This window comes from Plectropomus leopardus, chromosome 6 (genome assembly GCF_008729295.1).
Source record: "Plectropomus leopardus isolate mb chromosome 6, YSFRI_Pleo_2.0, whole genome shotgun sequence".
NCBI lineage: Eukaryota > Metazoa > Chordata > Actinopteri > Perciformes > Serranidae > Plectropomus > Plectropomus leopardus.
In genome coordinates this window covers 19,907,264-19,979,352 of record NC_056468.1, presented here as the reverse complement: position 1 = coordinate 19,979,352, position 72,089 = coordinate 19,907,264, and the positions used below count along the sequence as shown (strand labels likewise).

Genomic DNA, 72,089 nt, shown 5'->3' with positions numbered 1-72,089 from the left:
TTGGAAGAAAAAAATATGTTATTTACATGTTTGTTTTTGTTTCCTTTTTTTAAGAGCAGAATGTAAATTTTGTGTTTTTCAGTTTTGTTTCTCAGCAAAGAAACATTGTTCAGCTTCAGAACTGCATAAAGAGGAATATTATTATCCAACTACACATTGATTGGTATGCCAGTGCTTATAGTAGCCGATTTGTTAAATTGACTTTTCTATGAAAAAACTGCAGACTGAATCCAATCTACAGGGCTAATTGTAATTGTATCGTTCTTAACGAGAACAGAGCACTTGTCATGTAGGTGTAGCCACATCACTCTCTCATTCTTAGTCTTTTATATTTAACTTAATCACACAGCATCTCAATAAGTATTAACTGAGATTTTGTAGTGTACCACACACCTTGTGATCCCGAGCACTCCCCACAGCCAACCAACAACCACCTTCATAGGCGTGATGTTTTTTTAATTTGTTTGTTTGTTTGTTTTATTTACAAGAACAAGGTGAGGGTTAGCCAGGTTAAGTGTCGCTTTGGCTCAGATTTTGCATAAAACATTTGTTAAGGATGACTGTGTTAAAATATGGAATTGGCATCAACTTTAAAGGGACAGTTCACCTGAAAATCAAAAATATATGTATTTCCTTTTACCTGTATTGTTATCCAACAACCTTGGTGTGAGTTGCTGATATCGTTGGAGATATCAGTTGTGGAGATGTCTGCCCTTTCTCCAATGTAATGGAACTTGATGGCACTTGGCTTGCGGAGCTCAAAGCGCCAAAAAAATACATCTTAAAATCTCAGCAGCAATGTCTCTTTTCAGAAATCATGACCCGCTTACTCAGCATAATCCACAGACCCTGTTGTGAGCAGTGTCATGTAGGAGCTATTTTCTTTCTACCGAATTACACCTGCCAACCTCATCGCCCTGCAGAAGGAAATTTGCAGCTACTTCTAGCTCACCTAGCATCACCGAAGTAGCTAACGTTACAGCTCAGCTGAGGAAGACGGCATTATTGTTTAAATGTCACACTGTCAAAAGCACAAGCCTCTCATTCATGAGTAGATGCACACTTCCCTCTGCCCGGTGATACAGTTGGCAGGTGTAGTTCTTTTAAAAGAAAATAGTTCCTACATGAAACTGCTCACAGCAAGGTCTGTGGATTATCTTGAGTCATGATTTCTTGGACGAGACATTGCTTTTAAGTTTTTCAGATTTTTTTTTTTTTTTTTTGGCACTTCGAGCACCACATCTCAACTGCCACCCAGTTCCATTATATCGGAGAGATATCAGACATCTCTACGGCCGATATCTCCAACACTCGGCAACCTAAACCAAAACAATCTAGATTCATACATAACACTAGTTATCAGGAAAAATATCTTTTTGTTTTTAGGGTGAACTGTCCCTTTAACACCCCCTCTAATGAACATCCACCCTGATAGTATTGTAGTGCCAGTCAGTGAATTACTAGTGTACACAAAAAAATGACTCAAATATTTGGCCTAATTAGGACGGTGCATTTGCAGGTGCTTTTATACTTTTTTTCTTAACTTCATTGCCACCATCTCATAAGAATGTACAGTATTATTTTGGATTTTATTTATGAAACAACAACATAGGACAAAACACAAAAAGCGCTCACATGTACATATATTGCCTTACTGAATAAGCTGTGCCTCTGAAGTCCCATACAAGGCACCTGTGTTTTTATGAGAAGTGAAGCTAGTGCAGCCAATAACGTCTCATTGTGCAGCTGGAGGATTGTTCGGTTTTTGGCTCGGTGGTCTCTCTTTGTTTACTCTGTGCTATAAGAAACCCTGGGAACAGCTTTGAAATGCAGTTCATGTAGCTGATATGACATCATCACAGGACATTTTAAGAACATCATGAGTGATTTGTAACTGGGACACACTTTCTATTGATTTTCATCATTTGCATCAGATTCATGTCTTAAAAATCGATGCTGCTGTGCGTTATGATGCATTGAACTGCCTGGTGTGATTAAACAATAGTGCATCTGGATATGCAGAATGCACCACAATCTGGACTCTAAGCCACCACATGCGGAGTATTTTCTGCCACATTTGGCTGCAGTTCGGCATCTACCAGCCACTTTGGCAGGTAACCAGCCCTCACTCGGAGGTCCTGTTGTTTTCAGATATTTCAGCTGGCTGGTGAAACTTCTTACAAGGATGATTGATTTTGGCAGGCAACAACAAGTTAATTTCCAGTCCAATTCACAGCGTACTTGAAGTAAATCTTACAATAACCACTTATCAACAGCGGGGCTGAATAGGAAAAATTGGGGGCAGAGACATCACACATTTTACTGAACAGTGTTAATGTGATTCTGCTTGTTGCCAGAGGAGATGTTTTGAAGCTGGACTATAGTTTCAACTTATCAGTGTTGATGATCAGTTATTGTAGAGCTGCAGTAATCAGTAACTTGTGTCCCTGCTGTCGTAAAGTGCTTGCCATCCCCACTACTTAAAGGGAAAATCCCTCTTTAGATAATTCACACACTGCATTAGAGAAGAGACCGCATGGCCATGTTTATGAGTCTTCAAAAGTAATTTTAAAAAGGAAAAAAAGTAATTCAGAAAAGTTAAAGTGATAAAGAAGTGACAACCAGTATTAATGTTTTTGGTTTAGCTTTTTCAAACAGTGAAGGTAAATAATAAAAAAACTATATAGCACTGGCAAAAATTATAAAATAATTGGATTTTGTTACAAAATGTGATTGTTTCCAAGCTTTGAGCTTGTTCATATTACCATCGCACTCTGAGGGAGCACATGTCAGTTATATTGAAGCTGGATTTTCCCTTTAAGAGAGCACAGTGACACACATTGTTTGAAACGGCTGTTGGTGTTCAAATTTCACGCGGTATGTTGAAGAGCAGCGTGGTGTTACGTACAGTATATGGGGATTATGTCTTGTAGAACTGCAGGATCAAGTTTGGGAAAAAAATAACTTTCCAGAAACAGATCTTTTGCTCTCAGATACATCATTTGAATGCTTTTATTCTGAAATTTTATTTTGAAATAGTGCTATTATAAAGATCTGATGAAGAAATGTTTCCGTTATAAATAAGCTGGTGCTCCTTCTACATATTTCTGAAAGAAACAATGTGTTATTTTTCAAAAGTAAGTTGATTTTCTGTCTCATTTTACAGCTAACATTTTTAGTGTGGGTATTGTAATGCTTATTAATCTCATTACCCTCCACCATAACTTCCTGCCCAAATGTCCAAAGTCAGGTGGTATTTAAACTCCAATTTATATTACAAACCTCTGTCAAACACTGAAAATGTAATTAAAGGGAACACAGATGTGATTCTTGCTAAATAGAAACATTTAAAGCTGAACAGCGTGTGCCTCAAGCAACATGTTGCAGAAGTTTTCCCTTCAAGGTCAAGTTTTTCTTTTCCCGGTTATCTTAGGTAATTCACATTTTCTACATGCTCAAAAAGATAAAAGGGAGAGACAACAGAATACTTAAAGAAAGACAGGGAAACTGGCAGGAAGCTGACTTGTTTACTTCGTGGTTGAAAACTGCACCACAAATGAAGCATATTTAGATGTAAGAATACTCCTAATTATAAATCAAATCATCCATCACATTTCATAAAATCCTTGAAGGATTGATGTTCCCAAAATGATCTCTCCCAGAAAACTGATAGTCATGAGCCACATTTCTCGTAGAAAAATGGGAGTTGCGGTGTTGTAAGTTGACATAAATACAGCAGCCGAGAGATCCTACTTGACAGACTCAATAGAAAATGATAAAAACGTGTTCAGTCTTTATGTTTTTGTAAATGTTCTTGTTGCAAAGCAATCATGATGATACAGAGTAGACTGGACTTCTCTAAAATGTATGTACTGAGAACCTTGTTCAAAAAGAGGACACACGTGTGGATAAACAGAGAGTAAATTGCACAAAAAAAGCCTGATGCCTTTTTGTGGTTATTTTGTCAAGCATAGTATAGTATACTGAACTGTGATTGTTGTATAAACAATCACAGTTCATTCATATATACTATGCTTGACAAAATAACCACAAAAAGGCACCAGCCTTTTTTTGTGCAATTTATTCTTTGTTTCCCCCCCCTTTTTTTTTTTTTTTTTTTTTTTTTTTTTTTTTTTACATTTTAGAGAAGTCCAGTCTACTCTGTATCATCATGATTGCTTTGCAACAAGAACATTTACAAAAACATAAAGACTGAACACTTTTGTTCTCAGTTTTGTGAGAAACTTACAATGTTTTGACGAAATATAAACCTTTAAGACTCTGCTTTGATCATTCTCTTAAACATACCATTTAACATAATTACAGCTCTTTTACCGCTTGTATGTATTTTAATGTGTGGATTTTAGAGGGTGACTGCAACTTACCACCGAACCACAGCCACGTTTTGATATTGTGGCCTGTATTCACAAAGATCTCTGAAAGGTGAAAATGAGATGCTGAGAGAATGAGGTTTTTCTTTTGTTCTCAGTTTTGTGAGAAACTTACAATGTTTTGACGAAATATAAACCTTTAAGACTCTGCTTTGATCATTCTCTTAAACATACCATTTAACATAATTACAGCTCTTTTACCGCTTGTATGTATTTTAATGTGTGGATTTTAGAGGGTGACTGCACGTTACCACAGATCCACAGCCACGTTTTGATTATCTGTCCATTCATGTTTTCTTCTCAGTAGAGGAAAAAGGAAAAACACCATTATTATTCTTGCAGGGTTATCTTATGATCTTTAAAATGTATATTTCCATGAACTTATTTAGAAATAATTTCATCTCCATATAATTTTGTTTTGTGTCTTTTTAGGTGTTTTTAATCTTGTTTATGAGCACTGAACTGTTACACTCATGCTCACTATATTTATCTATTTGTGTAAAAGGAAAAGGTGATCATGTGTAAATCAATTACACCCCAGTGTTATGTTGACTTTGTGAAGAAAAATTTCTTTTTTCTCACTTGCCTCCATGGTGAATGAAGAATCCAAAAACTGAGAAAATTCGAGATGAATCAGAGAAAAAAGGGATCCACATTTGACAAAAGCAAAACTGTATAAAACAAATCACATTTTAACTCTGCTCAGTGGAAAGAGTTCAAACATTTGTGTGTGTCAAGATTTTGCTTCTCATCCATGCCTGTTTAGACTGTTTATGTGGAAGTGTTTTAAATAAGGATGTCATTGTGAAAATGCGTGTGCTTAGGGAGTACTGAGCAGACGACTGGGTAGATGAAACTTGGATTATACTGCAAGTTGTGTGAGAGTTTAAATGGATGTTTAATATAGTTTTGCTGTTGTTAAACGCAGCTCTCTTTTCTCAGTTTTTGGATTCTTCGTCCGCTAAGAAGGAATGCGAGAAAACGTTTTCTCAAAATGATCATAACACAGGATGTGTAACTGATGAATGATCATGTTGTGGGTGAAGTATTCCTTTGATTTCTCAGCTGCATTATTATACTGTAGCAATACTGCTCAAATGAACCATGACTGTTATTTTACCTGGCTTTCATTTGTCCTCCCACAAGATTACAATTGTTAAAAAATGCAAAGCTTCTCATGAACCCAGCATACACTGATGAATGAAACGCTTCTTCTCAGTCACAGTTGACCTCCCTGACCTCTAGTGGCCGTTAGGAGACATGGCAGTATCAGAGGATGTACTGAGGCTGGATACTTCACTTCCCCCCTTTATGAAAACCTGCAAAACTATGGAGGCGGTTTCACGCCCTGCACACCTTCTAACATTGTAGTAGTAATGTCTGATACATACAAACTTGACATGAATGCTACTTTTACCTGGCAATCATGTTAACAGCGCCAGTGCTTCTTAGTCAGGTGTATGACTACTATTTTAATACTTTTCCTGGCCCCCTTTCTTTGATTAAAGCATACCCGGTACACCCTACTCTGAGTTCTCCTAACTTTTCATGTCACAGTCATGATCTCTGTAAGTAACAACACTGCCTGATGTGGACATGAACTTCCCATTTTATCCCTTTCTATTTGTAGCCAGCGCCACGCCCTCCAGAGCCGGCAGTATAAAGTTCAACAAGTGCTCCGTGTTCAGACCAACCGCAGCACCTTATGACACCTTGTTTTTATTGCCCCAAAAAACCAAACAAACAAAGAAACCAACCTCTTGACTTCTCGGAATATTCAAACAGTTTTTTTTCCACAATAAACTGCTTCTCACTTTAGAGGAAGGAGAAGGCATCACTTTTAAAGATGCGCTGCGTCTTTTCCCGCTGACTTTGCGCAGTGAGAGCGAGTGGAGGAGACGGTGCGGACACCTCCACAGCCTTCAGCGGTTTCACGTCGACAGCAGAGCGAGCCGGTCAGTCTGAACCATGGCTGGGTGTTGTGTGTCGGCAGAGGAGAGAGAGAACCAGAGGATCAACGAGGAGATCGAGAAGCAGCTGCGGAGAGACAAGAAGGACTCCCGCAAGGAGCTGAAGCTGCTGCTGTTAGGTGAGCATCACTGAACCCCCAGCGGGTCACACAGTAGCTCTTAAGGAAACTTAGTGGCCTTGAAACCGGGGTAAGTGACACACTGGAGTAAATAATAGACTGTGAATATGATGTTTATGGGATGAACCTCCAACCCTTTATGTTTACAGGCCAAAATGCCACAAAATAATGACTCAAAGCTTTTAAAAATGATCATCTGATAGAATACTAAATTGCTTCCTGACCACACCTGGACCTGCAGGTGTCATGGCAGGTGAGACAGCCCCCAGCAACCTGTCGATTAAATTATAATAAATGTAACAATGCAGGAAAAAACAAATACTCCACAAAGGGTTTCATGATATTTTTAAGATGTTTTAGATCAGAATCAGAAATATTTAATTGATTCCCACCGGGAAACTGTGGTTCGTTACAGTGGCTCTGATGCCAAGCACAGAGAATTCAGAAAGAAGAAAGAAGTACTAGCGCAAAGTATGTAAAAATATAAAATAGAAATACAGTAAAAAAAACAAAAACAATTAGCACTCGCATGTGAATAATTAAAAAATATTAAATATATAACGTGCTAAGTGTGTTAACGTACATATAATGTATAAAACCGTTGTGTAAAGTTAGATATAAAATATGTTTAATGGCTTGGATAGATGTGGCTGTGCATCAAAGATTAAAGTCGTAAAGGCGCACATTTCATATCTAACTGTTATCTACATTTCCTTTCTCCTCATTCCTCTTTCTGCTCTCCGGATGTGCTGCAGTGTGCTTTGGCTTCACCCGAACAGGGCGTGAGCAGCTGCGTACCATTGATTTTACGCACCATGGGAGAGTTTTCACGTTTGATTAATTTAGTCTACTGGACACATTTAGTCCCCCCTTCTACAGAAATAAAAACAGTCACATGCAAAGAGAGACGGTTTAAGATGATACTGGGTTTGGATGTATGATCGTTTCCAGTCAATGTCTATAGAAAGTGAAACTCGCTGCTGACGTTCATTTCGAGTTAAATTCCCTCAGAGAGCTGTGCGTTGGAGTATGTCTCCATGATGGACTGGAGAAATGTGGGCGTTTTCTCTCAGTCTGTTGCAATAAACTCCTCATGAAGGGAGAAAAGAAAGAAATAGTGAGGGGAAATGATGTCCAGATGTCAGTAATCAGTGATTGTGATGTTTCACCCTTTGGAACCTGAACAAATTGGCTTGATTTCTTTCAAAAACACGAAGAGAGGGCAACTTAAAAAGAAACAACCCAAAAATGATCAAAGGAGTTAGTGAAACGTTTCAAGAAAATTAACTGTAATTAGCAAAAACAAACAAATAAAAAAAAGTGCTAAAGTCAAATAAAAACTAAATAGTATTTTCTCTGTAATCTAAAATTGAATATATGATTATAATTAGACAGATGGACAGTTTAAAGAAAAAAGTTATTTTTCTAATAAAACTCTTTTTTTTACGTAATTTCCTTGTCACCTTTCAACAACTTTTTGCACTGTTTGGGGCATTTAATGTTAAAAAAGGAAAGAAAAGTAACAAAAACAAAAAACTGTAAATAATTATAAATATTAATAATAATATTTTCCCTGTAATCTAACATTGAATATATAATAAAACAGACAGACAGTTTTAAAAAATATTTTCAAAGTAATTTTTCTAATTAATCAATTATATTTTTTTTTTACGTAGCTTCCTTGTAACCTTTTGATAATTTTTTCGCAATTTTTGGGACTTTTCATGCAAAGTTGCTGAAAGAAAATCCTGTTTCAAAAGGTTTAAATACTCCCGAAAGGTTTCCAAATGCTGTACAAGAAAACTTTTGTCGATTCAGGTTTTAAAGGGTTAAACATTGTAATCTTTTTAGGGAGCTTCTGATGTCCATACTTGTCCTGTCACAGTGAAAGAGGGGCATAAACAGCTTACTTTCTGGTATGAGTTTGTGGACTTGCTCAAGGACACTTCAGCAGGTCCAGAGAGTGCTTGAGGCTTGAACCCGTGTTTTTTTTTGTCAGTGTTATGATATTATGTCCTATGTTCACTTCTGAGCAGTGGACAGATATGAGAGTTGCCAAATGGCTCCAAAGAGCATCCATGACTCGAACAGTGCTCTGGACACAACCTGTCCTACAGCATCAGTGTGGGAGCACTTCAGGAACACGAGCTGCTGTTCAGGCCTCGGTCAGTGGTGTGTTAGAAAGCCATATAGCTGCTGCGGGCGCGGCTCATGCAAAAGTCATGCAAATCCAGCCCTGAGTGGGATGTGAGCTGTAAGTTTGCCTCTACTGCTTTCTGAGGAAGGGCTAATCCCAATTTATTATAAATTCCATTTAATTTGCTTTGGATATTATTTCCCTGGCTTACTGAATTGTAAATGACCAATGCAATGCGACCAATGCTTACTGAGAAACACAGTACATTACCTTTATAAACCAGGAAAATTTCAACGTACATAGAGGCAAAAAGGTTCAGGACTGCTGCTTAATGTGTTATCCCCCGGAAGACAGTCAGTACATTTATAGTTCGATTAGGCCATTTAATTGGACTACTGTCCTTGTCCCAGTATACACTGGAGGTATATCTGATTCTGCCACAGTGGATGGCAATACGCCCCCTTTCAGCTAGCTGCTATAGACCTAAATTATTTATACAGTCTATGATATAGACTAAATCACAGCTATTTATTTACAATAACATCTGGGTAAACACCTGCCACATCACATATATACATAAGAGCAAACTTTTAGTTTTAAGACACCTACAAAAGTCAATATCTGTTTAATTTTATGCTTTATTTAGAATATTTTCACTGCTTTACCTTGCTGTAAGACAGCCCTTACCAACAGATATTTGAAGCTGTTATATCAAAACAGTCACCGTTGCAGATCTACCGTTACCTCGATCAGCTGTTGTGTAAGGTAAAGAGGAGCAAATATTCAAATATAGTATACACTTAAACTGATAAAGATTTTTTTAGGTGATTAAAAATGTTTTGCTGCGGCCCCGTCCACAGCAGTGCATCGCTTAGCTTCCATGCCGGTGTTGCAGGACTGTACTTTATCTATCAGACTGGGCTGTGACTTTTCTGAAAGAGGTCTGTTTGAATGTAGTATTTTTATTCTTTCCCCTGTAAACTAAACTAAGCGGAAGAGCCAGTAAAGAACCTGAAAGAACCATGCAGGGGCTTGAAAGGTATATGCTGATTCTACAACTTAGTTTAGTTTAGAGGGAAAAGAACCAATAGAGAACCCCTGAAGAACCTTTAAGGGGCTTAAAAAGTTTTTAAGTTAAGTGTTGCAATAACTCAACTCAAACCAAAGAACCGCCAAGGAAACAATATTTTTCTGTATGTGCAGCACATATATATGTACTTTTTTTCAAGCCATTTGATGTAGAATGACTAAATGTCTTTAAAACCAACATCTATTTTGCATCTCATTGTTCTCCATCGGTCTTTATCACGCTGACACCATAACACAACAAATGTTGAGGATGACCTATTTTTGGCCTTGACTTGAATCTTGACTTGTTGTCTGATGTTACTATTTTTAAGTTACACAATATAGGTTGTGTAAGTTGGCGGAAACTGCATAACTAATCCTGAAACCTATTTTTGTTTTACTCTGCCAGAGCAGTGTATGTTTGCTGATGAGTCTGCATAGAATTCATGCAATAATTGCTCAAATTGCAAATCAAGGACTCTAAACAATGCTAAGTAAAGGCAGCTGTCAATAATCTGAATTGAATATTAGGCCAACAGAAGAATATTTACTCAGTTATATCAGTTTTTTGGGGGGAACATAGAAACACGTAAATGAGGGCTGGCAAAATGGGCACACAGAGGTCATCAGAAAGAAGACGACTTAGTCATCAAACGTCACAATTCAGTGTAAATTTTGAAACATTTGTGACCCTTAAAACACACTATGATGCAGAACTCGATCTGATGTGTAATCATGGTTTGCAAAACAGTCTGAATTATGCAATATGCGCTGTCTCTTTGACTCTTGAGGGTTTTTGCTTTGGTTTTTTGCTGTTTTCTTTTAATGGGTAACTCAAAGCGCTTACTAATTAGATAAAAAATTGATCGAGTAATGTGTAATCTTTAACAATAACATTTATTTACCTGATCAGAGTGACTCAGAGCTCTCAGTGGGTTCATTAGGATGGTCACAGTCAGGTCCCCAGAGAGGACGAGTGGGAGTGAAGGAGAGTGAAAGATCAACACTCGCACAATCTGCCTCCTCTGTCCAATCGCCAGACTTGAAAAGCTGAAGGAAAATGTACACATCAGAACTGCTCTATGCAATACAGCACCAGCCATACACTGCATCTCAGCTAAAGTGCAACAGTGGAAACACTTAAATCATGAATGAAAACATGAATCACACACTTTGATTACCAACCTTCTCGGAATTTATAGTTGAAGAGATGTAGTATCGATGTGAAATATTTACAAACTACTGAACAAATATTTTAACACTGTAACACTTCTGTTCTTGCTCACGTTTTCTGAAGGTTTAAGTTAAAGATGTAATACTAGATCGTGCATTCAATAGATATATTTCTCTCTCACTTTGGTCACAAAGTTATTAAAATCTCTGTCAGTTAGCACCTCTCCTTTTCCAAGACGGTCCATCCAGCTGACAGGTGTGGCATATCAAGGTGCTGATTGAACAGCCTGATTACCACACAGGTGCACAGGTGTGTCTCGGGCTGGTAACAATCAGAGGCCACTCTAAAATGTGCAGTTTGATCACACAGCACAATGCTACAGATGTCTCAAGATTTTAAGGAAGGGTGCCATTGGCATGGTGACAGTAGAAATCTCTACCAGAGCTGCTGCTTGTGCATTGAACGCTCATCTCTCACAAGAAATATATCTACTGAGTGCATGAAAAAGTCTTAGATCTTCAACTTAAACTTGTGAAAAATTGGATCAAAACTAAAAGTATTGTGTTAACATTTTTGTTCAGTAAAACTCGTGCAAGAGAACAGTCAAGAGCAATATTGTCCATGATGAGAAAAACAAAATAACAACAACAACAACATAAAGTGGATTTAGATTTGGAAAGGCTTTCTCTTCACAAAATTAGATTAATTTCAGGAGAGTGAGTGCCCCATGTACAAAGTCTGTATTCTTCCCGCAGGTTGTCCAGTGTTGGCCCTTTGCTAGATGTCTTACCTTCCTTCTCAGCCTTTCTCCCTAAACTCTGTCCTATCCAATAACGCTGAAAAAGCCTTAAAAAAAACCCAAACAAAATTAGGTTAATTACGTGGTTGCAGCTTCTCTAGTCCAGTTTTATTGTTATGCAACTGTTTTAATTTTTTGTGACTTTTATTGTGACTGATTAGAAATAAACTCAAACAGAGACAGTAATCGAACATAAATAAATGACATTTGCTAAACTGTAACAGAAGTATTTCGTCTGGAAATATAAACAGTGCTGAACAAGAGCAATGATAAAATGTATTGCATATGTAATATGTTTTATATGTGTATATATATATATATATGTATATATATATCAGAAAATATATAATTGATAGTTTAGACCTCTTTGTTACCTTCTATGTTTGTTTAGGCTGCAAAAATGTGATGTAATAGTAGGTCTTATCTTGGCAACAACACCACCTCAGTCATTCACGGAGCTGGCGCCACATCACAAGGGAGTATCTTTTGTTTATGGTCACTTCTATGTGTGGTGTGTCTATCAACTGTTTCTATGTGTGTGTGTTTGTGTCAAGAGCTCTGTGGACAGCACCCACACGGAAACTATAAATCACCACACTACACCACTCTGACAAAAGCACACATACATGCAGATGTGCACAAAGGCACAAATGTAGGAAATAAACATTCATGTACAGAAACATACACTTGACCCACAGAAGCCACCAAAATGCAGCATATATGATTTGAAATAGTTAGGTAATGTGTTTAAGCATCACTACAATAACTTACTCAGTTGATCTCTCCAAACTCAAACCAGTCCTTCCATTAGACAACAGTTTGTACAGGCGGAGAATCACTCCCCATGACAGTTTGTGGCCCTCTCAACAGTCCATATATATAAGCAGCGCAGATCAGCTGCAAAATAAATAAATAAAAAAAGGGTCTGATGATAGAACCACTTAAAAAACTACATTACATTCCACATTAAAGACAAACATCTCACAATAACAATACATTTAATAACCTTAAATTAATCCGGTTAGAGACTTAAACACCAGAATGCGCACAAGTGATAACAGAGTGAGGCCTCATTCAAAGTGACTCTCTCCCTCAGATGTGCAGGTTCATGATTTGCCTCCATCTCAGTGTTTACCTGCCCGTCTTTTCTGAAACCCCTTATCTCCAAGAAACTTGACTTGTAAACAAGGTACATTCAAATGCAGCCGATTTGTCTAAGCCTTGTTTGCTAAGATGTAAAGACTCAAGTATTCATGAAGCTATGCAAAACAGCCAGGAAACCAGAGCACTGCTGCCTGGCACCACTCATCATCACAGAGCCTCAACGCACTCTGCTGACAGATGCAGGCGTATATTCACACACACGCACACAGAAACACACATACACTTGCACGCATGGCAACTTACAATATTCAGGTCTGGTGACAAACACACATTTGTTTAACAAATCGTTCAGCATCATGTGATCTGAATGAGAAAATTAGGAGCTTGTGCCATAAGGCCTAAAGAGGAACGTGACACTCAGCGATACTTGATGTGTGTGTGTTAAACTGATACAGTTAGTGGACTATGTGAGTTGGTGCATTTATAATTTATTATTCAATAATTGTAGCTACAGTGTGTGTTTGTTTGTTTGTCTGTCAGCGGAGAGATGGTATGTACGGAGGACTCTGGGTGCCAGGCATGAGCGGGAAAAAATAAATGGAAAAATGATGCATTGTGAGAATTAAGTCACACTTTCAGTATTATTGGCTTGCATGAGACAAAATATATTTAGTAGAGGAAGGTTTTTATTTTATATTTTTAGAATAAAGTCAAACTGTTGAAAATAAAGTTGAAATATTGAGAATAAAGTCAACTCTTCTGGTCCAAAGGGTTTCTTGTAACACAACATATCCTCTGTGTATTTTGTGTATTTATTTAGTATCAATATTTTTGTATCTATACATTATTATCTGTTTAACAAATGCAGCAATTTATACCAAGTTTGTGTGGTTTCTCCTGAACAGACACAATTTTTGGGCATAATCTTTTAAAAGTCAGAATACTTATTAACACACTGTTTTCTTGTAGTCATAGAGAGATTATTTCCTTGTGACTAAAACCAATTAAAAATTACAAATAACAAATTGCATATTCACTACACAAGGCTTTGTGTCCAGGCAGCCATATGTGCTAATGCTACTGGGTTTTTTTTGTCAAAAGTTTGACTTTATATTTGAAATGTCATGTGTGTTTTGAAAATTTTGACCTTTCTCTCAAAATGCTAACAAACTCCTTTGATCTGTTTTTTCTCATGCCTGGTACTAATAATGAACATTTGATTTTAATCTTGACATTTCAACGTTATTTTCGTAATCCTTTTTTTTTTTTACCTTATGTCTGGACCTAATGGTCTTCTGTAGGTAGCGCTAAAATTCATAGCCCAATGAAACTATCAAACACACACAAATTGATATGATTTCATCTTCAGCTGGGAAAGACAAATCATACTGAACCTGTACATGTCAGAATAAAAACCTCAAAGATGATAAAATACTTTTGCAAAGTATAAACACCTCCTCATCACTGGTTTAACATGCATTTGCTGGTTTCTCAGGTACATCAGCTGGAGCTATTGCACTACAGCTTGTTCATATACAAAGAATACTATATTGAAACTTGACTCTCACTAACAAGCAGAAAGATGAGTGTGATAAAGATATGACTGGCTTTAACCCTCACTGTGTCCGACAGGTACTGGAGAGAGTGGGAAGAGCACCTTCATCAAACAGATGAGGATTATCCATGGAGGAGGATACACAGACGAGGACAAGAGGAGCTACGCCAAACTGGTCTTCCAGAACATCATCACGTCCATGCAGGCCATGACCCGAGCCATGGAGGCACTTAGTATACCCTTCGCTGATCCACAGAACCAGGTACTGAAGAGACAAACCGTCTCTGCCGCAAACTTATTTTTCAGCCTCGAGTCCAGGTTAATATGGTTACATTTTTACCAACTTTCTGTGCATCTATTTTTTGAAGTGTATAATGGGATGTGGGAAATGTGGGATGGATTATTTTGTGTCAGTGTATTATCTGTGTGTCCAAAGAGCCATGCAAACTCAGTCCTGGCGGTGGAGGTGGATAAGGTGGAGGAGTTAGATCAGAGCCTTGCAGGTGCCGTCAGGAGTCTGTGGGACGATGCAGGGATACAGGAGTGCTACGACCGACGCAGGGAATACCAGCTGTCCGACTCCACCAAATAGTGAGCATTAGATATACAACTTGGTACTTGCTGCTAAATTCGATTTTATTTGAATAGACAGCGCCGAGATCACAGAGATCACAGTCTCAGCATTGTTTCCTTTTGATTTGGGAGTTTTAGCAATCTGAGGGAATTTTACCTTCAATTCAAACACACACATGCTGGGTATTTTTTAAGCAGATTCCTAGAATATTTAAATCGGACTATTTTTAGCCTAAAATATATACATAAAGAAATAAAGGATTCTTACACAAGGGTTTTTTGACAGTGGGTAGAAGGCTTTGAACATTTAGACCTTAATGTTGGGAGATAAGATGTGTAAAAAAAAAACCCTCTGTGCTGTGTGTTTTGTAAGCACAAAACAACATGTTAATGAGCACAGGAGGTGTCCCTTCTGACCACTTAGATGAGTACTTGCTCATAATGGAGCAAAAATTAGCACTAATAAAGATCCTGCTTTTTGTGAAGTTAATGATCCAGATTAAAATAGAAAAGAAAAGCAACTGTTTTTAGCCTGTGGTTGCTATTTTTAGCGATGCAAATACAGAGCACGAAAATACACCAAAGTTGTGCTGAGCCTTTTGCTCAGCACAACTTTCCTAAATGTATCAAATTCCCTTCTGTGCTGCAAAAACCGACAGTCACAAAACCATAGTCACACATTTAATATCAATACTTATTAAGTGACGATGCAGATAACTGCATGCAATCCATCCATGTATATTCAATCTGACATTTACACTTACAATCATATCATTTTATGTACTATGAAATAAATCTAATTCATATTTATATATTATTTTCTTTTTTTTTTATTTCAGTTGTTTATTTTATTTTATTATTTAATTTTATTTTATTCTATTGACATTTATTTATTGGTTTTCAGCATTTTACTGTTTTAGCCTTGCAAGATTTTAGTGTTGTTTATTTCTAATAAATTAATTAATTTTTTCCTTATTTTTTAGACTGCATGTTTGTATGACAGGTGCTAGGCCCAAGTAAATAGAGTTCAGTTGTTTTAGTAGTCACATAATTCCCCCAGTGCTGTTATTTTCCTTCATATTCCCTGTCCTGGTGCTAATTTTCTCCTTTCTTTTAGCTATCTCACTGACCTCGATCGAATTTCACAACCCTCCTACATACCTGACCTGCAGGATATCCTCAGAGTCCGAGTGCCAACCACGGGTATCATCGAATACCCCTTTGACATGGAGAATGTCATTTTCAGGTAAGCTATAACAGACCAATAAAACAGCTCGTGGGTTAAGTATGTTGCACTGGAATAGGAGGAATCACGGGTGATGTCACATACCTTTTCTGTTGTTGTTGTTGTTGTTGTTGTTGTTATGATTGGTTGTTATGGCAGGATGGTGGATGTCGGGGGTCAGAGGTCAGAGAGGAGGAAGTGGATCCACTGCTTTGAGAACGTCACCTCCATCATCTTCCTGGTGGCGCTCAGCGAGTACGATCAGGTCCTGGCTGAGTGCGACAACGAGGTGAGAATTCAGCTCAACAGCAGATCACGTTCCAGATTTTAACCCTTTAAAAAAATGTGTCCTCATGGTTATCTCTTTCTATGCTGCCATTATCATTTCAGAACCGTATGGAGGAGAGCAAGGCTCTGTTTAAAACCATCATAACGTATCCGTGGTTCCAGCGCTCCTCTGTCATACTTTTCCTCAACAAGACTGACATCCTCAAGGAGAAGATCGTGTACTCTCATGTAGCCACCTACTTCCCTGAATTCACAGGTGTGTTTGTTTGTGTTTGCACAGCTAATTTGCCAGTTTAATGAGTACACATTTTTTGATTTTTTAAAGAAATAGGGACAGTACATCCGTCTTGCTTTATGTGTTTTGTTAGTTAAGTTGTAGTGTACTTGAGTTGTAGTGTAAATGATTTGACGTATGATACAGTCATTGCCATTTTATCAGTTATTTTGTCATTGGCATCATCCTCATTCTCATGTTCACCTTTCACCTTAATACGCCTGATAGAAACCCAAATCTCTGAGAACCAAAGGCAGAGTGCACTAACTACATTAACTATGGATGCCTTGGATTTTAGTTGGATTTACTGTCATTTTGACACCCTATTTTCTCAAGAACAAAATGAGATAGAAGATAGATCAGATATCCAAAGGTTTGATTTCAGTCTTGACCAAAATTTTGAATATCGCAGCCTACTTCTGTAGGGTAGAACAGTTAAAAGCAAAATAAAGAAGTATAGTTCAAAGTTTAGTCTGCACAGAGACAGGACAGCTGTGGTGAAACACAAAGAGCTACGCAAACTAATGAAATAATATCAACCCGTGATTGCAGGACCTCAGCAGGATCCTGTCGCAGCTCAAGAGTTCATCCTGAAAATGTACCAAGAACAAAACCCTGACAAGGACAAGACACTGTACCCTCACTTCACCTGCGCCACGGACACAGAAAACATTCGCTTCGTCTTTGTGGCCGTCAAAGATACCATCCTCAGACACAACCTGAAGGAGTTCAATCTGGTTTGAAGAGGAGCAGGAGGACAGACATTAGGAGAGCCGAGATAGGAGAATGAAATCAACCAAAACTTCACAGTGCTTTTTCTTGGCTGTCTAATCACAGAACGATTAGATCCACTGAAAAGGTTTTAATCCAAAGGTTTAAATATTTTTCATCTTTTGTGTCTGTAAAAATCCAGCCAAAGACAAAATAAGCGTATTACAGACAAACCAAAACTACTGTTTCTGTAGCTCATTGTGTCTAAAATGCAGTTTTTTGTGTATTGTGTGTTTTGTAGTTTCCATTACAGCCTTTATAGAAATGTGCTGTGAGAAAATGATACATTTCAGTAGAATAATGTGAGACTTAGTGTGAAGTAATATTATTGATCTATTGGGAGAAAGAGTGGAGTCGAGCCCACAGCTGCTGCAGTGAGGACTCAGCCTCTGTACGTGGGGTGCCCGCTATACCAGGTGAGCTACTGGGCGTCCCTTTTATTTTATCAGAGATAGGATCCAAGTATGCAAGTTCTGCTCATGCAATAGGGAGTCCCTTTGTTCCTGAGTTTTGTGATTTAAAGGAATACTTCACCCACACAAAAACAATTTGTAAATCAATGATTCATGCTGTTACTTTGAATTTGAGAAGAAAATGTTTTTCTTGTATGTCTCCACAGAAAATGGCAAACACACTGATTTATAGATTGATTTGGGACAACATTTAACAGCAAAACTATATTATCCATTTAGAAATCTCATGCAATATTTCCATTATCCAGTCGTGTAGTCTGTAATTCCCAAACATATGTATTTTTACAAAAAAACCTTAGTATTGGAGTCTGGCTCTGAAGAGAGCACACATAAGTTTCACTGTCAGTTTGATTTTAAATACTAAGCAAAATAAAAAACATTGGTCCCCAATCACTTAATTTGTTTGCCATTTTCATCATTTCAATTTCATCACAAATTCAAGGTAGCTTCATGCATCATGACTACGTGATACACAAATGGTCATTTTGAGGGTGATATATTCCTTTTATCTTCACATTTTCTAACACTGAGCCAGCTGTGTCTGCTTTTGCCTGGAAGTGCCTTATTTACGCGGGATAGTCAGCATAGCCACTGAGTTTGTTTAGATGTAAATAATCCAATATGTGCTTTGGAAAACTCTACTGTTTTCTCCTTAGGAGAAATGGAAAATATATTTATGGTTATTTTCAATAAACAATTATAGTTACTTAATGACGAGTGCATTTTGTATGCTTGAGAGATTTTTACCGTTCAATAAATAAATTTGAAACACATATTTTATTTATTTTTAAAACAGTGGGGAGAAAAAGAAAGTCAAGCCACTGCAGTGAGCATTTTGCTTATAAATGACAAACATTAATGGCAACAGAAATTTTAAGTAGTATTAAACGGCGATGCGCCCCAAACCAAAAGCAAACCTTTAAAATGCACATCAGAGTAAACAGCAGCTGGTAATAATTAGCATTCATTTCTTTTAAATATACTTTTCTCTGCATAATTCATCAGTATAATCATTGGCATTGCATATGTGTGGTATAAAAACATAAAAATCACAATCTGTAACGCCATAATAGAGACTATTGTGTGAGAATGGATATATACAGATAGGATACTATGTTAGATCAATATACAGCAAAGTGATACATGTCAGTGCAGTATAAAAATAGCATGCGGCTCTAAATTACACACTGAACAGTCTTCATCTTGCAGAAATGTATAAAAAAAGGAAAAATAGAAAGTGAAATTAAAAGAAAACGGCTTGAAAAACAGAACATTCTGAATTCTTTGTGTTACAGAGGCAAACTTAAAATTTAAATTAGCTTCCCTTTTACATACTCCAGTAAAATAAACAGTGTACAACATTAAATGTGCTACAACAACTATGGCTGATTTGGCCTCAGTGTTATTCAAGCTGTTTTCTACCACGTGTCTTACTAGCTGTTGCACTGTTATAGAATTGCTCATAAAGCCAAACACAAATTTAAAAAACAAAACTGAAACCAAATTAAATTGGTGACTTCAAGAGAAACTTGAGTATTTTTCAGTGGTATTCAGAGTATTTTTCCTATCTTCCTGTTTTTGTGTCTGACTGATGAAGGCCACAGTTTTAGATCCAATACTGAGCGCGAGAGAGCAATTTTGCACCGTCAATTTCCGCCCATTAAAAGTGCTTGTTTTCTCGCTGCCAGGATCGGGTTTTATTACAAGTGTCTGACAACATTATGAAAAAGATCCGACAGAGAAATAAAACATTTTTCTTTGCCTTTTGCTGATTCTGTCTGTTAGTGTGTAACCAAGTCTTGCTTAAGGAGACATCTTGTTCTGAAATCTCAGAGACTTTTCCACATGGTCACAATCAGCTAAATATTCAGCATGACATCAAAAATCTTTTAGATAACACAAAGCTACACTTCATGTACTCCTACACAACAAACTCTTCCTGGCACTCCTCTCTCCAACTCCCACCAACATTTCAACCATTGTTTTCCTGCAAAGTCACCTCTCCCAGGTTTTGGAAGGAGACTTTTCCTTGAGACTTGGTCCTGATAACAAGCAGATCAGTGAAAGGTCAGGAAAAACATTTAATTTCTCTGTAGTGTTTTTTCCATAATGTTGTCAGACACTTAAAATAATAATGTGAGCCTGTCAGTAGCAAAAACAAGCACTTTTTTATTAAGCTAAACTTCCAATGCACAATGGCCTGTATGGATTACATTGCAGGCTGTTTCACTGCTGCGACGGTCTTGCTCAATACTGACCAATTTCCAAAAGAGTTGTCTCAATCAGTCACTTTCACAAAAACATGGGAAAACGGGATCTAGGTTCACAAACACAGCAGTTTCCCTTTAACATGAGTTAGATTGAGTATGGCAAACTAAAGGCCGAAAAAATACCTCCAACGTCAACAGCATTTCAGACCAGTAGATGTTAAGATGTATTCGTAAACTCAAGACTTTGCATGAGTTTTCACAAACAAAACCCTTAAAAGTCAATTATGTGTGTGCGAAAGGATGAGCGCAATCAGAGTGAAGACAGTGAAGTTACGTTTGGTTCAGTGCATTCGGAGCCTCTGTGCCGTCGTCCATTTATAGCACTTTTGTAAGCATGCACACACGCACGCACGCACGCACGCACGCACGCACGCACGCACACACACACACACACACACACACACAGACTACTCACGCACCCTTTACCCCACCCCACCCCCCACCCCCGCCCAACACAAACTAACAGTCAACATACAGCATCGTTTACCACAACTCACACATGGAGGTAAACAAAGGGAGCATGCAGTAAACAACAAAGGCACTGACACACGAGCTTTGTGTGTGTGTTTTCTTTTTTTTTTCGTTTTCAGGTATTAAAGTTCTCGCTCTTCTTGATGAGTCAGTATTTGGGTAAACTCTCTCTTGCATCATCCAATCTGGCAAGAACCCACTGAAAATAAACAAGAGCCAAAGTTAGAGTAGAAGAGTCATTTACTGTGAGTGCATGTCGGACACATGCAGGACTGAAAGAGCCCATGAGTTTGAGTAGGAGTAAGGAAGGTAGTTTTCTTATATATATCACAGGAGACAACAATCTGGCATTTGTTAAACAAATTAATAAAAAGTGATCTATATATAAGACGCATAAAAGGAGCATCCTCTCGTCCATTTTGTCTACTCACCTTGGCTATCTCAGGAGTTTTGAAGTTTATGATCTTCCCAAACTCCTTGGCATGGAAGACAGACTTCACTCTCTCCTGAAGTACACAAAACAAGGCATTAAGTGATATAATCTGATGAATGATTGTTCCAAACTTGAAAAAAAATCTGTAAAAACATCAGTCTCCTGAAGGAAAAAGGTAGCACTTGATGTAGAATAAATGAGTTTGCTTCTGTACCTTGGCCTCAATGCGAAGTCGCCGGTCCTCTACAATCATTGGATCCTTGGTGAACTCTTCAAACAGATACTGCCACTCACAGGTCAGCTGGCCAAATGTGCCTTTGGTCACAAAAAATATTCCCCTGGAAAAGAACCCACATAAAAGGGTTAAAAACAAATATCTCCTTTGAGGAATTTATGTAAAAAATATGGTATAAAATCTATACTATAGCATAGAAATATCATTCCATATCAAATAAATATCAAATACCATTGTTTCTGGGAGTGCAAATTAATTTCCAGATTATGAGCTTTTATTTCTAAGGTAATTAGTTGGGTTATTTAAAATAAAAAGTAAAAAAGAGCCTCCTTTTGGGCCTTTTGCATCTCCCTGCATCAAACCATTTAGTGCCGAAGAGGCTCCTTTTAATTGGTCAGAATTACATCCTGCAAAACTGGTGCCACTGGTTACCCTCTGGTGCAGAAAGAATTTTAACAATAAAGATTACAGGCTGTTTTTAAAGGAAAGGATGGCCTGTTTTCAAAGTTTAGTCACCTTATCCAGATTATTCACCTGTAGACCTAAAGAATTTACTTCTAAAGGGCAGGAACTTCTCTGATTGGAGGACTCCTCTCATAATTACGGGGCACACAACATGATATGGCTTCTGATGACTATGTGTGCATCTACCGGTTACTCTCAATTCATATGTACATATAGCTGACTGGAAAGAATATTTTACTTGCTTTAGTATGATTAATAAACATACTTTTCAGATGTCTATTAAGGTTTTTAATTCAGTGTTTTTTAATGAAAGTTTATTATAATATATATCTATATTTTTAAATTGAATCTTATTACATTATTTCTCTGTGTTTTCGTTGGACGTGCGATAGAGCTGTGAGATGAGAAAGCAGCCGAACACACTCACCTCTTGGTGATCATGAGGAAGTCCGACTCGTTGACCTTGGCATGAGCAAAGTATCTGTACTTGGCAAAACGTCCGTTCTCAATTTTCTGAAGGAAGAGAGAATAAAAGTGAGTTAATATTTAATTTCAATTCAAGTCAATTTCATTTATGCAGCGCCGAATCATAACAAAAGTTATTTTAGGACCCTTTTTACAGAAGCAGGTGGAGGGCTCTTGATCTGTCTCAACAAACAGTGAGACTAAAAGAAACAACTCAAAGTCTGAATCAAATCAAATATAAATGCCAAGGTGTCTGTAATCCATGACAATTTATATACAAGTGTGATAAAACATTTTAAAACAACTTAAATAGTGAAAAAGTATGAAAATATGGTGGGGAGGTGAAGAAAGACGGGATGAAAAAGGACAAAGATGATGAGAAGTTTGAAATGTGAACATTTTATTGAGAAGAAAATGGCAGTGAATAGTGTCAATAAATAACAGAGTTATAAAACAAACATGAAGTCAAAAAGAAAGTAGACAAATGTTTGTGATAAAGGGAAATGTTTTGACAATGAACATTCAAACAATGAAAGAAAATGCTTCATTTGTGGCTTTTAAGAAAATGAATGAAATGAGTATGACAAAAAGTAAAATAATGGAGCTAAATTGTGAAGCAAAAAGGCACTAAAAAGATAAACAAAATACACATAAAGTTAATAAACAACTAAAAAAACCCACTTAAAACACATTTTTAAAATATTACTCTGAGGCCTTTCTTTGGTTTGTTTAACATTTCCAAGAGTAAATCACTGGAAACAAACTTAAACTGCGGCACAGACTACAGACTCGCTCTAACGCTACAATACAGCTGATACTTCAAGCTTCTAGCTAGTTTTCCTCATCACCCTCATCCTCTGAGCCGGTTCTACGCCATTCACTGTAGGCCAGTCTCCTCTGTGGACACGACAAGAGAAGAAGAGTCACGGTCAGAGCAAAGAAAACCAAAGCCTGCTTCTACCAGACATCCACTGACGCACTGTCTATAAGGACGGATCAAAACCACTCACACCAAGGTGACAGTGTGCTGGCCTCGTCTCTGCTCTATCAAAGAACACTTATGTTGTAAATATCATACATTTTATTCATATATTTGTCTAAAAGACCAGTTTAACTTGTCCACCTGAAACTAGTGGAAGCAAAGCCAATAGTTTCCCAACTGAAGTATAAAAAAAGTTCAAACACAATCTGCTTGAAACCTATTTAACCCTTTGAAACCTGGGAAAACTGTCTTGATTTCTTTCAAAAACATGGGATGAAGGCAATGAGCAATGGAAGAAGAAATTACCCTCAAATAAGCGAGAAATTGTTTTATATAAGTACAAGAAAATCATCTGAAAATTAGCGCACACAAAAAAACTAACCAACCAACCAAAAAAAAAAAAAACAAACAGACAGAGGAAATGTGGAAATGATGTGAAAGAAAAAAAATTAATAATGATTATTAGAAATATGTTGTTCCTTGGACATTTTTGTCTGACTTTATAAAAATATTTCTGTAAATCTACCAATTTCTTGCATTTTTGTGGGACATTTCTTGCCAAGTTGCTCATTGCCTTTTTTTCCATGTTTTTGAAAAACGTGCTCAGGATTTAAAGGTTTGAATATTTGAGAAAGAGGTCTGAAAGCAGCACAAGAGAAGTTATGTTGATTCAGGTTTGAAAGGGTTAACCAACAGAATCATAAAACTCAAGCACGAAATATGACATCCACGTGATTTGCAGACGTATTACTTGTGACACTAGTCCAAATTCGGCATAAGGAGAATAATCTGTCACTAACACTTCATCATACACACAAACCTGGCCTAAGGCTACGGCTGCTAATACAGACAGGTGACAAATAAAAGGAGATACCTGAGCGAAATGATGGGAAAAAGATAATGACTGCTAATGTTTTTAGCAGGACATGTGAGGTAACTGAATGGTTTGATGACAATGAAAATTGTGTTTATCATATGCTATGGCTCTCTCAGTCACCAGATCTAGACCAAACTCCCCACCGCCGTCATCAAAACCCCAACTATGTAACCTCCCTTCAGTAGAATTGAGATATTTGTAGAATAATTACAGAGGGGCATTAATGCTGTCCAGGAGGCTCGCTGTGGCCAAACACTTTACTGAGGCGCTTTAATTTGTCACCTTTCTGTAAATCTTTGCTATTAGCCAAAAGGTGAAGCTCTGACCTCAGACTCGTAGGCAGAAACTTCCATCCACTCCATCCAGCACAACTGCTCGATAATGTCGGCACAGAAAAGTGACCCGCAGTTTAAAGCTCATGGCTTCAATGAAGCAGAACTGAAGCACTTCAAAGCTTCACTAAAATCTACAAATATGAGAAACCCATTCCACTGACACAGCTATCCGCTATTGTTATGCAAATATTTGGTTCATCGAGATTACTAGTAGGAAGCATCAGTCAAACCTCAAACGATGGAAAACAATGGATCAGGATAATGGAGAGCACACCCGATAATAAAAATATAGTTTTAATCAACTAATATTACAGCTATGTGCTCTTGGAAAAGTTCACTGCGTTTATATAAAAATCCATCCAGACGTGATAAAGAGAGCTTGCAGTGACTTCTGCAGTGACTGTATGTCATCATTTCTTCCCTGAATCTGTTTCCATTGCACTTATTTGCATTTAACTTTTAACAATACGCCATTTCCACCTCCCCCAAATGCAAAAAATCATAATAATTAGCATAGCATAATTTTTCTAACAAAATCAGCGTAACACATTACAAGCCACAAACCACATCATGTAAGTGGAGCAAAAACTGTGAGGTAGCAACACCGAACAAAAGCTCGTATGATTAAATGAATGCACACAAAATGTCTCGGTGAGCAGCTATCTTGGCTTTGGGTCTGAAGATTTTTAACGTTATACAGCCACAGAGGTGTATTAATCACTGAAAATTAACCTGAATGGTTCTCTAAAGGTCTATAAACAGGGAAGGCAAATACAGTCGGTAAAATAATTAAAAAGACAATTACAATAAAGCTGATTATCTAGAAGAAAGTTGAAAAAAAAATATCTGTGTGCATGTGCCTGCATGTACACTCAAACACACAACTCCTCTCCAAGCACTGCTCTGAACTAGCAGAGTTTTTAAAGTGCCGGCCAGACTACCCGCCGAAGGAATTCACAAACATTATTATGGTGACTATGCATATCTCTCTTAGTGTTAATGCTAAGGAGGCTACATGTTTTTTTTAAAAAATTTGTTCTGTGTTTTAAATGTGTCTTTGCGTTTTTAAATGTTTTTCATATTTTAGATCTCACGCTGATCTGTGGAGAACAGTATTTCGCTCCCACGTATGCTTAATGTCCATTAAAGAAGTGACAAATAAACCTGATTCTGATTCACTAGGAAACCTGGGAAAATTATTAAAAGTGCATACTGGATCACTTGACTCTCATCACAGTAACAGAAATTTTAAATAATAATGATGACATCCATTTGTTTTAAAGCGTTTTCCTCATCTCAGTTAAATTAAGAACATTAGCCAGCTGTTATTTGGTCAGGTCTGATTGAGAGGTGATGATGATTCGTCTTACCTGGAGCATCTGACTGCCGATACCCTCCCTCTCCTTATATGGTCGTATGACACCATCCTCATGGATGAAGCGAGGAGGACGCAAAGAGGCCACATCTTGTGAAGTCTCTGCTGCCCTAATAACAAAAGACATGCATTTTGAGACACAGCTTCCTCATGAGCACAAAAAAAGACACAGAGTATTCAATACATTCAGAAGTGCATACATTTAAATAGCCTCTACCATGCCACAAGGTCCAGCTGTGACTTAAAGCAGTTTTTTGTTTGTGCAACTCAGTGATTTATTTTTGAAAACAAAATGTTCCACCAATAATAACCTCCTTACTTATACTATGCGAATAGTATATTTTTTACCTCAGATCAGCATGAACTGTTATCTGCACTGCAGTGGATCTGGACCTGAATATTCGATTATTCAGATATGTGTTCATTGGGTAGATGTTCCGTTTTCAATTTTGGGATTCAAACATTCATTTTTTTTGTATAGTGTATTGGATGGGGTAAATGTAGAGGTCACTGCTTCATTCCCACTGCCATAAACATCTTAAATAAAAGCTAATGATCCATATATCTACATAACACTATGCCACATTGCACTCAGTTGTATATTACAATTTCTCTTCTGTCTAAATAATTTGCATTAGGTATTTATTCTGTTTTTAGGAATAAATGCTGTATTGTTATTATCCAAGTTTGTTTTACACAGTATGTTGAGCCATGTCTAAGACAATTTTCTGTCAGGACAGACAATAAAGTTTTCTGAATCTGAAAAATGTCCTTGCAAAGGAGAAATGAGAAATGATTAATTATGTATAAATTCCAGTTTTATAAATCTTAAAGTAGCACATCCATGGGAATACATACACACAGGAATTGACATACCTCTTGATCCCTTGGAAAGTACTGCTGGCCATATCAATAATGCCTCCTGTAGGTCTGGCTACTGCACCAACCAGACCTTTCCCAACACCCTTAAAGAAGCCGGCTGCACCCTCCTTCTGGGCTCCTGCAAAATAACGCACACACACTTATTAAAACCGAAACAGAGCTGGTATACTGTTAAACAAGCAGGACAGAATTCAAAGTGATACCAGTATTTAGATTGTTATGCCATTATTTGGTTGGTACATTTTCATATCAGCACGTGCCATCACTGCAATCTGTCTAACATACCTTTAATAGGTTTGGTAACAATCCCTGTGATCCCACTGACAAAACCCTGAAACAAAAACACAACAATATTACAGAGCAGCAGTGAAGCTTTCATTATAGCAGACTTCCTGGTGGCAGACCCTCTTTACAGCCAGTGGCAAATGTAAATTATTATTATTACTAGTTAATGCATTTAATAATTGAATGACTCGAAAAATTTCATGTAGCTCATTGTCTAAATTTTTACACTAACAAACATGCATCAAAGATATATATTTTTTGCTGATTAACACAAGAGTACTTACAGACACTAATCCCTTTCCTCCCCGGGTCAGCCCCTCTCTCAGGCCACTGGGTTGTTTGTTCATCGCCTCTCGTCTCTTCTGCTGGTATTCCTCGTCCATTGTTATAGCAGCGACACCCTTTGCCATAGCACCTGTGATCCTGGAGGCTGCACCTGCTATACCCCCTGGAAAGCAGTTATGAGTCTTTATAATTAGTACATTCTTTAATGAGTCAGTTTCCTCCTGTCTCTCCATCTTTATTTCATATGGCAAAGCAATTTAATTAATATGACATATTTTAGTGGTTGATGTCACACTGTGTTAAATTTTCTGGACCAAGCGTCATCTTGTGAGGACTGCACAATTTTACCTGTGCCCACTACGGTGGTCGAGCAATAGTATTCGGATGAACTAATCGTGATAAAGAACATAGATCAATATGGCTTGGCGGACTAAGACTGAGTGCATACACTTTGGTAACAGATAACAGACTGCGCACCTCACACGATGTTGCCCTCTTCCTAGAGATTTTTATCTTGTTAATTCAGAAAAAAAGGGGAATTTTTTTGAGTAAATGCATTATGCATCCATAAAGGTAAACACAGTTTGCTTATTAAATTAAATACAAGAACACAGAACACTGAGTACCACCCACCCTCTAAAGACACTGACAAACCAAACAAAAACACACACACAAAGCTACTCATAAGCCTGGAAATAAAAGTTTTTAGTTTAGTTTTAAATATAGACAAAGTGGTGACAGATCTTAGGTTTTATATTTGTTAGAATAACAATGTTCCTAATTCAGCATTTGTCTACTTAAAACACAAAAATAAAACCCAACAAAACATGCAATAAAGTGGTTATGCATCTTTGTAGTACACAGATCTTATTCAGGCTTCTACTGAAGGGATCAGACGCCTTTTCACAGATATTAGTTTTATATGAGCCTGGTACTTACCTACAGCTCCTCCCACCAGAGCTTTCACCCCGAGAGCCATTCCTTCAACGAACTCCTCAGGCCCCTGGATGGCTCCCTGCAAAACCACGGACAAACAGCAGGGAGAAGACGTAAAGACACTGTCTGCAATGTTGGGGCTTTAAGCAGCCACTCTTCTGTAAATGTTAAAATAAATAATATCTTAAATATTCAATATGTTTTTAAAAGCTGCTCACAATCCCCAGAGTCCTAAAATATATTCATTAGATTATCGTGTAAATGTTCGTCTTAAATAATGACTACAAAACTTATTTTTTCCAAATGCCACAACATTGATGAATTATCTTTGCACTCATCAGTACTTTTTTTGTGTTATTCTAAGTGTTTGATTTTATTTGCTTCTGTATAATCTTCAGGGCAGTTAATTGCCAACACTGCTTATTTGTTTAATTTCTGGTACTTATCCTTGTTGTTGGGATTGCAGTTTAATACCAGTGTTTTTTTTGTCTATTTTCCTCTCCATTCAATTACTGTATTACTTAAATTAATTATTTTAATTTGCCTAAATCCTGCAATGTGTTGGAATCCTAGTTCAACCATTTAAAGCACTTTGTAACTATTTTTATTATATTAAAAAAAAAGTTATAATAAGTTTATATTATATTATTATTATTATCATTATAATTATTATTGTATTACATGTCTACCTGATAAGGCTCATAGAAGAAGGCCTCCACTCCCTCCGACAGTCCTCTGATCAGTCCAAAAGGATTTCCAAGTACATCCAGGCCCAGCACCAGCACGTACATCTGTTTAATAGCCTGAAATATAGACATATATAAACTGGTAAGCTGAATCATAGTCAGGCCCTGTCGAGTTTTTTTATTCTACACATTTTTCATATTTAATGTCCAAAAGGACAAAAAAATAAATGACTCAAGAAAACACTGCATTGTCATTGTGCATGTGTGCTACCTGCTTGGAATAATGTCTGATGACCTCCCACTGTAGCTGCTGCGTGGTACAAAACTGGAAGGTCAGCTCAAAGAAAGCCAGCCTGAAATCAAAGACAAAACCAGTCAAGAACCACCCCATAAAAAAGATGAATAAATAAATGCTACTGTGTATGATTTATGTGTTGTGTATTTGGGCGTCCGTACTTGAAGACGACGTCCTGCACGTCAGTGAGTGTGGCACCGATACTCTTCAGCAGCAGGTTGAGAGACTGAACGGGAATGAGTTCTGTTTCTCGTTTCTCCTTCAGGCCATCTTCTCCTCCGGTGCTCAGAGACAAACTCAGGTGCAGCTGCAAATAAATTTAAAAAAAAAGAAAGAAAAGAACAACAATTAAGCATCACTGTTTCTGGTGTTAAACTCACAAAAGAAATGTTGTGTAGCTCTGTAATGTGAATATGAATATATGCTTTTTATTTACTTTGTCTTAACAAATAGTTTTCATTTAATCACTCATGGTGTTTTTGCAGAAATGATGAATACAAACCTTGATGGGGGAGATGTGGAAGTACTCATAGAGGCTGATAGGAGTTGTGTCAGCAGCAGAGGCATGGTTCAGTTCTGCCTTTATATACTCAATGTCCTTCTCAAATAGTTCCACCTACGGGAATAAGTCAAACACAAACAAACAAGCACAGACACACAAAAGTGAGCATAAATCTCATGGATCTTCAAGCCTATAACAATATGTTAACTATGTTTGGACTTGTGAGTATCCGACCTCCTGTTCTGAAGTCATGGTGGTGGCGTTCTCAGGTGTAAACAGGTCCAGGATGGCATACAGGAAGCCCAGATCGAGCTTCAGATCCATCTCTTGAATCAACACTTTGAAGTACCTGAGGTTGACCAACATTTTGATCACTTTTTGGACACAACTGACAGTCACTTCATTTCAAGAACAACTGGTTTTCAGGCCAACTGGATTGTAGGAAGCAGATCAGAATCAAAGTATAAAACCATTTTTCAGGTAGAAAACAGCACAAATACAACACAGCAAATCATAACAAATAAAAATAGTAGTGAAATGCTGCAGCAAATGACAGCAAAGTGAATGAAAGAATCAAATGAATAATAAATACTTGATGCGAGAGATATCAGAGTGTCCTGCCGCTCTGGTAACAATGCTGATATCAGTTAGAGGTTTGGGCTCTGTAAGAAAAATAAAATGCTGTTACAGACTGAAATGCTGCATATCAAAAGGACATAAATTGAACATGACATACAAAGCAGACTAACAGACCTGCATCCATGGTGATGGATTTTGGCAGTTTTACAGGGTAGAAAACGTATGGGAAGATGGCTCCCGGCAGCTGATTCTGGATCTGTTGGAAGAGAAGACTTAAGCTATTAAATTGAAAAAACACAAGAAAAACTTAGATGTATTAATTTACAAATTCTGAGGGAGACATCTGGATAAGTTGTAGAACTGTAATGCAGACATGGAAATATTTTATCTCAAAGGATTTTGTTAGTATTTGACTTTTTTCACCTGAATGCGGTGGATTTGGACACGGTAAGAGCTCTGTCGTGGTGACACACTGTATTCCACCTTGACTCCAGGTAGGAAGTGCCTCCTGAGAGGAGCATCACATGGCTGCAGCATCCGCATATCCATGCCATTGGGAGTAAAGGACACCTGGAAGACAATTACAAACATCACATGAATGAACAAACTGGCCTGCAACATAGAATATGGTCGAATTCTGGTTTAGCAATACTGGTCTGGCGTAAGAGCTTAATCCGGTTTAATATCCAGTTTATTAAAACGTAGCCTGTGCCGACAGCATCTCAGCACTAAATCCAACTTGTGTTGCATTACTAAAAAGTAATATGACAGTGTGATTAATATTATGTTTATTTAAAAACAGATAAAAGGAGCCTCAAGTGTCCTTATTCAGAGCCTAGACCAGCAACATGAAGGAGATAAAATTTTGGTAGAGGTGGTTGGGGAGAGACATTAAGTTTGTTTACTAGAAAGTTCATGTGTTTTGTTGGGGGTTAACAAGACAAAATGGCTCTCTTAAGCCCCTTTTATATGCACTGTGATTCCGCCTCACCGCTCTGTATGAATGTATGAACTTGTAGCTGAGTTAGTAACGGAGCTGAGTCTCTTACATCCGACTCGGGAGAGGCTGCTTAGACAAGTGTGACACCTATTGGTAAAATTTGGTATAATGGTTTGGTCCAGTGTTTGGCTTTATATGACATCAGTTTAAAAATTTACATTTTACTTGAAGCTGAAACTTTACAAAGTGATGAGTATACACCCGACATGGATAACATAAAAACGGACAGCTTTCACACTACATCAATCACTTTTTACTCAAAAATATAAAGTCTTTTATCTCTAACCTGGAAGTTGTTTTCCAGCTCAACGATGGAGTTGTCGACGGGTCCAGATTCAATGTACTCTTTGAAGGTGTTCTCCAGCATCTCCGCTTCTTTAGTGCTCATAGTCTTCCACCGACTCTTCTTTTTCGTCTTTGGCTTTAATTCCCACACCACATCGGAGCTATGAAAAGAGAAAAAAGAGTGTATCAGTTCATTATAAAATATATAGCTGCAGGATTAAGCAGGAACATCTTGCAAATAGATGCATGTTTTTGAAGTTTTATGTTTAAAGGATTACATGATTTATAGGTAAAGGTTCTGTTACTACTGTTATTCCACTTTAAGAAACATTTAACAAAACATTTCAGTTTATGTGTGGTTGAGCTGTATATAAATAAGATCATCCAGTAAATGTACACATAACAAGACACGAAAAAGTTCATTGATATATTTTGTGATTTAAATCAAAACTCTGGCAAATAATTAAATTTCTTCTGAGCCCATCATGTCACAGCATCACTTCCTTTGCTATAACACATACACTTTGTGACAAATTGAATTGGCAGTTAATCATAGTCGTAACATGAAGCTCGACAGTTTTGTATCTTTTTATTATATGTTTAAATGTGTACACATGTATGTTGCTGGTTATCTACCTTGTGATCCCAATAAAGGAGACCTCCTGGCCAGTGCTGTTGTTGACCAGAGACACGCCCATGTTCTGTAGTGACAGGATGATTTCCTGTTCAGCCAGCTGCGCCTTCTCGCTCTCACAGAGCAGCTTGTAGATGCGTTGCTCCTCTGTGAACAGCACGACACGCTGGAGACCTTTGGATCAACAATAAACCCACCATAAAGATTTTGCACTTTACTTATCCCCCAAGGTCACAAGTCTGGATCAGTTACAGCGTTGTGTCACTAATGCTGGGAGGAAAAAAAAAAGACTCAAGGATGAAGAGATGAAGAGATCTGAACCCAATATGCCACTTGTCAATTTGGTTTATAAACTGTAATTTTAGTATTTTTCTAGCAAGTGTATTCTTATGGTAAATGGCATCATTCATGCATTAAAAACACACAGGCAATAAAACACTGTATAAGCTAATTACAGAACGCATTTCATTTTAAGCTCCTTGCACTCTACCTTCATAAAAGGAGATCACGAACAGTTTTCTATCATTGTTCATGTCCTCACGCAGGTCCTAAAGATACAAGAGCAAACAAACACACGCTGTTTAAATAAATGTCATTGTGTCTCATCTGAGGATTGTGTTCACATCTAAAACAAAGCAAAGGTTAACCCATGTTTACATTTAGTATTACATGCAAAAGACTACAACAGACTGAAAAATGGACTAGACTTACGGATTCTGTAAGTACACATTGTCACCCAGCATCAATAAAATCTGGCATTTAGTCAGCATTAGTATCCACTGCCACTATTATACTAGCCTCATCTAACAATATGTAAAACTGTATTTCAAAAAGTGAGGCTAAAGATGTGATTTTTTGGGGGCACAAATAACATGCAACACAGTGAAATAAATCTTAGTAATACCAGTAATAAATAGAGGCATTCATAGATGGCCGCTACCCCAAAAAAGTTGAGATGTGCAAAATATAAATAAAAACAGTATCCAATGATCTGCATATCATTTGACATACATTGGGGGAAGTGAGTATTCAACACACCAAATGAAATGTCGTCCAGACATTGGTATCAATCAATTGTAACATTTAAATCCATAAAAATTATGTGCAATAAAGTGGAATGACACAGGGGAAAAAGTGTTGGACGCACTGTTTGCAATTTCAGCTTCAAGATGCTTTTTGTATGTAGGAACTAATTTCTCAGTGTTCAGATTGGATTTTAGTTCATTCTTTCACTCAAAGTTAATTAATTCTTGAAGAATTTCTTTTTTGGGTGGTTGTGGTGTTGGTCATTGCATTTTGTTTTTATTTATGTTTTATCCAGCATCCCAACTTTTTGAGAATTTTGGTTCTACATATTTGGACTATATGAACTAAATGGCTTTATCACTATCACAGTCATTGGCTAACAACGCAGGCTCATTTTGATTTTTTTTAATTTCTTAACCACAAACATTTCTGTGTCAGATTAAAAGCACAGTACCTCTTCACTCCTCAGCTTCCCACTGTAAGCACCACACTTCCAGCAAAGCTCCCGGGACCCAGTGGGCTCAGTCCAGGTGTAGTGTACAGCTTTCCCGGCCTCCAGTTCCTCCTGCTCCGCCTCCTTCTGAGAGCTGCACGCACACGAGACCCACCGAGACACACACATACTGGATATATCAGTAACATTACTTCCGACAATAAATAATATTCCACTGATTTGAGATGACAGTGAGCAAATGACAGAAGACAGTACAGTAAAACAGAGGACAATATACCAGAGCCCAGCCACCAAGAATATACTGCTATGACAACCATCCAATCCAAAGTACCTGTCCAACAGTACACAGTTCCCATCAACAGACAAAAATGTGACAGAAATATGACGGTCCGACAGCCAAACACCAAAACGTCCCCACTACCTCCACTGGAGAGATAAAGTTTAAAATATGTCCACCCTCATACTCATCTCTATTTGGAAGAGACAAAGCAGACATGAGAAAATTAAATAACGCACAGAAGGAGATGGAAAATTAAAGAATACTACTCGAAGCAACAGAACTATTGAAAGAAGCAGGAGGTGCGATTCCACTGGCAGAATCCCATCCACTGAGCAGCATTCAAGACGAGTGCTTCTACAGGTAAAGATGATTTAACACTTTATAAGAGATCAAAGAAACGTAGTAATAAATGAGTAAATGGGTTTATCTAACCTGCTCCTTTCACTCTACTCCAATGGTCCTTAAACATTTCAGATTAGTAAAATTTCAGCAGATAAATATAAAATGTACATGAAATTTCAAAAGTACAATAATAAAAAGGCCTATACTACACTGTACACAGCCAAAGCATTAAAACACTGACAGATGAAGCAAACAACACTGATCATCTTGTTACAAAGCATTGTTCTGCTGGGAAATCTTTGGTCCTAGCATTCACGTGCCACTTACAACACACACCACAGGACATCCCTCAGAGAGCCTGTGTTCATGCATCAGCAGGTCAGAGCCAAGTCCGATGGACGTTGGGGCCTCTGACCTGTGGATGCATAGTCACTTGAACTCTGGGATACCTCCATGTCCCACAGAAGTCTTGTCAACTTGACCTGTTGAGCTACTTTGTCACGTTCCTCTTGACCCTTCAGAGCAGTTTTTGCGGTGTGGCATGGCGCATAGTCCTGCTGGTGGGGTCAATGCCATCGGGGGAGTGCAATTTCTAGGTGGGGGAGTACTTGGTCTGCAACAGAGTTTGGTTGGTTGTAGCTTGTGTAGTAGCACCCACATTAATATTGCATCTTAATGCGATGATTAATGTTATTCACTTCACCTGTCAGAGGTTTTAATTTTTTGGCTGATTGTTGTATATCTTTGGTGAGGCTGAGGAGCAGATTACACAAACAAACCAGAGTCAGAGCTGAAGCAGTCTTCTTCTACTTATTTTTACCTGCACTCTTGATCTGACCACACTCTGCACTCAAGAGTCTGTCAAGTGACTGTGACATTAGCCTTATAATGTTGCACCAATTTATATTTACTTGCACCACGATTGGTGTGTTTTTTTCCCTCTTACTTTCCCCCTAATTGTTAATATTTGTAAATACTACTTTGTTAACTATTTGGATCTCTTTTAATGATCTCTCATTCTGGATCAGACACTGTAGCTTTATACTAGCTATCTGGGGCTTTTTTATTCTCCCATTCTTAACTTTCTGCCTTTTCTGAGTGCAGAGTGTGTCAGAAGAGTTTCCCCTTGTCATATATTTCTACCTGTCCTCCTCCACTGAGAAGGAGAGGTCGAGTAGCTCGTCAGCCACCCACGATGATTCTGCCCGGGCGCTGCATGACCCACAACACACAAACACAAATCACTATCAGCAAAAACACTGTTAGATATCTTTAAAATAATGTTAGTTATCATTGAAACACTGTTAGTACTCATTAGTTAAACTGTTTAAGGCTGCTGCAGCAAGAGAAAAAAGTATCGTTATTCAGAAAATGTGATGAAATTCATATTCAATGAAATGCAAATGGGAATGCTGTGCATGACGAAATCCCACTTTGTTGGTTAACTGAGTAATATGAAACAACTTCATTTAGAAAAAAATCTGAGATATTAAAAAGCAAAAAAACTTAAAACACACAGAGGCTGAATGAACAGGCATGACACAACTGACAAAACATCCAAGAGATTTGATTATGAACTTCCTCATTGTAAGGCAAGTGTGGCACATACAAATTTAAACACTTTGGAAGCACATTTAAAGACAAGACTTGCACCAAAAAAACCCCAAACCATCTACATAAAAACTCCATAAATGAAGCAGTAGGAAATGTTATGCACTCTTAACCTGCCATACTTCATCCATCATGTTTAGTATCTAACTTCTATCCTTTCTCCTCCCACATCTGAGCCTATTCATAAACACATCATACCTGCTAAGTTTTTAGTGCTAACAAAAAACTGAACTGTTGAAAGTAGTTTATTTCTTTCTTCCGAAAGGCTTTGCCATACAGGGGATGAAACAAAAAAACTACACAAAAAAAAATATTTGTTTTCACATTCAAACTGTTCACATAAAAGGCTGACTTGAAAGTTTGGGTGCATTCAACTGAAATCTAAAGCTTTGCACCGTCACACAGTCATTGTAGTTTTTATTATAAGAAACCCTCAGTCAACTCTACACACTGCAGTTAGACTTGTTATTCCAAATGTGCAATACTTTGCAGAAAAGTTGCATTGTGGCTGCAATAACTGTAGCTGGCACCAAAAATGCATGTTATTGTCATGTGCAAATGGTTGAAGTCACTACACTGGTTTCATAATTCATAAGTGGACTTGGAGAGTCACATGTGTTTATCATATGTATGTTACAGTTAATAATGGTCCGCTTATAATACTGAGGCTTTGGGGCTCAGTCGACTTCTCAAGTGAGCTCATGAGCTGCCATTGCTGGTAATAATAATAGTAACTGATGTAACACTATTGCTTATCCTATATTGTGACGTTTTGACTGTCATATTTTACAACAAGTACTACTGACACATACATTGTGTCAGTAGTATATTATTATATTGTGTTATTTCCCCAGATGCTGAACTTGTGTTAGTGTGTTTATGATCTTCCCTTTGATCTTCAGAGAGGACACTATTTTATCCATGCTGTTGTGACAGTATGAGGAGAATTGGGCATAAAATCAAAGATCTATATCTATTGATAGCAAAAACAGAAGATTCTCAGAAATCGAAAAAGCTTGGGAAAAAAACCCACACTACAAAATACAAATGTTTTATATTCTTTGTCGACAGGCTCATAGAGATAGGTGGGCACGAGTTTCTTAACTGACTCGCAATTTATTCACAATAATTATTCGCTTTGGTCTGAAAGACCTTGATTGTCCTCCTTTTGTTCTCTCACCTTTGATGGAACTGAAGAGTCTGGTCCTTTGTGTGGTTTATGATGAGGAAAGGAGCTGCGCCATCGTGGTACTCAGAGAAGCGGATTGTGGCCGAGTGCTCTGACAAGTTCACATCTACAGTGATCCCACCCACCTGCAGAAAAGAAACAAATAACAGTCTACGTACTGGAATATAGTAAGGGTTTCATAAATCCTCTAGAAGCCAATTGGAGTACATTTTATCAGTATTAAACATCAATTATCACAGATGGAAACAATGTCTTAAAACTTACAGAGTTGTCCAGATGCAGCAATAGGCAGTTTTCTGGTCGTGTGAAGTCAATAGTCCGAGGAGGCAATAAACAACCTTCTACTTTGATCTTTAGCCGCCTGGTGTTGTTCTCAGGCCAGAAGGGGACAGCAAACTACATGTGGAATAAAAAACAAAAATAATACTAACCTTCAATATCTCCGTATAGTGAGGGTTAGTTTGAAAATGTTATACAAAAAAATAATTCAGTATTTGACAATCCCAAATTTGTCTCTGACCTGTTCTGGCAGAGCCTCGGTCCAGTTGTCCTGCCCCTCTTCACATACGAAGACGCTGTGTTTGGTTCTGTTAACCAGCATGTAAAATGGCACGAAGGACACGATGCGGGTCAAACTGAAACTGCTTGCATCAATCTTCACACCAACCTGGGGTCAGACAGATGTCACACAAACATGCAGATGACAGTTATGCACTTAGTTACATACAGAAATCATTGGAAATTCCATCCAGCACATCTGGCTCTTTAAACGAAGCACATGTGACTGTAAGTCTGAATATCAGGCAATGTGGCAAAATCTTACCAAGTAATCTTTGTATCGGCCTTTACATTTGACATCTCCATGGCTGCCAACTGTATCCAGGGAGAATTCATCCGAGAGTTCACTGTCTGAGATCATTAGACGGACCTGAGGGATAAAAAAAAGAAAAGACATAAAAATCATATATACCTATAGTTCTCAAACTTTTTCTATAATGCCCTCCCGCAGGAGCCGAAAAAGTTCAGGCCTCCTATCCCACAATTTCTTTTATTAGTCATTGACAAAAATTGTGGAAGCAACTAAGAAAAAAGGATCAAAGTGGGAATCCACTGATTGCATCAACAAACTTTTGTTTACTTTCCCTATGTAAGTTATTCATTTAACTTTATTTCACTCCATATTTTTCTCAACTATTTTCTTTTGATTAAAGCTGGACTCAGACTACAGGAGTTTTGGGACAATTTCTGAATATTGGAGTAAAAGAGTGGTCTGCAATCTTGGTCTGTACCAAAGTTTCGCCCAGATTATCTGGTCATAAGAGGAGTTTATAGATCCAGTTTTAAACCTCCCGAACTGCTCTGGGGCTGCCTGATCAGATCAGATCAGATCAGAGACAACATCTATTCCTTATGTGTGTGATGGTACTTGATTTTAAAATTCCTGTAGTCTCAGACCGACTTAACTGCAAAACCCTCTTACCTTGTTGTTTTTCAGGAAGTACCGAGGCTTGAAGGAGAAGAGCAGAGGCATGTCATAGTCCAGGGCGTGTTTACGGTGGATGTCATCAGCCTTGTACTGCAGTAATCTGCCTGTCTTATTCTCCATCCAATATGGTGAGTGTATGGCAACCACAGTTTGTCCCAGGTCGTATTTAACATGCACTGCTATATCCAACTCAGCCCTCTTCGTCTCTGTGCCTTCACCATCATCTTCGTCATTCTCTCTCAAAGACTGGAACACTATGAAGGTGATCTCCTCCTGGTCACTGCGGAGACTGTATGACAGAATAGTGTGTTTATTTCAGTGAGAAATTATACTGCAGAAAGGAAGTGTAAAAAGATGATGATAATAAATATTGTGTTTTGTGTTGTTGGCTTAAAAACATCCTATCTCGGAACTATGGCCCTCCTATACATAAAATTACCTTTATACAAAAATGTGACCATTATGCTCAAAATACGTAGACAACAAAAATACAATGACAATGAAAAAGTAAAGCATCTGCAATGAGTAAAACTGATATCACACCTATACTCAGCGGACCAGTCCTGAGCAAGGTAGTTCAGCAGGCAGAGATCTAGACTTGACTGGTTGATGACTGCAGTTTGGAGCTGGGCAGAGTGGCCTGGTTTCAGAGTGACCTCAGGGGCAGAGACTCCACTGTCCTGTTGAGCAGCAGTCAATGAAATAATATATAAATAATAACAGTTTAGCATGATCATTGGCTTGCCAAAAACAGCACAGGATTAATTCTGATAAGGCTCTATATAAAAAAAAAGGGGGGGGGATTCCCTCAGTTAAAGTGAAGCTTGTTCCACATGATGGTTTGGTGACAAATCAAAAAGTAATATTTACTGTCCTCATATCTATCATGTGCAATCATTGTGTATGCTTTTCAGTAACATCACCGTTACAGGGAATTCGCATGTCTTACAATCAAACTCTGTATGCATCAATCTACTTATGATCATTTTCCAAAGCATATTTTTAGACTTTTAGGTTTTCTATCTTACAGGCAGCAATAAAGAAGCAAGCAGAGAGTGATTAACACTTGTTGGTGCATTAACTTATTCTTAAACATCCAACAGATGTTTTATAAAAAACAATGAGAGACATTTTAAATTATAACCCATAAAACAGACAACAAAATGAGAGGCCATGTGCTTCTGGCAGAATACTGTGATTATGCAGTATGCATGGGAATAATTTATAATATCATATTTGAATATATTCTTAGCTCTTCCTTTATTGTCTAAATAGGTCACTAAATTTAGTGAGAAAGTCACCAAGTCGGCAACACAGAGCGCACTGCTGTAAAGGGGTGCACTGGATTCATGACACAAAATAAAATGAGAGCATCACTGTAAAATGGAAGGAGGCCCAAAAGGTGTTTCCTCACTATTATCTTGTTATCATAATTGTTGGAAGCCAAAATCATAATTTAAAATAAAATGTGATTAATTGCACAGCCCTGCTGTGAAATTGTTAATTCTGGCATTTAAATTTTGCTGTTCAGTAGCTAGCTCTCGAGTCTCATATGTTAATGTCGTTCTGACAAAGCAAAAAGTTCCCTGTTGTAAACCTATTACCATGAAAAATCCAATTTGATAAAAGTAAGATCAATGAGTTTTTTTACACTATACTTGCATTAAGTGCAATACACCAAAGACAGTACAGTTTGGAAAATATTGTAGTGTGCTGAAACATGCAAACCTCTGTTAGCCTTTTTCATCTTCAACGACCGCCTGATTACACATCCTACCTTTAGTTTGTAAGAGATGGGGTAAGGCAGCAGGTTGCGTAGCAGGATGGAAGGCCAAAGGTGAAGCACAAAGGGCACATCAAAGTTCTCCCCAACACCTCCAGTGTCTTTGAATGTCACAGTGTCTTTTAATGGCACCATGTTGACCATCAGCACACCACCCTGGTCTCCACGGCGACGGCAAGTCTGCTGGAGGCGTGTCTCGGGCTGCTGGTTGCTGATGTCTTCGTAGCTAAAGCCCTCTGAACACTCAAACTCCTCCCCCTGGTCATCAGTGTGATCCTCTGTAATTGGCTGAAGGCTCAACTCGGACCTGAGGGGGGCAGCAGAGGGGAGATGTGGGTGAAGGAGTGTGTACTATTGTTTTTATCTCATATAGAGAGAAAAGAAAACAAAAAGAAGACTGTACAAAGATGTGCTGGCTTGTTTATTTGCTTGCCCTTACCTGTACGAGTCCAGAGGCACACAGAACTCTTCAGTAGGGAGAGCTGTACCCAGACATGTTGATCCTTCAAAAACTTTGAAGGGGATTGAGAAATGATTGATGATCTGCATGAAAGGGGAGAGAAAAATCAAGACTTTGGGATGTATTTTCTTGTATTCTAATTTCATCTCTCACCCTATTCTACTATAATAAATACAATGCCAGGACTGCTGCTTATTCTTATTTACGTTGAAAAAAATTCAATTACTTTTGGTTAAATCTGCAAGTAACTTGATATACAGTCATTGTAATAAACATTTAATTCATTTAAAGGATGGAGTGGACAAAATATCCAATAGGAGGTCAATGTACCTTGAAGAGAATTTATAATATAACAACTCACAATTTTTTTTTTTAAATAAGTAAACGCAATAACTATGAGTAAACATGTGTAAGATTCTCTACAGTACCTGGAAAGGAGAGCGGATCTTGATGTACTTGCTGCCCTCGACAGAGTAAATCTGACAGACCAGGAAACGAGTGACTCCTGAGTCTTTGTGCATTACACTGTACATCCCCCTGCCCACCTTGATCAGGGGGATCACACTGGCTGAGGTGTGGCCCATTGGAGCTGGAGAGTGCAGAGGAAAAAAAGAGAAGCTCATGCTGTATGTGTTTGACTAAAGTAATTAATTTGGACGTTTCTTACAGTAAATAGTTTGGCGATGCAAAGCCACAAGAAATCCAGGAGAGAGGATGGAAATGAACTGTCATCAGAGAAGATAAGCACCAGTTTTTAAAAAATACTATAACAGACCATATCATTTAAAAAATGAATCCCCTTTTATCATTTATTATGCTTTATCCTTAATGTTAAGTCAACTTGACTGCACAGTTGTAACATTGTTTTCATCAGTGTTTACTGGATCTAAAAGCACACTGAGAGAGATAAAACACAAACTGAGTACACTGTAGGCTGTGTGCATAACTAAACACTGTTGGCAGCAGTGTTAATTTCATTAAAACTAGGACTAAATGTGCCAATACCTTTTCTTACATGGCTAAGATGAGACAATGACAAGATGACACAGATGTCATTAAACAGTAAGTGTGACCATATTGACAAGCAATACTGTTGATGCAAAAGCAAAGACTAAACTGAAGTTTAAAATTAAAAAAATACTAAAATCTGTCTTTATTTTTGTTGACAGAAAAGAGAAGATGAAATATTATAAACACATGGTTGAATACGACTTGGTTAAGCAGTCGGTTATGAAGTTGGGGGGCCCATGTGTTGGTCGGTGTTGCATGTATCAGTAATATGAGTGGGAATGCCAACATGAAACTGTAGTGGAGAAAGTAATGATTCAACCTGTGTTTTTCATTTGATAATGATCAGATAAAATCTTATGTGAAATAAGTTTGACTAAAATGATACAATTATAGATTCTGGTTCAACTAAATCAACAAAAATGTTCAATATAATCTGATGACTAAAAAAAGAATAAAATGTCATCAGTTTCCATTAACAGCAAATACTTTAACAGGATAAGTGTAGCTGAGAAAATTAACACTAGTTCGTAGTAATGTTTGGTTGGTGATATTGCAACAACCAACAACTGACTTTTCAGGTGCATATAATGTATAAATGCATATACAGATTAACTTACTGGGCTGTATGTAGTAATCCTTTCCACTCAAAGATATCATGGCTGAGAACTGGTCGGAGTCTGTTGTGGTGGAATAATCCATCCCAAGCGTTTCCCCATCCTGCAGCTTCACTGTGCCATTTGTGCTATGCTGACCGATTGGACAAAACATCTCACTGTGGCGGACGGACACTGGCAGGCCAAGGCGATTTTTCACTACAAACGGAGCTTCATCCTTCTGGAACGAGTCAGCGGTCTGTTTGGCGGCCTCTGCAAATGCCTGCGGAAAGGCAAGAAAACAAACATTGTTGATGACTGCCCATCCTTTGATTTCCTGTTAAAAAAGATTACAGCACTTCTCTTACCGTGCCCAGGTTACTCAGCATGGCCAGTCCACATTTGGAGAGGGTGATGTTGAGCTGGTCTTCACTGCTGAATACAATGACTGTCTTATAGTCCGGGACATTGTAATCCACTTCATCTGACAAAGCTGTGTACTTCACTGGCTTCTTCTTCATCTGGTTATGGGAGAGTGAAATGTTAGAAACACTGTGTACATCTGTGTATGCATGTGCTATTACAGAGGGTAAGTATGTGTGCGTTTGTGTTTTTGTATATCAGTACCTTTAGTTCCAGTCTCCATGATCTGAAACCGTCTCTTGTCTCATCTTCTAAGGGCTCAAGCAGCGGTTCCCAGACTCCCATCATCTCGTTGTAATAGTGAACCTAAAGGCAAAACACAAGAATAGTTTGCCTTTACAGCCATATGAGTTCTGGCCATTAAAAGCTGGCATATGTTTGAAATATTGTGGTAGATTACCATCAGTAAATCTATGTAATTAATAAATATACATAATCTTAAAGGATACTGTGCAACATATATGTATCAACCAAACAATATCAAAAACACAGAAAACCACTGAAAAAGTCAAACAGTTCTAGGGCTATTTCAAAGTGAATAATTAATGTTTAGAATTAGGATAAATAAAGTGCTTGTGTGCATTACCTCCAGGTTGAGCTCACTGTGTAAGTTAATAAGTGTGGACCAGTTTTTGACATCTCCATGGAAGGACGACTTGGCCAAAAGCATCGGGACAGTCCGATGTCCCACTCCAGCCTCCAGAGTCAGACAGATCGATTTGATGGTTACCTGCAAGGATGGATAGCCAATGAAATCATATAACCTCTTCTTGTGCATCATACATTTATTCTGTGTAAAGAATAAAATACCACTGAAGAACAGATCATGAATATGTGGTATGAAATTGACCAATGTTAATTTAAAAACCTTGCAAAAACCCTAATAATTGATTATATTATGGCAAAACCAAAAGAATTATCAGCTAAGCAGCAATGCAGCGAAATACCTGCAATGACTCCCCCTGTGGTATCAGTGGGGCCAGTGACTGCGTGTCGTCATCACCCTCCTCTTCTAAGAACCACAGTTTGAGCTCCTTCCAGCTACGTTTCTCCCACAGGTCCACAGGAACAGGACTTTCCAGCTCCTCCGGGGTCTCTGCTGTGGGAGTCAGTGCAGACTGGATGGTGATCACTGTGTTGATGATGATTGGAGATACCTAGGAAGCAGATAGCAGAATCAAACAACTGATTTATTAGTTTCTTGGTTAAGGCTACATTTCAACCTCTAATAATACATATATCTTTGCCTCAACATTTGCTTTCACTTCATGCCACAACTTCCATTGATGATAACTGATAACAACCTGTATAAGCAAAGGTGATATGTGTTACCCAGCTTTATACTTCTCATAAAACGGTACTAACCAGTGAGGCATTTGAAATGCTACCGCCAAACCCCTAATCCAAATGATTTTTGCACAAATACATTTTGAACTTTATGCTGAACTGTCAACTTTGTCAAATACGCTGTGCTCAACTTTACCACAACATAGACTGTATGAATTGTTGTTGCTGCAGTAGAGGCAGTCGCAGCAAATTGAAGAACGCTTGTAGTGACTGGCTGCAATACACTGCATATACATAAACATAATAATAATAATAAAATAACTACCTTAAGTGTGAGAGCATTGATGGAGACCTCCATCGCCTGAGGGGAGGACAGGGTCTGAGTACTCTGAAAAAACACCTGACACGGCTGCAGCACTGTGGTCACATTGTTTTTCCTCTTCTCTCTCAAGAAGGGACACGCCACTACCTACAAGAAGAAGCATAATCAAAATACACATTTTTTTGGCTGTTTTTGCATGCAAGACAGCTTTTTCAATTATTTTAATATAAATCTACTTTGTCAGCTTTACATTACAATGGCAATACAAACCTTGAGGTCCTTGATAACGGCGGTCATCTGTGATCCCTCTGCACTACTTTTCATCACTAGTTCACACTGCGTGGTCATCACCAGGGCTGGGGCGTCAGCACGCGTCAGGTCAGCCACAAATACAATCTCCGGGTTACACACCAGAACATTCATCTCTGTTTTTGACACCACGGCTGGAGCTACAGCTGACAGCAGCAGAGAGTATCAGAGGAAAACATCAGTTGAGGTTGTCAGATTAAACAAATTCTTCCTCAACTCAACTCACAATAATAAATTGCAGTTATAAGCAGAGTATATGAACCATTATGTTGTCACAAACATGAAAAAAAAAGTCAAAAACAAAGTCAAAATTTCTTTCATATGTTCTCCACTTGGCTGTGTTTGTTTGAGAAAACTTGCAGATTATTTTGTTGAATCTAAAATCACTTTCAACCTAAACTAAAACTGACATGGTTAACTCACTGGACTCTTTAGATGTGACAGAGGAGTTCATATTCTTTTTCTCTCCTGCTCCAGAACTGCTCCTGGGTTGTGGTGCTTGAGAAAACCCCTGCTGGGTGGCCTTGAGAAAGATGTCTGCCACTGTGAGAAGGAACTCCATGCTGGCACACAGGTACACATCCTGCACCACTGTGTCCAAAGTGGTGCCTTCACGGCCCTGACGGTAGTTGACTTCCACCATCATGTTCTCTTCTGCCCCAGGACGCATTGCAATCATCCTGGAGAAGAGGTAAGTTAACAGGGTTAAAGATATCAGACGGATTTGGATGAGAGTTTAAATGTCACAGATGGTCAGAGACAAAGATGGACATTAAAGAGGGGCTGAGTGAGTTAATGAATAGTTGGTGTGTAGAATTTTAATTAATTGTTTTCTTGTCAGCTTGGGGTTTGGGCATTTTTCATGGTTTATTGGGCAAAAGTATAAAAGTAGATATCTTTTTCTAGATTTGAATGAATATGTGTACAAGTGTAGAACAAGGCATGTATTTACATGTACGTGTGTGCGTGTGTGTGTGTCACCAGTACCTTGGGGTGACCATCTTGATTCTGGGTCTCTTGTCATCTAGAAGGCAAGCAGCCAGCTGGACTGAGGCCTTCATGGAGCTGTCCGAGTACATGTGGACGGAGGTGGAGATGGTGCCCAGAGAAAACTCTGCCAACTTCAGCTGCTCGTCATGTGAATCCAACAGCTGTATCTACATGGTGACATATACACTGTGTTAGCTTTCCAAGTTTCACAAAATAAGGACAGACAAGCCTCATGTTCATGCCTCACTTGTGACTGGTTTACTGTCTGTGTGTGTGTGTGTGTGTGTATGCATTACCTCATTCCCATTTGGGCTGTACAGGACCAGCGTCATTGAGTCAAACTTGAAGTCTAATTTGAGAGTGTTCTTCAACTTGCTGCTTTTGTGGGGCTCCACAACAGCTGCTATCACCACTGTGTTACCTACAAGGTTATCAAACCACAAACCAAATGTTAGAAAGGTTCAGCCGTTTTTGGTTACATGGTTTGAAATATTACAGAAAACACATTTTGAGATTACATAAACTTAGTAGGATTTTCATGGTCCTGGAAACCTTAACCTGTGAAACTCTAAGCTAAAATGGTCCATTTTTATTTGGCGGACTGATACAAACGTACTCATGGTATATGGACTGCACTTTTATAGTGCTTTTCTAGTCTTGTGACCACTCATAGCGCTTTTCACACTATATGTCACATTCACACACATATTCACACACTGGTGGCAGAGGCTACAATACATGGTGCCATCGTCTATTCAGACACACACACACACACACACACACACACACACACACACACACACACACACACACACACACACACACACACACACACACACACACTGATGGAATAAATTGGAGTTCAGTATCTTGCACAAGGGTACTTGTTGACTAGAAGAGCCGGGGATCGAAACCGCCAATCTTTCAATTATAGAACAATCAGCTCCACTTTTCATACCTGAGCTAAAAAAACACATAACCACAATGTCTTACTGCTGGCTGGTCCAGTGGTTCCAGAGCCCTGGGACTCTTTGTTGGACACAGAGTCAGAGGAGTGGTCAGTGATGGGTGGAGGAGCTGGAGGTGGAACAGCATCAGACTTCTCTGACAAGTTCTCACTCAGAGTCCTCAGGACAACTGTCATGTCGTCCTGGCTGAGAATTAGCTGTTGGGAACAGATTGAGGATTTGATAATAATATACTTGGGAAAAAGGTTTTTTTATTTACATTTGCTCCTAAGTCTCTATCTAATCTTAAAATCAGATAATAGAACAGACAAAAAGGCACTACAACTAATAAAATCATAATATATCCTCATCTGTAGGCCTCTTAATTATTAATCCAACTGATTAACTAATCAGCATTAACACTTCAAACAAAACAAAAAAGAGATCAGATTACATAAAATGCATAAATAAATATATACATAGTCTATAAAAACCTCTTTATTTGCTGTTAGCACTACTCACACTCAAGGGTTTCAGATGAGCAGTGATCTCGATGTCTGGTATGCTGTGGTACCAGTTGGATGAAAGATTTCTCTGGATTTCCAAATCCAGACTGACCGGCATCAGCAGCTGGGTCTCTCCCTTAAAACCCTCATCTATGTATGTGGTCCTGACAATGGAAAGAACATGTGGTTATTGTAATTCTATCAATCAATTAAAAATTATCTGCTTTGCAAAAAAAATCTTTTTATCACAGTTTCATAAGATGGCTGGTCTCTTACCTGTACATCTTGAGGTCAGTCAGTCTCACAGTCATTATATCCACAACAGGCGGGATCTTAGCATCACTTTTAAAGGGCTGCTTGGCGAAGCGGTTCTTGACAGACAGCAGACCAAGGTCAGCTACAATCACATTGGAGGAAGAGGAGGACTGGGGCAGGAAGATGACGGGTGCGTTGAAGTGGACGTTCAGAGCAATCCGAGTGCTCCGCTCAGCCAGCTCCTTCACACCTGACGCTGCCTTCTCTGCAGCTTGAACTGTCACCTCAGCCAGGGCCTCTTTAGCCTCCTGGAAGTTATTGATGAAGGCCTGGAAGAAGAAAAAACGGAGACCACAAAATGTAATAGAGAAATTAAAAAGGAGTTTGGGGTTGAAATTCAGAAAAAAAATGGTACAAGGAACATTAACATATATGCATCATTAGGTTTACGTGAGTTAGTGAGTACTTCATATCAAATTATGTTTTATGGCATTCTTCAAAATTTAGAGTTCTCATTTCATCATTATCTTATTAAGGAAATGACTTACATACTAATTAAATACCTGTCCTGCATATGTGGAGCTCTACCACCATTATTTTTCACAGATTATTTAAATGGGACATGACCAAGTGTTTAAAGTCCTGAATTGTGACATTGATATGTGATTCTTACCAGTATGGAGGAGACAAACTTGTTGAGGAAGATGACCTGGATGCATCCCACAGTCAGCGTGACAGCAGTGTCAACTTTAGACATGTCCAGATAGGCGTCTCCTTCTGTTGCATCTGTATAGTTTACCATGCGGAAGTCAAACACCTCTTTATCTGCTATAGACACAGCCTAAGAAATGAATGAGACACAAGAAAGCAGGATTAGGGAACTATAGGGAAACAAAAATTGGAATCATCAGTAAGCTGCTTTTCTTATTCAAAGTGACTTTTGCTTTGTCTGAATGCCAGAAACACAAGTGGTCAAAACCAAAGAAATGGATAAAATACAAATATATACTTACAAAAACAAATATGATTAGTATGGAATGAAAAGACAATTTAAAAGTACATTAACTGTATTGCTACAAGCAAGATCAGCATTGAGTCCTTTTTGGAGTAAGGTCACGTGTTGATTGTACCTTCTTGTACAAAGCATCTTTGTCACAGTCAAGGATCACAATGTTCTTCAGGTTGGCCAGAACCTCCATCTCCCTTTTTCTCATCAGAACCTCAGAAACCAGACCTGGATGTTTGAGAAAGTGAGAGAGTGAGAAAGTATTTCCTTTTGCATTTCCCACTTGATGGCATACTTGCGTGAAATGCATGGAGGAACAAATCAGAAAGTTTGCATCATAAGACAAATAAAGGTAAAAGGCTTGCTGTCGCTTTAAGTGGGACAACATTATTACTGATGAAACATCAACAGAAGCGATATCCACAAAACTGCAATAGTGAGGGACTGAATTTAATATCTCCTGGAACACGGAGGGGATGACATGATGCTTTCATACCTTCAATACTAATCTCTGAGATCCTGGCTTTCTCTCCTCGAATGAAAACCTTCAGACAGCGGAGATCAGCTCTGATGTGCAGATTCACCATACCTGCATACTTTGAACTCTTCGTACCTGTGAAAAAAGGGTGATGAGAAAGAAAAGATGAGTAATCAAAGAACACCACAATCCAAGAGCAAATTCCACCATGTGTAACCACACACACGCATGTATATACATGTACAAAAACACACACAAACTCTCAAACACTTGACCGCTATAGCAATTCCAGCCTCATTGATAGTAAGTTGCAGTTGCTTTTGGGTAGATCAGGTTCCTTTATTTGTACCTGTAGGTAGATTTAGTACAGCTTTGATACAGCTTTGTGTAGTAATGATTGCATGAATTTTTGTGGACCAATGAACTGATGTACCAAAAGTAAGAGATACAGAGCTGCAGGTCACAGCTAAAAATGTTACACTCTTCTTAGGCATTACGCTATTCTAAACTTCCAGACTAATAAACGCGGCATGAATGCAAACACAAAAACTACACACACTTATAGATACTTGACCTCCATACCAAATTTCAGCCTCCTAGGACAAAAACTGTAGCACCTGAAGGGTGAGGGAATTTTTGTGGACCAACCAACAGAGCGAGCTGTCACAACTAAAACTGATGGCTTTGAAATGTGAAATTAAATGACACTCTGCGCGGGTTTATTCCTCAATTACTTTTTTTCCTGGTTAGACTAGTTTCCTCCTTCTTCTCTCCCTCCTTCTCCGCCTCTGCCTCTGCCTCATCTTCCTCCGGGATGGTGGGGAGCTCCTCCTGCCCACCCTCCTTCTTAGTGGATGGAGGAAGGAGGTTGGTGAGGAAGTTCATGGTGTTGAGTAGAGCTTCAGTATGGAGATGGACATCCAGGGATGAGAAGGTCACCTGATTGATAATGCAAAGTCAAAATGTTAAAATATCAGTAGAGAAGAACAAAAAAATGTTTTTTTCTGCATTAATTATCATTGTTTTTATTCCTATAATTGACTTTCATTATACCGTCAAGAACAGATGTGTTTAAATATGTTATCTAAAAGATATTCCAGAAATGAATATTTGATAATGAAACTTGCATAAACATACTATAAATGTATTCCAATTCAGTGCAAAAGAAGCCGCATTTGTACAGTAATTACTTCTTAATAAACATTTCACTCACCTTGATGAGCTGCTCTGTATTGTTGTGTTGAGACTTGAACTCAGGGCCATTCTTGTCAGCCTTGAAAAGACACACAATCATCCATGAGAAAGCCTTTTACAGCTATTTAGGAAATTGTCATTCAGGATACTGACAGTCTGTGAAACGACTATTGAACAAATGGATCTGAAAGGGTTCTGCTATAACTTATAATCGCACGTACTTTAATATACTCCAGGGTGAGCAGGTCAACCTCTGTGTTGTCTAGAGTGGTGATCAGCTGAACCTGCTTGTCATCAGAATCTATAGAAGGAAGAAATAAGACATGACAAATAAAAATTCACCTGACATTTATTCAGAAATGCTTATTATAATTATTACATCCCCAAATGTTAGCCAAAATTTGAGTTACACATAATGTCTCCTGAACTGTCTGAGGTGAGAAAAAGTCCTGCAAGCATCTACTGACCCATGTATTCAGGACACTTGAGGCAGATCTCTCGTAGGTAAGTGTTGGATGTCATGTCAAAGGTGCGTAGTTTCAGTTCAGTGCCCAGACCCTCTATGTCTAGGTGGAGCACTGTGATCTCCTGATCCCCAGACAGACGACATAACTGAACAGAAAACTAGAGGAACAGAGGACACAGGGGACACAGGGGGAGACAACATGTAAAGAATTTCACAAAAGTAATTGTAAAGACAATGAGAGAATTTAAAGAGCGTCACAAACTATGTTTGTCATTTCATGCAACAAGGCCTCTATGTACCTCACTGATTTCAAATGTCATGATGAAGTCAAGCATGTTCTTCTGAGATTCTGAACTTTTCCTTTTGTTTAAATCTGCATAGCGCAGCGGCATGGGATTATCTGGGAAGAATGGTTTATCACTGATGGGAGAACTGGGCGCATCGTAGAACAGATCTTCCTCTGACCCTGAATGAGACAAAAACAGAAATACACACAATGACCCACCTTACATTACAGGTAAACACACACACGAACACATGCACGCACGCACGCACACACGCACACGCAGTGTATGTAACGCAATGTATATAGCGCAATGATTACACATATGTGGCTGTGTAAGTGGTGCAGAGCGAAAACGACATGGCTATAGAACCATAGATTGTTAAAAAATCATGGAGGTAGCCACAGTGACGTCCCGCACTGGATTGTGGACTCCTATTTTAAACAGTTTGGAAATTTGGCTGTCACCATCTTTGACTTTTGGAGCCAGATGTGACCGAAGGTGACCATATTTGCACGAATTTAAAAGTGTGAGTTATATAAAATTCACACCCCTACAGTTGTCATGAAGAGGGGAAATAGCTATAGAAGCCAAAACTTTCTTTTGTACCAGGTTGTAAATATGTTTATTTCTGCTGCTGCTGTGAAGTTGGGCATTTGAACATCAGGGTCTGTGGGGATTGACTTGCTTTTGGAGCCAGCCGCAAGTGGCCATTTGAGGACCTGCAGGTGTTGGCTTCATTTTTCAGCTGGGAGGTTGCCGCTTGAATAGAACATCCAGTGTATCTTACCCAGTGAGGTGATGCTAATGGTCTCACATGATTCGAAAATGATGGAGGAGCGCTGGTCAGCTAAGTTTGGAGGTCGTCTGGGAGTGAGCTTAGGGGTGAACGACTGCTTTGGCTGAGGAGGAAATAACACCAAATCGTAAAAAAAAGCAAGCATAAAAATGTATAAAAACACTGATTTACTAAAACCTTCATCAATTGATGTTCATCTTATTTCATTATTTCACCAGGCTCTAGTTCCAACTAAAAACAACAACAACATTTAAGTTAAGTAAACTGTAGAAAAACTTCAAAAATAAAAAATTGTTCTCTTTCTGAATTTTGCCCCAAAAAAACATTTTGTTATTTCCTCTGGGTAATTTATCTGATCCACACAAAATGTGAAGACAACCATTTAGGGAGCATCCTGCTGTTCTTACCTTTGGAGTGGAGGATGTAGCATTGCTGGATGGGGCAGGTCTGCTCTCAGGTAGTGGGATACTTTCTACTAGCTCCAAAACGTTACGAAGTTTCACATCAGAAATACGAAGAGACAGCAGAGGGAGCTCTCCAAACATCTTATACCTGAAACACAAATGCAAACATGGAAACACAGAGATACACACACAAATATATGACCTGTAACTTCAGTGTGTCTAGCATCTCTAATCCTTACAATATGGGAAACAAAATAATTAGGTATATGAAAAAAAACCAACAAACTTACTTTGCCATTCGGGAGTCTTTGACGACCATCGCTCTGCTGAAAACTACTTTTAGATCCACTGGCTCTAGAATGTGCAGCGGTGACTGTTTCTGCTTACGGGCCTTTTTCCAGTCACCATCTATCACACACAGAAAACGTTTCACATATCTTTTTATACACTTACACACACAAAAACAAACATAAAATCTGCTTTTGTCGGAGCAACTAATTTCCATTTTCTCATCTACAGTATGTATGATCTCTCAACACCAAACTTTTCAAAGCTTTGAGACCTGATAAAATTTTGATGCCTTTGTTTAATTTTCTTGACCGAGACAAAGTACAGCCATCAGGGCTACAAAAGTTAACCACTTACTACAGTGAAAAAAAGTTTTCTCTGTTTAAATCGTGTTATATCATGAAAAATAACAACAATATGTAAAAAGCCTGAACTTTCTGACTTTCAAATAGTAGCTTGAATAAACTCTTGTGTGATCTCTTAGTTTCTACAGAGACCCAGAGAAGAACCACTGAAATGTTACAGATGAATGCTCTCGTGTGTGTACCTGGTTTGCTATAGAGGAACTGCAGGCTGCTAAGCTGTACATCAAAGCTGTCGTACGCTCTGGAAATGATGTCTTCGATGTTGCTGGAGCCCACTGATAGCTGAGGCAGATGCTTCCTGCTTTGACTTGACATCTGAAGAGACACATTAAGAGACACATGTTTTAAAACCTTTAAATTAATCCTCTGGAAAATATTTTTAAAGGCTCATTTTCTTGTTTCACTTTTCAGTGTATCTTCAGGGAAACAACAATTATCATTTTTTTGTACTCCACGGATAAAAGTAGCACAAATTAAGGATTTCAAGCCCAGTGTCAAGCTCTGCACTTTCTTTTTTTTGCTATTTACTTTTTATTAACTTTTCTTTTAAAGAGCACAGATAAACAAAATGTTACAAATGAGCTGACCAGACACTAAACACAAACTCAAAAGAAAGCAAATTAATAAAAAGGAAAGAAAAAAGAGGGTGAAAATTAACAACTAAGGGAGAATGTGTGTGTGTGTGTGTGTGTGTGTGTGTGTGTGTGTGTGTAATTACTTAAATATGCATACTCACACACATGCATACCTATATGTATGTACATACACCTAAATACACACACCTACACATGTGCATAGCCCCATACGTACACATTCATGCTAACCTTTAATGTTTCTGCATTTTATAAAAAAGAATATTTTTTTAAAATTGGGACATATGCCTGTAATGGCAGTATATTACTGCTATACAAAATTAGGCATTATCACACATTTTTACCATTTTCCATCAATGATGTCCCTTTGAGTTCTTCATTTAAAATGCAATTCTCTCTATTGCGTAAATACTGTAAGCCATTTTCTGGTCAAAGCCCTTTTGCATGCCAAGTTTTGTACTTTCTGACCTGGAAATGTCCAAGATCCAAAAGCATGATGTTCTGAGTGCCGTTGTAAAAGCCAGTCTGAGGAATGATGACATAGGAGGCCATCAAGTTCACCTTCAGGTCGAGAACTTTCTGCGTTTCGATCACATACATCAGACCTAAAAAAACCACAAAGAACATGTCATTAACTTAGCAAATGTAGCCAGAACAAACATCCGCTTTGATGACGGTCTTTCCAAAGTTCATTCCTTACTTGCTTATATTATTAATATCATAGAGCCTTGTTGAATGTACCTAAATGAGCTAAAGTGAATCCTATCATGGAAAGAAAAAAAGACGCTTGAAACTTGAAACAATCTCAGGAAACAATCAGTCTGAAAAAAAATGAACATTGACTTAGCAGCTAAGACATGCAGGCAGTGTGTAAGCACATGAAAATATGTCCCTGTAAACACAGGAACTGAGGAATGGAAACATTTGCTTATCTGTGATTTGAGACGAGGTTTGGAATCAACCTCTGACCTACTGTAAATGTTTGTACATGTAAGACTGACCGGTAGCAGTGCGGTCTCTGAACTGCTCCAGTTTCATGAGGGTAGCGTTGGTGAGCTCATCCAGCTGCAGGTCGTCAGGAGGCATGAAGAAGGCTGACATGCTGTTCACTGTGATCTGCACAGACACACAAACAAAGAATACATTTGATACGTGCTGATTTCATGTTTTGTTAACACTCATACATGCACAATGACAAATAGCACTCACAGCATCATAAATGATTTCCAAGGGTTGTGATTCCACATGTAGTCGTTGGTTGGCGCTCTCGTCCAGCGGGTTGGTCTCAAACAGGATGCAGAGCAGCGGGGTCCCTGCTCCTGTGGCTGCCTTCCTTGATGACAGGAGGGTCGGAGCAGGCCGGTTACTGGCCAGGCCAGTGACTTCAAACAAGCTAAGCTGGGCTGTGAGTCTGAAAAAAAAGAAAAGGAAACTAAATGTCAGTGCCACCCATGCCATGTTCCAGGATTTTCAGGGTTTCCTTTGCAATATATACTGATTGCCCTGTCCTGGAAGTTTTTAATGCCCAAGAGAAATGGGAGAAATTCTATTCAAATATTACCCTTGTTTATTTAGCTTAAACAATTATGATAGCTTTATTCAATTCATTCAGTTGATAGTACCATATCATCATGTAAACAAATGTACCTATCAGCTATGTGCTTGAGATCAGATTGTAGACATAACCACATTAGAAATGGGAGAGTGCTTGCTATCTTCATACTTTTATACTTTTTTCTTTTAGCAGAAAACACATATTTTATTTTGTGATATTTACTGGAACTGACATATAATTTAGCCAACAGTAAGTAGTTGGTAATTAGCAATGGTCATTTACCAGAGACTTTCAGCTGCCTGGCAATCTCCCTCCAGTCAGCTGCTACCTTATTTAGGTTTTGTAGAAAAATGTGGAGATATCATATAGATAATTTTTAATATTTTTAAAATATTTTGTTCATAGGATTTATATTAAATTTTCAATGAGACACAAACAGAAGTGCTTTCGCTGAATGTTTTTTTTTTTTGCAAATGAAACAATATCAAATGAAAACTTGTTTTTGCGCTGGAGACCAGGCTCCTCAAAACATACAGCACTAATACTGTTAAAGCCATGAAGTCATGTAGGACCCCACCCCCAAAAAACAAAAAGGTTTGACAAACTTGATGGCTTGTGCTCCAGGTCGTTGTGTGAGTGTGGACATGAGCTCTCCCACAGTCAGCCTGATGATCTCATTTTTGTCCTTGCTGTCTTTGATGGACACAGACAGCTTCTCCATGTGGAAATTGACCTTCATGTCCTCAAACTACAGAGAAAGGACAACATAATACCTAATTTAAGTATGTAATACAGTAATGGCATTTTGATGAATTTGAGTAATATTATTTATGCAGGACGGAAAACCAAACGGAAGTGTATTATTAGGTGACAAGTGGGTGTCGGGGGGAAGTGACTCACATCCTTTGGCAGGTTGGGATTAGCAGCAGTTTCACTGTATCCAATGGCAGTGTAGAGTTTGGCTTTCTCAGCAGGGGTTAACAGCTCATCAAAACCTGAGACAGAGAGACAGGGCAAGAGAAAAATTAGGGAACAGAAATAACACAAAGAGTTAGAAAACAGCATTAGCCACACCATACAGTGTTCCTACAAAAATATACTGAAGCACTTTGCTTTGGTACCATTAGCTGTATGTGCATATTATCTTTTGTATATGCATGTTTTTCTGTATTTTTAACATACCCTTAAGTCTCTACAGCCTACCTCCAGTCTTAACCTCCTTTGTCTCCGTATCAGGCTCTCCTCCCCAATTCCACACCCAGCTTAACCAACCCTGAGACTCCTCTTCCTCCATCTTAAGCCCAGGACGGTAAATGCGGAGGCCTGCCTTGCTTGCCTGAGGAGGAAGCCAAAAACCAAAGAGCCAAAGAGAGAATTAGGAGCTTGAACTTTCTAACATTTCCAAACAAACAAGAAACACATCATCTCACTCTGACTTCCAGACTGATCCAAACATCTTAACTATTTTTCAAGTAAATGTGTTTTCCACATGTTGGCAGCTTACTTCAGCATATTCTTATTGAGTATGAAGGCTATACGTTTAAGCTGTTTTCTCTGTTCAGTCAGTGTCAGTCCAGAGGTAACTCAAAGACCCACATATTAAATAAATCAATCAAAAACAAAATGTTTTTCTGGTGGCCACTTATATTTACTAGCAATAAATTGTATGAGAAATGTTCTGTTTTAAATTTCAGACTGCAGCAAAGTGCCAAAAAAAGACAAGATCATGTAAGAGTTTCTTACTATTAGTTAAGTAAAAGGATTTGACAGCTGTGTTTCAAGAGCATAATGTTTGACACTTTAGCCAAAACCTTCAACCACTAGATACAACTGCTGATAAGAATGACCACAGCCAGTTTTGTGTTTACTATTATCACTTTGGCCATATGTGGTATGTTAGCAGAAACACACAGAACATTTCAGAAAAGAAATTGTACTGTGTAGCAAAAGTTTTAACCCCTTTTTTCTGTGTCTGTGGAAAGCTTTAGAATACTGGAGACATAAGGATCAAAAAGACATTAACATTTCAGCCCTGAATGTGTTAACTACAATGCTGTACGCAATATGATTAGTGCTGCAGCACAATGTAAGTCTACAAAGCAGAGATGCCAACTATAAAGTAGGTGAGACAGAGCTTACCTCCACCTCCGCCTGCTGTCTGGCCAGCGTGATGTTAAAAATATCCAAGGTTTTCTCAGGTTCCTGGGCATAGATACAAGACGAGCTGATCAGAGCTTTCAGAGGCTTCCTGCTACCGCATGCAGGAATGAATCAATTACTAAACGTCCATTATTAATCACATAGGGGAAAGATGCTGCTTAAAGATCAGAGAAAAGACCTATAGATTTTATGTTGTATTTCTCTGAAGAACATCATCAATCTCAAATGCACTTCAATCAATCGCTTCATAGGGCTGAACACTGGATAAGTGGATAATTATAGCAAGAGCAAAGCATCACTGAAAGGATATTGATAAAGTGTATTTAACTACTTGTATATTATATTGCATTTATATTTCATAGAGGCAATGAATTATGGTAACTTTAGTCAAAGCAGAAACAGGAGGTCTGGACTTGCACAAGCAGTAGTGTCCCACCAGAAATAATTTGCAAAAGCTAAAATAAAAATAGAAAATAATGGACAGAACAGAAATCAAAATAATATTGGTATGGAAAAGCAATGTAATATTTTTAAATTTAAAATCAACACATCATAATATTGAAAAGAAAGTCAGATGATAAATTCATCTAAAACTTGGCAACATTGAAAGAAAAAACAGAAATATGTAGCATTTACTCCTTCTCTTAATATCACATGAAGCTGTCAGGGGTTCTTATATCATGATCTTAACAGATAAAAGTGGGAAATTGAACATCTCCTTCCCCTCCCCCCTGCTCAGCTCAGTGTAGCCTTGTCTCACCTCTAGTGCCTTAAGCAGCTCCTCGCTGGGTTTCTTGCTAGTGATTTTGGTCTTGTAGAGCTCTCTGTAGCGTTTTACCATCTGCCGGTGACTGCGGATATGCCGCCATGACCACATGTGGAGACGAGGCTTCACGTCCACCTCCAGGATACCTGTAATCACGTACCTCCACCTGCAAGGAAAGGTGCGTAGAAGCATACAGTAAGTTTTACAACCTGCAACATGAAGTACCAACACATGCCACAGTGGTTAAATGTCACACTTGATTTGGTCAGATGGATTTAAAAAAAATCAAAGTCAAACTGTAAAAGTGTTTTCTGACCATATGTGGGCGTTCTTGTGAAGGTGGACCACAGGTCTGAACTTCCTGTACGGCAGATTCCGCGACATCATATCCACTGAACCCAGCAGCTCCAGGATGCTAATGTACTGAAAAAAGAGGAAGTAAGCCATTACTAACTGGCAACGAAAACTGACACAAGTGCAGTTATAATCACTGAGCAACTTCTAAACTTTTTGCTTATCTTTTACTTGTCTCTTCTTTTCTCTCCCAAAAATATTTTTTTTTAAAGCGGGCTTTTATGAAAAACAAGTTCACACACACCAACCTGGGGTCTGTTGAGTTCAATGGCCACCTCCCTGAGATTGACCATTAGATCCACTTTGGGAGAGGAGTGATCCAAATCTGACCTAGGATTCATCTGCAGTTTAGCATCCGCTGAGATGGGACGAAAAACTGTGGACCAGCAACAAGGAATATTTTATTTAAAGCAAATAGTTAAGCTTGGCATAATGAAGTCTATAAAACTCTGGAGTCATACGTGGCTTTCTGTATGGGGAAAAAATGGACATGAATTTGCAAATATGTTTTGTGTAGGAAGCTTCAAAAATCTGTGAGCCTGTGCTTCAAAACAAAATCTGCTGAAATGTGCTAGAAATCTGTTAGAATGTGTCAGTCATGATGGTGCATCAAGCTGTGTGATTCACACAATTTTTTTTCCAGGCACTGCAGTGTCAGTGCACAATATTCAAAACAAAATCACTGTCTATATGCAAAATACTGATTCACGCATGTAACACATGGCTTTAGCTGAGTTTCATTTGATGGTTTCAACAAAACTTTCAAAGTGAGTTTATTCAATAACAGTTTTTAAAAGTGTGAATAAAGGCTGACAGTGAGACACTTACTGAAGTCGTGGTTGACAGAAAAAGAGCTGTGGGTGTCAATGCTGCTCTGGAGACATCGCTACAAAAAAGACAAAGTGAGAGGAGTTTTCTTTATTCAATCTTTTTTAACCTCTTAACATATTTTATCTCTTTTTGTCACTGTTTTAACAACACACAGAAGTAAACCATTGCAACACACAGATATACACACACCCTTCCCACTGGGCTTATTTTAGAGAGAGGTTTTGTGGATGAAATATATAATAAAAAATGTTTGATATCAGAAGCATTTTAAAAAGCCTTTTGCCAATATTCACCCAGTCAATTTAGCAGTAGAGGTTTTAAATTCAATGAAGCAGAATAAGACAGACAATATCTCTACCAAATCCAAGCTGTTGGAGACAAGGCACAACACAGTTAAAATAGGGAGACTCACCAGGGCCTCATCTGGACTGTGATTGGAGAAGAGAATTGAGTTGACATTCCAGTAAGCAAACAAGCTGTCCAGTTGAACCAACTGAGAAGAAAGAAAACAGAAGCAATTAGATTGGTACAGATATTTACCACTAGGTTGAATACTAACTGACAGTGTGCAATATTTCTCAAGTTTGGATCAGAGCCCAAAGTTAGGCCAGAAGAGGAAATAAAATTGGATCCTTGAACAATGGCTGACAAACCAAACCATATGGCTTTAATTGCTAAAAAAAAATATCAAAATGTTAGCTTAAGTTTGAGTTTGAATCAAATACAAAAATCATACTGTGTCACACAGGATACATTTGATATCTCCAGTAAAATAGACAATGCCTATATTTTATAGGTTATAAAATACAGGCATAGCGGACAGATTACGTAGCTGAATTTCTTACCTTGTAGAAAAGCCTGGCATTCTCATCCAAAAGACTGGGATTCCAGTTCTTGTCAGATGTCTGTAAGGTAAGATAAGATCATATATGATATCCTTAATTGTCCCAAGAGGGAAACGTTGCTTGAGCAATAGTGCTACACCCAGCTGCAATCAACCTGAAGCAATACTTAGCCAACATGACATTACAATCACACACACAGACATAATAAATCACATACAGTGAAGGTAAAAATATACAACAAAGATAAAAAACAGAGAAAATATAAAGTATTGCACATGCCTTAAGAAAGATATAAATACACAGGAATTGTAGAAATGAGCGAGAATTCATAAAAAACATAAAATCAGAATTCATAATTGACAAAACAAAGTGCAGTGGTGCCTACTTGCATACCAAATTCACAAGTGAGGATTAACCTGCTTTCTTATTAAGTACTATTATAGATGTTAGTAAGAAGGAAAGCCTGAAGCAGTTGCTGTTACATTAGCTGGCTCTGTAACGTCTGCATGAAGGTCATAGTTTATATTCAGAATACAGATGGGAGTGAGACGGATCCTTCAGAAGTCTGTGTGCATGTCTGGCAGTTGTCTCATAGATGGTGTAAAGGAACAAGTTATTTTTTTCCTATCACCTTTGACAGAGTATTAACCATGTTTCCAATTCTCGATTTTAACTGGGCTGTGAGGGTCTTGTGCTATGATGTCATAACATATCTAATGATGCCTTCCTGTAAATAGTTGACATATCTCTACAAAGATAATGAAGTTTTTGAATCAGCCTAGCACACATATGCTAAGTGAGGCCACTCCATATTTTCAGTTTATTGTCCCTTTGCATGCCCAAGTGCTTATAAGAGCATCTGCTAAATTTCACTATCACCAGTGATTACAGGGCAATGGACTCTCCCCTCGGTGGGGTCAAATATGATTTCTTGGGTTCAATTAACATTAAAAAATGAGGTGGTAGCTTTCACATCAGGACTTTAAGGTGGCAATCTCCTTATAATACACTGAGGGCTCCACAATCACCATGCAGCACGAACTAGAGTCCTGTCATAAGTCAAACAAGCAGTGAGATATACAAGCCCCTATATATATAATTCTGTTAAAGTTTGATGTATTAATTCATTATAATGATCAGCTAAAATGCTGGGTGTAATACAGGATATATAATCCGACAGGTGGGACATGACAATGCATTACCTGAAGGCTGAGTTTTTTAAGTGACACTCCAAATGACAAAGGGCAGTTTGGATTAGTGACCTGTGGAAACCAAACAACAGAAATTAGAGTCAAGCCTTTGGACTGGTTAAGACTACATTATTGGGGGACTGTAAAAATGTGACCATGTCCTTTTCCCTGCATTTATCATGTACTGATTTTTTTTTTACACAATTCAAAGTTATGCTGTACATAAATACACCACTAAGTTAACTAAGTTTGTGTACTTACATCATCTTCATAGCGTACATGGATGTTTGAGATCTTGACCTGCAGGTTTTTGATGACCTGAGTGACAAGCTTCTCCACAAAGGTGTCCTGCTTTTCAATTTCAGGGTTCTCTGTCAAACAGATGAATGAAAATGAGACCTAATTTGGTCCTGCAGTTTTCCCAAAGCTGTTCTGAAGAAACTGACCCCCTGCTCCCTTATAATAAAGGGAGGGTTTGAAGAAACCTTAGCTCTCATTACTGCTGTTGAAATTCAGTGTACCTATTATAAACCTTTTGATATTTGCTTTGAAAAACATGCTGTCACACCATCAGATGGTGTTATGTTATCATTTTTTGTAATATTCTTTTCACCAGCAGTAGATAATTTTGTCTGTTTGGCTAAGAATGTCTCTGAAACCTGTTAAAAACTTACCTAGAAGCAAAAATGCCTCACTTTAAGCAGTTACACACACACACACACACACACACACACACAGAATATTCATCAGACTTACATGTTTACACTTTCACACCCACAAAAGGAAAAAATGCTTAACCCTGACCTTGCTCAGCAGCCTTCAGCTTTGTCTCTTCTATCCGCTGTAACTCCCTCTGACGAGCTTCCTGGAGCTGCTTTTCCTCCTTTTCTGCATCATACTTTATACCTAGAAAAAATGTGGCGAGATTATTTGTCTGCACGCTTCAATGTGTTTGTCAGTTGTTGAAATTTAAACACGGGAGCCTAATCATGTTAACATCAACATGCACGTTAGTATCTTTCAAGCACTGTATGTGTTCACTAAAATGGTGGGAATCAAAAAAATATGCGAATAATTTTTATAATGAGAACTTAAATATCATGTTTTTTCATGCATTTAGTTGGACACAAATGGTGATCTTACTTGCTGTGGGAACTATGAGCAGATAGACACCATCCAGTGTCGCCTCTACCGACTGGGTGTAGAGGTTCTTCCATGGTATCTTTAGCTCTAGCCGTCCTATTAAAAGAAATACAAAGTGAGAAAATCTTCCCCTGTACTGAAGGGAAGGTGGCAGATGGGGAGAATAACTACAAACTCACCTATATGACCGGCTCTCACTTTAAAAGGAATGTCAAGTTGACTCTGCAAGAAAATAACAGTAAATCATTGTAACACAAATACAGTGTGAATGCCACAATGTAATGGCAGAATAAATGTGCTTACTTATGCATTTATTTGCAACTTACCAAGGCATTCTCCTTTATTTCAAGATTTGTAAGCACGGCGTCACCTGTGATGACAGGAGTATTTGTTTACTGATTGTCACTATGTACACTCTGATAGGTCACCAAGATTATTATTGTGTATGAGGCTCATAGCAACACAATCCACTCTAAAGAGGGGGTCTTTGGCCTTTATCTATTGATTTACCACAGCACTCAGGCTAGGGAAATCATGTATTATTAAAGCTATTCATGACACTTTGGTAAGGACTTCACTCTGTGGTTTACTTAACAAGTTGCTACAAGTTGGTACATGTGTAGCAGTGGCTCTGAAACGTCTCTTCTAATCCTCTTATTCGCCCGGATCGTATAAACAGAGCTGTTAGTGTCTCTGGTTTAGCTTGTGAAAGGGACTCAGTATGAAACCAAGTGGCGAGGTTGAACCTGGCTGTGTAAAAGGGTGTGACCCCAAACAGCTCGCTTCTCTGAAACAGAGCAAACAGCCTTGCAGCAGAACATGAGGCACATTGACATAGGGTAATCGTAGCAGTGAGAAACTATCACAACTGCCTGGCCTATCAATAAACTAGTATTTGGCTGCACTGTTTTGCTCACAATGTACAGAAAACGCTGAGCTACATAAACTGACACTGACAGCTGGGGCAGCCTCTGTCTGTCACTCGGCTGGTGGCTAACGTTTGTTAGCATCAGCTAACTAGCTTGGCGAGCGAGCTAGTCCACTAAAACCACAAACACAAGTTCACTTACCTCCCCATATACCCAGCTTCAGCTGCGAGCTATCAAGGTTGACAACGTAGTCCCCTAAAAACCGGTTGAGGACATCTACCACCAAGCTTTCGAAGACCATTTTGGCGTTTCTTTCATCTACCTGTCACCATGTTTACATTCTGAGGACTCGCTTGAATCCAACGTCAGCCGAGGACGTACTGCGGTGGGCGGTGACTACGTCACACTTCCGGCAAAATTGTCCTACTGCTGCAAAACGTCCATGTCGCAAACAAGTCCCGCTCCTGCAAGCGGTGTCAGGACAAGTTGCATCTCGAGCAGCAAATCAGTGCTTACTTCATTCGTAAGTGTTAACATTTCTGACGTTATGCTGCTTAAGTAAAAATACTAAATGCATACTTCTTACAGAGAGAGCTGACAAGTTAACTTGCTAATTTTAGTCTGCTAGCTATATTTTTTGCAGACATTACATTAGCCCGTTTCAGCTTTTGACAGCAAATTATGTCGGCTGAATTAAAAGTATTTTAACTCTGGCAGCCAGTAAGATAAACCATGTTTTTTGTGAGAAACGTTAGTGATGCAAGTCAATAACAATATCAGTTTTCTTTCTGTCAGGAAAATCTAACACATTAATCACTGGTGGCTAATGCATCTACAGTGTTTCTTTTAGAAAGGTTAGTACTCGTGCAAAACTCGGGTTTAACGATAGTAGCTAGAAAAAATACATGATAATGGATTTTTGGAAAACATCCATTATGAAAATATATAACAACTCATAACCAATCTCGATATTGATATATCAACTTTCTTTTATTTACCTGGTTTTAGTAATAATCAAGTGTCTTTTGTAATGGAAGTAACATATGTACATACTGTTATCCTGATCAGCAGATACAGATACAAAATTCCGTGCTTTTCACTGTATGTGATATAACTTCAGAGTGCAAAAGAAGAAAAAGCCAATATTTGCAGATACCAATGATGTGCCAATATTATCGTGCATCCTAGTAGCTAGTCATATCAGCTATCTTTCTCTCAGAATAGTTAGTGGTAATATCGCTGGTAACTAAAATCATAAATAATCCTTCAGACAGGCTCCTGTAGTTATTACAGGTATATACTAATATCAATAAGGCATTTCTTTGGCAACTTTTTTGTGTTCAATACTGGTAGGTAGGTACCATACTGCCTGACACACAACAGCTTTCACTTGTTTTTGTGTCCAATACAATTATAGGTCAACATTTTCAACAGATAATCTCTCTGTCACAGAGCAGTGCAGTCTTTAAATTAGTTCATGGTGCTTGTCAACTGTCACATGGTTTCTTTGTCTCACCATGACACTCCACACTCTACTGTCCAACACAACAGTAGTAAATGACCTAAATTGCCTTGTAATTCTCGTTGGATATTGTTCCTTTTAAATCATGTCATGGTTGTCAAGTGATTATTCGAGGAATTATTTTCTTTTGTATTTCAGCTGAAATGGATTCTTTCTGTCTGCGGTCATTGGAAAGTAATCTCCGCAAAGACCGCCATCCAGATGTTACAAGGACAGTGCACAATATGTCTCGCAATGAGACTCGGGACATGTTCATGGCAAGACACTTGGAGGAATTAGAAAAGAGTGGGACTGGAAAATTCACATCTATGAAAAAAAGGGGATCAGACCAGATCCAGTGGCGCTGTGAAAGAGGCAATAAATGTAAAGGGAAGTCAAGCGGAGATCCCCTGACCACAAAGGCCAACGGCTGTGGAGCCTATGTCTCGTTTACATTTGTGAGCAAAAATACCTTCAACAACTGCATTGTGCGCCTAATGAACAGACACTCAGGACATGACCTCAGTAATCCCCAGGAGGATCATTCCAATCAGATCAACAGTGATTTGATTGCCTACACTCATACCTGCTTTCAGCTGGGAGACTCAGATGCAGAAATCCTGCTTAAATGCAAAGAGTGGGTGAAGGCCCAGGGAAAGAAGGGTCGCACAGATCTGCAGTACTTAGTTACTCCTAAGAACATAACACTATTAAAAAAGAGCTTTCAGTCACAGAACAGAATAGATGTTGCTGGCAGTGATTGCGCTTCTGTCGATCGACTCGTCAAAACAGAGTTGAAAGACCAAATTATTTTCTATCAACCTTTTTCACACAGTGAGAAACAGTCACTGGTTATTGTTTTAAGTTCACCCTGGCAAATTGAACAGTTAAAAAAATATGGCCCTGAGATGATATATCTTGATGCTACAAACAAGGGTGTCACACAATATGGATTTGCATTCTATGCTGTAGCCATAAATTCAGACGAAGGTCGGGGCGTGCCTGTTGCCTTCTTTATCTTGAGCGAGGAGTCATCACAATACTTGTCACTATGTTTGCAGAAGTTGCAAGAAGCTGCCGGCCCATTTCAGCCAAGGTAACTAGTCTAAAATAATGAACACCACAAATTTGTCCAAATTGTATACACATTTTTTCTATATATAATATCTCTTACGTAAAAAGACTAGCTGCTGAACAAGCACAATCTGTTACAAAGTCCTTGGTAACAATGGCAACCAGTTACTGTGGATTTCTCAGCCTTTTAGCAGAGATCGTGATCAATTTGAAGCATCATGAGCACTCACATTTCACCTCTAGATGCAGTAAATGTTCATGTCACAATACACATCACATTTCATTATTTTATCTGAATATGTTTGTTTTGTAGCAAGTACTTTTGATGTTGCCACAATCTTTAGTGTTGCAGATTTCTCCATCTTACACTAACACAGTATTCTATTTCCATCTAATGTCATGTGTTACCAATGTTTTTACCTACTATACCAATGTGCAAAAATAGGGATTCTCTTTTGAAAGTGGTTGCCAGTGATTACAGGCAGCCATATTGAAAGAAGACAAACTCTACAAACATTCTCTGCACAGCCTCTGTTGTTTGTGTTTACAGGTGTGTCATGATTGACTGCGATATGAAGGAGATCGAGGCAATACACAGCGTGTTTCCACATGCGAAAACACTGTTGTGCTGGTTCCATGTTCTCCAGGTAATTGAAAGTTCCCATACAGGAAATAATTCAAAACAGATCACTGGACTGTCATTGGTTGTACTTTTATTGAGACCATTTTGTCATGTTTACTTTTGAAAAGGCTATCCATCGCTGGATGTTGCATCAGGAGGGTTGCAGAAAGGACCCGGAAGTACGCTACGAGGTCATCAGGTCCATGGTCCTGCTGAAGCAGTGTGCACTTGTAAGTAATTCATAGAGTGCCCCAGAGATGACGTTTTTCTGTAGGCTGATGTGGAAGTTAGCATCACCTTGGTTCCCTCATCAAAAAGCCTGTGTCATTCTTCTATTGGATTTTGGAATACTGTAGAAAATAAGCTCTATGGTAAACAAACGTTTACAATACTTACACATTTTGTTCAGTAAGATGATCTTCACAAATGAACATCACTCAAAGGATTTTTGAAGTCTAAATGCAATAGCCAGAAGTAAAAAGCTTATGTTAGGCTACAAATGACACACACCACAGTTGCACAATTTAACGTTTCCACCACCATGAGGCTGTAAATCCGTGTTCAGCACAGCTTCGTGTGATGATGTTATATTCTCTCATTTAGCCACTTGTTTGCAATCACCCTTTTTTATGGCACATAAAGCTTCAAAGGTCGCAAGTAGGGTATTTTTTTTCTAACCAAAAAGCCATTAAAAAAGCCCATTGACTTTGAGACAAGGGAGCCAGAGGTACTGAAATGGTAACTTATTTCCAGGTTTTAGGACGCATTACCGGGGACACTCTTTTATTACAATGCTATTCCCTTTTATTTGCATTATGACCTGCAGGGACATTCTCTCTACTGTACCTTCAGTGTCCTTGAACTGTACCTACCAACATATCACAGTGCTTTGGCAGTGCAGAAAGCAGGCATTTCATTGGGTCACAACAGATCAAGAAGGCAAAACTACAGCATATTCCAGTGTCCTGGAATAAACCTCCTGTATACCCACTTTTAACTCACCCAACACTGCCACGTCATGGCTACCTGCAAAACAACGCTATGAAAGTAAAGAAGGAAGTTATCCTAATTTCATTTCTTTAACATGCATTTCTATTATTTCATGTTATCTGTGCGATAGAGTAGAATGTAGTTCATAGACCACAGATAAAAGATATCAATTTTGTAGAGCAAAAAATGTAGAAAGTCATGGGTAAATTTATCATTTAGCCTTTGCATAATATGATGGCATTAAAGCAGGTCCTCATATTTGTATTTTTTGTGTAGGCAAGTGACTTTGCGGAAAAAGCCAAGGAGGTCATGCAGAGGCTTGATGCAATGACTGGCAACAAAACCATCTCCACACATCTGCAAACCCAGTGGCTCCAACATGCAGAGATGTGGGCCAATTATGGACGAGGCGTTTTTGATCAGAGCAGTGACACCAACAACTTAGCGGAGAGGTTTGGATCTTGAATCCAACTATATAGCACAATTTAATGTGATGTTTTTTGGTTGGCTTTTTTTTAAACTTTTGCTAGTTACATTCATTGGCATGACAAAGAAAGAAATGCTAACGTGATGCTATCTCTGTCGCCAGTTTCATTTCACACCCTTCTTGTCTTAAAATTATTTTTCAGCATGAAGTATCAGTTTCCTCCAGGATATGCCAACAGACATCTTGATGAGCTGCTTCTACTCTTGAATAAAAAAGTTGTCAACTACTACAGGTTTGTAGCATAACAGCAGTTGATCTAAGCTGTATTTGCTTTTCTGAACTCCAGTAAAAGGCCTGTGCAGTCAGCAGTTCTGGTGACCCTCTTACTATTGTCTCTAAATATTAATAATAATAACATTGTTTTTTATAGCATATATAATGCACAAATGCAGCCCTAAGTGCTTAACAAAATAAGATCGGAAGAAAAAATGAACAATAACAGGAAACAGCAGTAGAAATCGTGAGAGAAAAACAACACAAAACAAAGAAACAAAAAACTGTTTGATCACAATACAACAAAACAGTGACAATAATACCAGTTAAGTAACCCAAATTGAAAAGGTCTTTATTTTTTAAAAATTCCAAGATAGTTTGCTGTTCTAGATCCAAGGAAAGGGTGGATGTATTTATGTATTGTTTTTATTTTAAATATTAAGTTTAAAAGTCACAAATCACTAATTTTATTTCCATGTTCTGTATCGTTCATTGTATTTCCTCCTTGAAAGCTACCTGGACAACCTCCACAGTGCTGATTGGATTCGAGACTCTCGGACAGAAGACACAGTGGAAGCTGCATCTAGGATAAAGAGCACAGAGTTGCTTTCCCAAATAAAAGTGAAGAAAGCTGGTTTGTATTTGGTTCCTTCTGAAGTTGAAGGAAAATACTATGATGTTGATGTTGTTGCAATGCAGTGTCAGTGTGCTCTGTCCATTAGAGGAAATTTTTGCAAACATATTCTCCTGGCCAAAGAAAAATGCCAAGAAATGGGTTTTGACGTGGATGAACTCAGAAAAGAGGTGGCAAGGTCCCTCTTTAATCAACAAAATTATGAATGGGACGGACAGCATCTGATTGTGCATCATCAGAATAACTTTGGAGTTGTTAGTGTGCAACCTAAACAGTGCACATGTCTTGCCAGTAGCTTTAAAGAAATCTGTGTGTGCCTCAGACTTTCAGAGATACTACTGCAAGATAGTTTGCCAGAGAAAAGTGACAACCAGTTGACTGAAAGCAACACTGTCAGTGTAAACCAGTCTGAAACTGTGAAAGATATGATAGCAGAGCTGCATGATTGGTGTCAGAGCAGTGATTACAAGGAAACACCTGCAATACTCACCGCAGTTAAAAAGGCTCACCACTTAGCATTTGGACAGAAAACCAGTAACACAAGGAAAAGAAAAATGCAAAGGCTGCATGAATAAAGGCACAAAGTAAATCATGCAAGAAAAGTGTGAACCACATGCATTCATAACATTGCAGGAAAATAAAGTTTTGTGCTGTAGGCCTGAAGAATAACTGGAGGTAGTACACAGAGAAAAAACTTATGTGGAAACAGGAACTTCAAGTCTTTCTATCCCAAGGGTAATCTTCAGAGTGACAGGAGTGGCATAGTCAACAGAGGCGTAGGGAGGGTGTATTTGTACCCTTAATATTTAGTGTTGTATGTATTCTTGTGTGTTGACAGGTGGAGGTGTGGCCTTTAGTGTCTAATCCTATAATGTTTAATGTTTTGTTTGGTTTTATATTTTACCTACCAGCCTCTACCTACCTCTTCTTGTTTTATATAAAATACGTTTAATGCACTAGGGGTGAATTACTGCAGATGTATTGAATATCAGGCCACTACCAGACACAACAAGGAAATGTATATTGGTCGATTTCCCCAATTATAAAGGTTAATACCAAGAGCCATGTGTAACATGACAGATATTAAGCTCAGCACTGAAATGGAGAGAAAATGATTATATATATCTAATCATTTATGTACCAAATCTTTATGTCTGAAATGTTCAATAAAAGTGTTGTAAACCTCAATGTTGTTGTTGGTGATGGCAGTGAGGTTAGTTTTTCTCACACATATTTATATATGGGAATTTACAGTATGACTTTTAAGGCACAGGAGTCCCCTGCATGAAAGGGGTGGGATTTCTGTCAGAAGGGGCTTCTGGTAGAAAGACCTGAAAACAAACTTGTCCCATGTGCTATAACACATCCATGATGTGCATGGCTGCAACACTGAAGGTGAGAAACTGAGGGTAAGTAGATAGTAAGTGCCCTTAAGCAGGCTTTTTAGTTGCTGTGCAAATATACTGTCAAAATACCATATCCACAAGTAAAAATCCTTCGATTTAATGATGCATTAATGAAACTAAACAATACATTGACACTAATTTTTTCATTAAATGTGTTCATTACTCATGTCTTTTATATAAATAAATTCATCTCTCCTGTGGTCCCATTAGTGACAGCCTAATTGAGTAACATAAGAAAACTGTATTTTTAAAGCACATATTAAATCAGTAGGCCTACCAAAAGAAGTATTTCAATACTGAAAAGATGGCCCTTTAGTAAAAACTAGGCTGCATATTCAGTAGGAAGATGCAAATACCTTTTGAATTTAGTGTTATCCCACCAGTGGAAACAGAGGAAAGTGTCAGTGGCATTTACTTTTACTCAAGAGGCAGAAAACCTACAACTACCTGTGTGCACGATTATGTGACAATGCGCCTGCGGGTAGTACGAGTTTTGTCATTGACAATATAGCCTAGCCGCTGGTTGGTACCGGTAACTCTCTTTAAATAGTACATCCATGGTAACAAATGACTTGGAATTTGTTAATGGTAAGCTACATGTTTCTGAAAATATTTGAGGCGAGAAATACACAGCACAGTAACATCTGTCTTGGTTGGTGTTGTATCAACACTGCCAAGTTGCACCATTTGAGCTCAGTGTTTTCAGCCTACCTTTTTACAAAACAGGAAACAGTATGGCCCCTGCGTCTTTTTCACAAATTTTCATACTACAGTAAAATTGTGTGATAAAATGTGTTTTTGAAAACACTTTGGAAAAGAAAAAAACATACAATTACAGAATCTTTATTTGTATTTGATGAACTCTGCCTGTTTTTGCAGTTTGACAGCGGGTGAGGGAGGGAAGATATCCCTCTCAATCCGTTTCTACTCTTTGTATCCGTGCTGATGTTGGCGCGTGTTTGATAATACGGAAGTACAACATGCGGCTCGAGGAACAGCGTTGTTGCCGGCGGATTTGAGCTGCGAGAAGAGCCTAGCGATCTGTATGCTGGTAAAATAGAGGAAGCTTTACCACGGTTCGTGTTGACATGTAGTACCCATGTTGCTGCACTACGAAGATGGTTGAAAATCGTGGAAAGGTGCTTTACGAGAAGGCAAGCAAAAAACAGCATCTGAGAACAAGGTAACTTTACATTAGCATGCTAGCTTACAAATCGCACTGCAGATGGTTGGTATTGGAAAAAGCTTTCACGAATGTACATTAAAGTGATTATGGCGACTGGCTTTTTAATTTTATATGGCACATTTCATTACACGTAAAGTCAAAGTCCTTTACACTGAAAGACATCAGATAAAGGCAAATATGAAAACATTAGTAGGCTAGCATAAACATATGAGCAGTAGTTATCAAATCAACATAATAACAGAGGACACAGATAGACCAAAATACAATGACATTTTTAGTACTTAAGTTCTTGTTGTTTTAAATAAACTTTATTTGACACATTGCAATACACATATCACTTATTTTGGCAACAACAATAATCATAGTGCAAAATTCAAGTGAACATGCCAGAGAGTTTAGGTTGAACAAATGAATAAAAGGAAGATTTTAGTGACATCTATAATAGTACAGGCTATTTAAGAATTACAAGACAAATATACACAGTACACAACTCACATGGAAACAAGTGTGCTGAAATGTGAAGTCCAGGGATAATTTCAAGAGATCGGCTCCTTCAGTTTAGGTCACATTTCAACTACATATCTTACAGCTGATACATGCCAGTACATTTTTATCATCATTTCAATGGTGCATGATTTAGAAGTGTTTATGTAATTTCAAAATGTCTGGAAAAAACTGTGAATAGGGGCCTTACACTTACACTTATGTATGTAAAATTTGGCAAAATCTACAATCAGTGCCTTTTCCTCAAATGTCCTGTCATAGGCAAGGAAATGCGAATATTACATGCTCATAAAATAATGTAAAGTCAATAATGAATTGGAAACATCTTTCCACAATTTTCTTATAGCTTGTTTTTACCATCTTGGAAATTTTTACATAGCAGCTCCAAAATGCAAATAACTGAAGCAAAC

General features: G+C 38.3%; 3 protein-coding genes across 5 annotated transcripts; 2 read left to right on the top strand and 1 right to left on the bottom strand.

Moving 5' to 3' along the window:
* The first annotated feature begins 6,098 nt into the window (after positions 1–6,098).
* On the top strand, positions 6,099–18,632 carry LOC121943941 (guanine nucleotide-binding protein subunit alpha-14-like). Its single transcript, XM_042487554.1, has 7 exons — positions 6,099–6,480; positions 14,395–14,579; positions 14,754–14,908; positions 16,008–16,136; positions 16,275–16,404; positions 16,506–16,659; positions 17,230–18,632. The coding sequence occupies exons 1-7, from the start codon at positions 6,360–6,362 to the stop codon at positions 17,418–17,420; spliced, it is 1,065 nt and encodes a 354-aa protein (XP_042343488.1). The 5' UTR covers positions 6,099–6,359; the 3' UTR covers positions 17,421–18,632.
* Positions 18,633–20,641: 2,009 nt separating this feature from the next.
* vps13a (vacuolar protein sorting 13 homolog A) lies at positions 20,642–63,409 on the bottom strand. Of its 3 annotated transcripts, XM_042489052.1 has the most exons (76): positions 63,264–63,409; positions 62,520–62,563; positions 62,373–62,415; positions 62,194–62,289; positions 61,855–61,956; positions 61,312–61,421; positions 61,063–61,122; positions 59,861–59,920; positions 59,428–59,508; positions 59,013–59,070; positions 58,433–58,560; positions 58,147–58,253; positions 57,825–57,996; positions 57,044–57,106; positions 56,108–56,240; positions 55,805–55,899; positions 55,510–55,652; positions 54,559–54,760; positions 54,351–54,465; positions 53,818–53,954; positions 52,939–53,071; positions 52,394–52,511; positions 52,107–52,251; positions 51,691–51,802; positions 50,916–51,082; positions 50,618–50,774; positions 50,372–50,451; positions 50,170–50,229; positions 49,691–49,895; positions 48,975–49,091; positions 48,603–48,706; positions 48,146–48,313; positions 47,494–47,801; positions 47,234–47,381; positions 46,758–46,929; positions 46,061–46,185; positions 45,762–45,931; positions 45,198–45,454; positions 44,736–44,920; positions 44,469–44,612; positions 43,804–44,013; positions 43,443–43,586; positions 43,061–43,162; positions 42,802–42,954; positions 42,458–42,716; positions 41,258–41,418; positions 40,809–40,912; positions 40,364–40,676; positions 39,130–39,266; positions 38,581–38,875; positions 37,924–38,028; positions 37,621–37,767; positions 37,365–37,496; positions 37,092–37,225; positions 35,444–35,512; positions 33,679–33,811; positions 32,689–32,746; positions 32,201–32,372; positions 31,566–31,725; positions 30,703–30,849; positions 30,454–30,535; positions 30,293–30,362; positions 29,935–30,049; positions 29,701–29,814; positions 29,360–29,505; positions 29,175–29,256; positions 28,907–29,020; positions 28,221–28,296; positions 27,281–27,444; positions 26,997–27,042; positions 26,706–26,829; positions 25,825–25,939; positions 22,223–22,308; positions 21,310–21,433; positions 21,094–21,168; positions 20,642–20,861 (listed from the first exon to the last, which is right to left on the bottom strand). In XM_042489052.1, the coding sequence occupies exons 1-76, from the start codon at positions 63,361–63,363 to the stop codon at positions 20,811–20,813; spliced, it is 9,843 nt and encodes a 3,280-aa protein (XP_042344986.1). In that variant the 5' UTR covers positions 63,364–63,409; the 3' UTR covers positions 20,642–20,810. The 3 variants fall into 3 exon arrangements, with proteins under 3 accessions (XP_042344986.1, XP_042344987.1, XP_042344988.1); XM_042489053.1 differs by lacking the exon at positions 35,444–35,512; XM_042489054.1 differs by lacking the exons at positions 20,642–20,861; positions 21,094–21,168; positions 21,310–21,433; positions 22,223–22,308 and adding an exon at positions 22,900–23,157.
* A 103-nt stretch (positions 63,410–63,512) lies between these two features.
* LOC121943907 lies at positions 63,513–65,672 on the top strand. The gene is made up of 2 exons (XM_042487508.1): positions 63,513–63,585; positions 64,723–65,672. The coding sequence occupies exon 2, from the start codon at positions 64,728–64,730 to the stop codon at positions 65,661–65,663; it is 936 nt and encodes a 311-aa protein (XP_042343442.1). The 5' UTR covers positions 63,513–63,585; positions 64,723–64,727; the 3' UTR covers positions 65,664–65,672.
* Positions 65,673–72,089: the final 6,417 nt, after the last annotated feature.

Coding starts and splice junctions, on each gene's coding strand:
- LOC121943941 (XM_042487554.1), top strand. CDS start 6,360: ATGGCTGGGTGTTGTGTGTCGGCAGAGGAGAGAGAGAACCAGAGGATC. Junction 14,580..14,753: donor TCGCTGATCCACAGAACCAG/GTACTGAAGAGA, acceptor GTGTGTCCAAAG/AGCCATGCAAACTCAGTCCT. Junction 16,405..16,505: donor TGGCTGAGTGCGACAACGAG/GTGAGAATTCAG, acceptor TTATCATTTCAG/AACCGTATGGAGGAGAGCAA.
- vps13a (XM_042489052.1), bottom strand. CDS start 63,363: ATGGTCTTCGAAAGCTTGGTGGTAGATGTCCTCAACCGGTTTTTAGGG. Junction 55,653..55,804: donor ATCCCAACCTGCCAAAGGAT/GTGAGTCACTTC, acceptor CTTTCTCTGTAG/TTTGAGGACATGAAGGTCAA. Junction 37,497..37,620: donor CCGAGGCTCTGCCAGAACAG/GTCAGAGACAAA, acceptor TTCCACATGTAG/TTTGCTGTCCCCTTCTGGCC.
- LOC121943907 (XM_042487508.1), top strand. CDS start 64,728: ATGGATTCTTTCTGTCTGCGGTCATTGGAAAGTAATCTCCGCAAAGAC.